This window comes from Eretmochelys imbricata, chromosome 1, assembly GCF_965152235.1.
Source record: "Eretmochelys imbricata isolate rEreImb1 chromosome 1, rEreImb1.hap1, whole genome shotgun sequence".
NCBI lineage: Eukaryota > Metazoa > Chordata > Testudines > Cheloniidae > Eretmochelys > Eretmochelys imbricata.
In genome coordinates, this window is record NC_135572.1 from 263,936,675 (window position 1) to 264,006,685 (window position 70,011).

A 70,011-nucleotide genomic window follows, 5' to 3' on the forward strand; every position below is an offset into this window, starting at 1 on the left:
ATGTGTTGAATAGTGTAATACAGTAAGACCCCTGATCTCTAGACACTATCGTAATACAAATAAATAATAACGTGCTTAGATTAGAACCTAAAAGGGTGACTAATACAGTGCTGGTCTGTAAATACAGGTACATCCAGCATGTCTATATAGGATATAGCCTCTTTAATCTCAAGGTTTGCTGGGAATTGTAGTCTCTGGACAGAGCACATGATCAAGAAGGTCTCTGAGAAAGTATCATCATGTGACTGCCTGCTGGCAGCTATATAAAGGAAGGCTGCAGGACTGCTTAGAGAAAATGAGGGTGGAGGTAAGAATTAGAGGAAATTGCTATATGAGGCTCTGGTAGGAGAGCCTGGGAGGGTATGCTTTTCCTGCTAGGACAAGTGTTCTGAGTAGGAGATGACTAGTATCATGCACTCTCATGCAGAGGTTTTGAATGTGAAGCTTGGCCAAGTGTTTGTAGCTTTCTAAGGGGCAAATGAGTATTGATGGGATCCTGGAGGAGCTGTATGTGGGACCTCCTCTCTGCTGTGATTAGAACCATTTTTAAGTAGTGCTGGCTTCTGATCAACATCCTAAGGCAGCGTTAATGTAGCAGGAGCCCTGCCTGGCCAGCAACTAATATGCACTGCACAAAGGAACAACTCTGTGGACACTCACCTGCCTCAAAAGAGGGATAGGTAGAGGCCTTGCAGTCTTGAGTTTGGAGAAAAGGAGGGAATAACAGCGGGGGGGGGGGGGATGTGTGCGTGTGAGTGAGAGAGAGAGATGTAAGTAGGTTATGGACCAGGACCCAGGGCTGGGAGAGGTGTGTACACCAGAGAATGGACCAGACAATATTGCGGGGGGGCAGTGTGTGTATGCTAGGTGATGGACCAGGAGCTGGGGGGTGGGGGGGCAGCATGTACACTAGCTAATGAACCAGGAGATATGTGGAGGGGAAGAGTGTGTGTACACTAGGTCAGTGGCTCTCAACCAGAGGTCCGGGGCCCACTGGCAAGCCCTGAGCAGGTTTCAGGGGGTCCACCAAGCAGGGCCAACATTAGACTTACTGTGGCCCAGAGCAGAAAGCCAAAGCCCCACTGCGTGAGGCTGAAGCCTGGGGCTCCAAGCCCCACCACCCAGGTCTGAAGCCGAAGCACCTTCGCTTCACAGGGCCCACTGTGGCGTGGGGCCCCAGGCAATTGCCTTGCTTGCTACCTCCCAATGCTGGCCCTGTCTTTTGTATGCAGAAAAACAGCTGTGGCCCAGCTGGGCCCTAAAGTTTCTATAGCACCGGGGGCTCAGAAAGAAAAAGGTTGAGAAGCCCTGCTCTCGATGATGGACCAGGAGCTGATGGGGGGGGTGTGAGTACATCAGGTGAAGCACCAGCCCTGGGCAGGAGAGGGGGGGTTGACACAAGGCGAGGGCCCAGCTGCGCTCCACCCTCTCTCTCTTCGACTGAGCCCGAGGCCTCCAGCCGCGGACCCAGCGCCTGGCGATCGATCGGCTCGGCGTTCCGCTACAGGCCGAGCGCCCTGCCTGCCTCCTGCGTCGGAGGCGCTCGGCGCTCGGCTGGTTCCCCCTGGGCGCCGGGTGGGTGTCTCTTTTCCCATTCGAAGATGGCGGCCGCAGGCAGCGGCGGAGGCGAGGCGGGAAGCGGCGGACCAGAGTGAAGCCTCCGCGGAGCCCCCTCTCCCCTGAGCGGGGCCGCCGCGCGGCGGGCTGCTCCCGCCTCCGGCCTGGGCCGCCGCCGCCGCGGGGGACCCCGGGGCCTGCTCTAGGGGCAGAGCCGCGGGCTGGAGCGAGGCTGGAGCCCGCCGGGGTGAGAGGAGACGCGGGCAGGGGGCGGTGAAGCGGCCGGGCTGGTTCAAATGGAGGAGGCGGGAAAGCGAGCGGGGCGCGCGCGCGAAGCCCCGGAGGGGAGGGCGGGGCGCCGCGCTGGGGGCAAGTGCGAGGGTTGCCGGCAGGGGGCGCGCGCGCGCGCGGGCTCGGTGACCGTGCGCCCCACCGAAATGTAGGGGGCACTGGCTGGGCGGATGGCTGCGCTGATAGCCCCGGGTCTCTGCACCGGGCCACTGAAACCGTGCGAATGGCAGTAATCCTGCAAGGCCATCGGCGCCCTGGAGCACCCCCCGCTGCTGGGCCAGCCACAGGGGCACAGCACGCACACAGCTGCCCGGGAAGGGAGAGACGGTCCCGGGCTCTGCCTAGGGCAGGGTGGTGCCCCGGAGGCTTCTGTTGTCCTCGTTGTTCCTTACACCGTTACCCTCCTTCCCCGTGGGCTGCTGTGAGTTCATTGCGTTGTCTGAGTGAGGGCCTGGTGCTGCAGCCCTTAGGTCCTCGGTCACACAGGTGGGCTTCAGTTGGACTCTTCGCAGGGGAAAGGTTTGGAGAATAGGGACCCAAGGCCCCCGTCCTGCTAACGCACCTTCAGCACTACGTGTGCGTGTCCCATCAAAGTTCATAGGACTGCTTGTACATAAAGTTAAGCACGTGCTTTGTAGGGTCAGGGGCTTAGTTTGTGAGCCCTTCTGGGCAGGGACCTTGTCTTCTAAGCTCTACTCTTGTCTCTTCCTTTCTCTAATGGGACTAATAAGGTACTCCTCATCTGGAGTACTGTGTCCAGTTTTGGGCCCCACACTACAAGAAGGATGTGGATAAATTGGAGAGAGTCCAGCGAAGGGCAACAAAAATGATTAGGGGTCTAGAACACATGACTTATGAGGAGAGGCTGAGGGAGCTGGGATTGTTTAGCCTGCAGAAGAGAAGAATGAGGGGGGATTTGATAGCTGCTTTCAACTACCTGAAAGGGGGTTCCAAAGAGGGTGGCTCTAGACTGTTCTCAATGGTAGCAGATGACAGAACGAGGAGTAATGGCCTCAAGTTGCAGTGGGGGAGGTTTAGATTGGATATTAGGAAAAACTTTTTCACTAAGAGGGTGGTGAAACACTGGAATGCGTTGCCTAGGGAGGTGGTGGAATCTCCTTCCTTGGAAGTTTTTAAGGTCAGGCTTGACAAAGCCCTGGCTGGGATGATTTAACTGGGAATTGGTCCTGCTTCGAGCAGGGGGTTGGACTAGATGACCTTCAGGGGTCCCTTCCAACCCTGATATTCTATGATTCTATGTGCATAACCGTACACAAATCTGTTTCCTCTTGGTGTTACCCTCATCTTTCCCATCACACCCCACCGACTCTGTTGTCTCTTGACGAGCTGTATCTATGTTAGGTGCTGATCCTATAAACATTTACCATCAAGTATAATGCCTACTATCATGAGTGGTCCCATTGAAGTCAGTGGGACAGATCACAGAAATAAACATGGTGCCTTGTAGTGTTTGCAAGATGTGGCCCTTAACCTTGTGAGCTCATTGTGCGGAAAGGATCTGTCTCATTTTTATTTTTCTGTAAAGGGCTGTGCTGTGGTGTTCAATAAATTCTTTGTGTGAAATGCCAAGAATATAGCAGTAGGGATATATTACCCACCACCTGACCAGGATGGTGATAGTGACTGTGAAATGCTCAGAGAGATTAGAGAGGCTATTAAAATAAAAAATTCAATAATAATGGGGGATTTCAACCATCCCCATATTGACTGGGTACATGTCACCTCAGGATGGGATGCAGAGATAAAGTTTCTTGACACCTTAAATGACTGCTTCTTGGAGCAGTCCTGGAACCCACAAGGGGAGAAGAAATTCTTGATTTAGTCCTAAGCGGAGCACAGGATCTGGTCCAAGAGGTGTATATAGCTGGACCGCTTGGTAATAGGGACCATGATATAATTAAATCTTAACATCCCTGTGGTGGGGAAAACACCACAGCAGCCCAACACTAGCATTTAATTTCAGAAAGGGGGACTACTCAAAAATGAGGAAGTGAGTGAAACGGATTAAAAGGTACTGCGCAAAAAGTGAAATCCCTGCAAGCTGCATGGAAACTTTTTAAAGACACCATAATAGAGGCTTAACTTAAATGTATACCCCACATTAAAAAGTAAGAGAACCAAAAAAGTGCCACTGTGGCTAAACAACAAAGTAAAAGAAGCAGTGAGAGGCTGTTAGGGTTCCTTCCCCACTCTGAACTCTAGGGTACAGATGTGGGGATCTGCATGAAAGACCCCCTAAGCTTATTTTTACCAGCTTAGGTTAAAATCTTCCCCAAGATACAAACTTTGCCTTGTCCGTGAACAGTATGCTGCCACCACCAAGCGTTTTAAACAAAGAACAGGGAAAGAGACCACTTGGAGACGTCTTCCCCCAAAATATCCCCCCAAGTCCTACACACCCCCTTTCCTGGGGAGGCTTGAGAATAATATCCTAACCAATTTGTTACAAAATCATCAAAGACCCAAACCCCTGGATTTTGGAACAATGGAAAAATCAGTCAGGTTCTTAAAAGAAGGATTTTATTAAAAATAAAGGTAAAAATAATTTCTGTAAAATCAGGCTGAAAAATATTTTACAGGGTATTCAGATTCAAAACACAGAGGATCCCCCTCTGGGCAAAACCTTAAAGATACAGAAAACAGGAATAAACCTTCCTCTTAACACAGGGAAAATTTACATAAAACAAAAGATAAACTAATCCGCCTTGCCTGGCTTACCTATACTGGTTGCAATATTGGAGACTTGGATTGGGATGGGTTAGAGAAGATGGATTTCTGTCTGGCCTCTCTCAGTCCCAAGAGAGAACAACCACGCAAACAAAGAGCACAAAAAAGCCTTTCCCTGCCCCCCTCCCCAAGATTTGAAAGTATCTTGTCCTCCTATTGGTCCTTTGGGTCAGGTGCCAGCCAAGTTAGCTGAGCTTCTTAACCCTTTACAAGTAACAGGATGTTGCCTCTGGCCAGGTGGGATTTTATAGCACTGTATACAGAAAGGTGGTTACCCTTCCCTTTATATTTATGACAGAATCAAAAAGGCATCCTTTAAAAAGTGGAAGTTAAATCCTAGTGAGGAAAATAGAAAGGAGCATAAACTCTGGCTAGCTGTTCTTCAAATTCTTTTTTGGTCTACTTAATTATATTTTTACACTTCATTTGCCGAAGACAAAAAATAACAGAAAAAAACATTTTTAAGTACATCAGAAGCAGGAAGCCTGCTAAAAAATCAGTGGGGCTGCTGGGCGATCGAGGTGCTAAAGGAGTACTCAAGGACGATAAGGCCATTGCGGAGAAACTAAATTAATTCTTTGCATTGGTCTTCACAGCTGAGGATGTGAGGGAGATTCCCAAACCCGAGCCATTTTTTTTAGGTGACAAATCTGAGGAACTGTCCCTGAGTGAGGTGTCATCAGAGGAGGTTTTGGAACAAATTGATAAACTAAACAGTAATAAGTCACCTGGACCAGATGGCATTCACTCAAGAGTTCTAAAGGTATTCAAATGTGAAATTGCAAGACTACTAACTGTAATCTGTAACCTATCATTTAAATCAGCTTCTGTACCAAATGACTGGAGGATAGCTAATGTGACTCCAGTTTTTAAAAAGGCTCCAGAGGTGATCCCAGCAATTACAGGCCGGTAAACCTGACTTCAGTACCGGGCAAACTGGTTGAAACTATAGTAAAGAACAAAATTGTCAGACACATAGATGAACATAATTTGTTGGGGGAAGAGTCAACATGTTTTTTGTAAAGGGAAATCATGCCTCACCAATGTAATAGAATTCTTTGAGGGGGTCAACAAGCATGTGGACAAGGGAAATCCAGTGGATATAGTGTACTTAGATTTTCAGAAATCCTTTGACAAGGTCCCTCACCAATGGCTCTTAAGCTAAGTAAGATGTCATGGAATAAGAGGGAAGGTCCTCTCATGGATTGGTAACTGGTTAAAAGATAGAAAACGAAGGGTAGGAATAAATGGTCGGTTTTCAGAATGGAGAGAAGTAAATAGTGGTGTCCTCCAGGGGTCTGCACTGGGACCAATCCTATTCAACATATTCATAAATGATCCAGAAAAAGGGGTAAACAGTGAGGTGGCAAAATTTGCAGATGATACAAAACTGTCAAGATAGTTAAGTCCCAGGCAGACTGCGAAGAACTACAAAAGGATCTCTTAAAACTAGGTGAGTGGGCAACAAAATGGCAGATGAAATTCAGTGTTGATAAATGCAAAATAATGCACATTGGAAAACATAATCCCAACCATATGTATAAAATGATGGGGTCTGATTTAGCTGTTACCACTCAAGAAAGAGATCTTGGAGTCATTGTGGACAGTTCTCTGAAAACATCCACTCAATGTGCAGCAGCAGTCAAAAAAGTCAACAGAATATTGGGCATCATTAAGAAAGGGATAGATAATAAGACGAAAAAATATCGTATTGCCTCTATATAAATCTATGGTATGCCCACATCTTGAATACTGCGTGCAGATCTGGTCACTCCCCTCTTTAAAAAGATACATTGGAATTGGAAAAGGTACAGAAAAGGGCAACAGAAATTATTAGGGGTATGGAATGACTTCTGTATGAGGAGAGATTAATAAGACTGAGACTATTCAGTTTGGAAAAGAGACAACTAAGGAGGCATATGATTGAGGTCTATAAAATCATGACTGGTGTGAAGAAAGTAAATAAGGATGTGTTATTTACTCCTCATAACACAAGAACTAGAGGTCACCAAATGAAATTAATAGGCTGTAGGTTTAAAACAAATAAAAAGGAAGTATTTCTTCACACAATGCACTGTCAACCTGTGGAACTCTTGCCAGAGGATGTTGTGAAGACCAAGACTATAACAGGGTTCAAGAAAGAACTAGATAAATTCATGGAGGATAGGTCCATCAATGGCTGTTAGCCAGGATGGGCAGGGATGGTGTCCCTAGTCTCCCTGTTTGCCAGATCTGGGAATGAGCGACAGGGAAAGGATCACTTGATGATTGCCTGTTCTGTTCATTCGCTCTGGGGCATCTGGCATTGGCCACTCTTGGAAAACAGGATACTGGACTAGATGGACCTTTGGTCTGACACGGTATGGCAGTTCTTTAGTTCTTATGCCATGTCTGCCAATGGCATTGTACACATTTTTGTAATATTGAGGGTTTTTAAAATTTCTGTGGTGGATGATTTTCTTAAAATATTTAAATGAATGCTGATTAACCTCTACCCCATGTGAATTGTAACAAAAATGTTTCCTACTTAGTTGGGGTGGTAGTGGTGGGTGTAGAGTGGTGGTAGGTTTGTTTTTTGTTTGGAAACCAGTAAAGCATGAATACATATTTATATTATAGTGTCAACACTTGTTTCTAAAGGCTGTAGGTATATGGAGAGCTTTACAAAACACACACAAGACAAGTTCCCTACCCCAAAGAGTTTAAACTCTTAACGCCAGTATGGTGTCATGTTTGTGTCTCAGCCAGTCAGAAAACCGGCTGCTTGGTCTCTTACTCACAGATGAAAAAAAAGTAACTTCAGCCAGGTGAGAACTGGATAATCCCTGGAAGGATAACCTGGTTTTAAAAGTTGCACTTCTACCAAGAAGCTGGTCTCTGACTGAAGAACACAAGTTGTTTTCTGTGAGATAATCTGAATTCAGCTATTCCACAATGACAAAAGGTGCAACCTCTTACCTGCACCAGGATCCCTAATAGAATGACTCAGTCAGGAGAGACGGAACTTCCTGAGCTGCCAGAGGCTGGGAGTGCTGCAGAATCCCTAGGAAAAGGGAGTGCTTTTTCCTTCTACTTCCTCTCCTATCTCCCAAATTGGGCATCAGAATTGCTAAACTAGCCGGATGGGGGAATACAAGAATTTCAGAAAAGATGCACACCTCTACCCCAAAATCTCCAATTAATGTAGTAGATCTAAGGTCATTGGACATTGCACAGGACTGGTATCCAGCTGGGGTCCTCTCTCTCTCCACCCCAAATTCTTCATCCAAGATTCAGGGGTTTAGCATTTGTCTCTTTAAAGACCCCACTCTTTGCTACAATGCTGACAAGAAGGGGTCATAACACCAACTCTATTTTTAATTGTTTGTGTCAACATGGAAGCTAAAACAAGCCATTTGGTCACTCGTTTTACATTTTATTGAAATAAATGACATGATGTTACCAATTTGAGGTTTCATGAGGAAGAGGGGATCCTTGTTATCTCCCTGTAAAATCAAGCAACCCCTCCAAACTTTTAACATGTGAATCAGCTAAAGCAAACTACCCTGAAGTTTGATCTTTTTCTACCAATCTTCCCATCCCTTAGGTGTGAGCAAGAGCAGACAAGGAGGCACACTTCCTTGCTTTCCCTCTGCCACTTTCTTCCTGCGAGTCTCCATTCAGTTCCCCGTGGGAAGTTCCCTTTTCTCCATTATGATTCCACTTTATGGGAGGGTTATTCTCATTCTCTGTTTCTTAGACCTTGTCCTGTAGACGGGAACGGGGGAAGGAGCCCAGACGTGGCAACACATTCTCAGGCTCCTGCAGGACCACCATGGCTTATGATGACTCCAAGAAAAAAGAAGGTATGACTGCTTCATAATCTGTGAGGGTGTTCAAAAAGGGTACCCTCTACAGCCCCTGCAAGCCCATGGAGTTGAGAGAGTGGGAAAGGAAGCCGGTCTCCTGCATGGCAGTACAGAATGCAAAGCCCTAGGGCATCAGGCTGGGTTTCTGCAGCATTCCAAGTCTCTCGTGGCGTCAGGAAGTGAGATACTGGGACTAGAAAATGGGTTTCACAGGTGGCATTTCAGACTGCTAACACCTTCATTACTGAACTCTGCCCTTGCAGCATTTATTGTCCCTGTCAACTCCATAGAACAGGAATGGGGATAGAATTTAAATCTCCTTCACAGCAACATAGTAATCTCTAGACCCTGGTTTTAGTCTCAGCAGCATCCTGAGTTCCTTCTGTCTCTGGGGAGAAAGAAACCAAGACTAGGAATTGAACCTTGATCTCTTGTGGGGTACTGTACAGCACTGAGCCTTTTCCCTGCAGTTGGGGCAGCACAGCACACAAATTCCTAGTCCCCAGTATTCTTTTTTTTTTTTTGCTTGGTTGGTTGTTTTTTTTTGTACATCAGTCTGCTTCAACTTTGGCCTCTGTGATTGTGTTGCATTTTATGCAGAATGAATTTGCTTTCATTGTTCCTTAATTGGGTATCTTCATCCTTCCCTTTCTCACCACACTCACAAATGCTAGAGTGCTTAGAGGGTGACCGAAGCATTGACGACGTGGGGCTGGCAGCAGGTAGAACCCAGCGAGAGAAAAAACGCTCTTACAAGGATCTGCTGCGGGAAGAGGAGGAAATAGCAGCTCAGGTCAGAAAGACCTCAAAGAAAAGGTTGAAGGTGAGAAAATGCACTTAAAACAGTGGTTCTCAAACTTTAGCAACCCAAGGACCCCCATTTTGATTTAAAATTTTTCACAGACCCCCAAACCTCACTCAGCCCCAGGCCCTGCCCCCACTTCACCTCTTCCCGCCTCCACTCCACCCCAGCCCCTCCTCTTCCCCGTCTCTTTCCGCCCCTGAGTGCGCCCCATCCCTGCTCCTCCCCCTTCCTCCCAGCGCCTCCTGCACGAGGCGCTGGGAGGAGAGGGAGGAGTTGATCAGCATGGCTTGCGGACCCCAGTTTGAGAAACGTTGACTTAAAATCTTCTGCTGGGATTGGGGTGGGTGAATTTGCTATTTTCCTTTTGTAAAAATGGCCAGTGACGGACTATGGAAAGCAGAGGGAGTGCTTCACATCACTCATTGGCAGCATACAGTCCTTCAAAAAGTGGTATTGATTAATTCTGAGAAGTAGTCAGGCCCAGTTATTATCTGTGATTTGTGGCCTCAGGATGGGTGAGTGGGGAGTTCCTACCCCAGCCCTGAGAGGCATGGGAGAGCAGGAATTGTAAATTTTCATATAAAAAACAAAATTCTAGACCTTATGGTTGCATAGATAATTTACAGAATATGAACAGAATATAAAGTGATGCACTGTTGTCCTCTTGATTCTGCAGGCAGCCTGAAATGGTAGCTCTGAGAGGTATGAACTGCCCTATTCATCACCTGGAGGTGTTAATACTGAAACCTGATAGTAACCACTTTGAGCTGAAATTTCTGCTGCCTATTGTCAGTCCAGAGGTGACTAGTTTAAGATTGGGAGGGTTAAGACCTTTGCAAGTGTGGAAAAAATTGTTTTCCACTCTTTTTTTTTAATTTTCCACCACTCAAATGGAATTCCCAAACTTCATTTTAAAACTTCAGAATGGTCAATACACAGAGAATGTATTTCAGTGGTGGGCAATCTGTGGCCCTTCCCACAGCTCCCATTGGCTGGGAATGGCAAACCACGGCCACTGGGAGCTGCAGGCGGCAGTGCCTGCAGATGGTCAATGTAAACAAACTGTCTCATGGCCCACCATCGGATTACCCTGACAGGCCGCAGGTTGTCCATTTAGTGACAAGAGTGGTTTCCAGAATTATCTGTATCAAGAGCCAGTATGAATTTGTTTTTGTTTCCTATTGGTTTTTCATCTCCTTTTCTCCTCTGATTCCAGGACAGCGACCTCTTCTTCTTGGGGACAGAATCTCATAAGAAGAAGAGGAAGCATTCCTCTGATGAGTTCTTCTACGGAGGTGAGAATAGGAAACATGTAGGATTGATGCTATGGGGCAGGAAGGCTGATCAGTAGGGCCCTACCAAATTTATTGTCCATTTTGGTCAATTTCGCGGTCATAGTATTTAAAAAATTGTAAATTTCATTATTTCAGATATTTAAATCTGAAATTTCACAGTGTTGTAACTGTAGGGGTCCTGACCCAAAGGGTAGCTGTGGGGGTCTCAAGGTTATTGTAGGAGGATTGCGGTATTGCCACCCTTGCTTCTGCGCTGCTGCTGCTGGCGGTGATGCTGCCTTCAGAGCTGGGCGCCTGGCTGGAAAAAAAAAATCCTGACATTTGAGAGTTTTATCTCCAGATCATGATGGTAGGCTCTGAGCAGATGTGGTGAGTGCTGGGAGGATGAACTGAGTAAGGTGTCACATGGAGTAGGGGGCCTGAAGTGATGGGGTGGTGATGATGGGGACTGGAGGACAGGATTAATTGCTGGGCAGGAGATGAGCAGATGTGGGGATGAGAGTTCCTGCAGCAGGGGCCAAAATCCCCTTATCCAGTACATGTGGGAGAGCGGGCAACACTAATTGTCACATGCACACACCCTGGGGATGGGCAGGCGTGCAAAAATCAAGAGACTGACCTAAAAACTCAATATAATAATTTTTTTAAATCTTGTGATTTTGGGGCCAATCTCATGATTTTTGGAGGTCCGACTCCTGATTTTTTATCTCTTGAAGTTGGCAATACTGCACATCCCTTTAGGTGGCTTTTGTGCTTGTTTTTTCTCTCTGAAAGATCAAGCTATGGATTTTCTTCGATCGTAAGCTCTTTGAGATAGGGACTTTCTTTTTGTTCTGGTTATGCAGTGTCTAGCACAATGGGGTCTGGTCCTTGACTGGGTCTCCTTGGTGCTACCATAGTACAAATAATAAATAATAACAATACTAATAATACTCAAGGTAATACTGGCTCCTCTGAATTTTCAGTCACATATATTCATGCCATGGGATGGTCAAACCAGGCTCTCTGAGTTTAATATGAATACTGAATTATCCTAACAGTTCATACTCGTAACTAAACAGAAGCCCACAGCTTCTGTTTCTCTGTAGCCTTGTTTCTTGTGACCAGCCTAGTGCCAGGCTTCCTTTGCAACAAGATTCAGAGGACTTCTCTCTAAGCCAGAAAGGTGTCCATTTAGCCCTGAGCACCAGGAATATTGTGGAACTCTGAACCCCTCTTCTTCAAGCCGGCATAGGAGGAGATATGTCACATACAGTCTCCCCTCAGTTTGATTTATTTTGGTCTTTTTCAGACCTTTCACCTCTGGAGTTGCCATCAAAGAAGAAGAAAAAAGCAGTCTCAAGCCCAACCTCTTCTGACACGGCCATGGATCTTCTTAAGGCTATCACCTCACCCCTTGCCACGGGCTCCAAGCCCTCAAAAAAGACAGCTGAAAAATCATCCTTCTCTTCCTTTGCTGCCACTGGCTATTCAGAGAGCAAGAAGGAGCACCATAAGAAGAAACTGAGTGGTAGCAGTGGAGAGCTCACACTGGATGATGGTAGCTTCCACAAATCCAAAAAGATGAAGCCACTCTATGTAAACACAGAGACACTGACCCTGCGTGAGCCTGATGGCTTGAAGATGAAGCTCATCCTTTCACCTAAAGAGAAGGGGGGCAGCACAGTAGACGAGGAGTCATTCCCATACTCCTCACCACCAGCAGCAGCAAAAAAATCCTCCAAGAAATCAGGTCGAGATGAACAAGGCTCATTCCTCCTGGGTCATGAACTTCAAAGCTTCCTGAAATCCGCTCGGAAGAAGCACAAGCCACTGCCAGACGCACATCCACCTCCAATCCCCGAGGGATTTGTCCCTGACACCTCCCTGTTCTCAGAAGGTCATGGGAGTGAATATGACCTTTCAAGTATGGAGCCACCACTGGAATCAGGTTCATCATCTGGTGGGGAGTTGGAGGCCGGAGAGCTGGTGATAGATGACTCCTACCGGGAGATCAAGAAGAAGAAGAAGTCAAAGAAAAGCAAGAAAAAAAAGGACAAGGAGAAACACAAGGAGAAGAAGCACTCTAAGTCTAAGAAGAGTTCTGGACTCCCTGCCTCTGTAGCAGTAGCTGAAGTTATGGTGACACCACCGCCACCCCCTCCACCCAGCACTCCATTTGTCCTTCCTGTGCCTCCCCCCCCACCTCCTGTTTTCCACACAGATGGACAAAGTGAGAAGAAAAAGAAAAAAGAAGAGAAGGACAAGGAAAAAGTTGAGAAAGCAGAAAAGGATAAAGAAAAGGTAAAGAGCGGTAGCAGAAATTGTGATGTCTAAGACGCTGTGACATTGGGTAACACTGGATAAGACGCCCTATATTTTGGCCGCAGAATTAGCCACAGAACCATTGCCTTTGTTCCAGAAGCTGAGCTTTTGTTTAAAAAAAATATATTTCTAGTGCTCATTGTTATGAAAATAACATTCAAAATTTGAATCAAGTATAAACTGAAACAGTAGGTCTCAGAGGCATGAGCCATCCTGTCCATGTCAAATGGTTTTTAACCCTGAAACCTAAAGAAGAAAAACTAAGTCTCAACATAAATTGTTTCACTGTTGAAACATTTTTGCGAAACATCAGTTATCGTGTGATATATACAACTATGCTTTAGGGCATAAACCATCCTCAGACTTTATCTAAAAGGAGAAGTAAGAAACTTCTTTTAACAAGTTATACCATAATTGCCCATTTTGGGGTTACTTGCACCTTTTTCTGAAGCATCTGATTCTGGTTACTGCCAGGCAGGCTACTGGACCAGAGTGTCCACTGATCTGGTAAAAATATGGCAAGGGAAAACAACTCTATGCTGAAGTTGAAGTATTTTTCCATTATCTCCTAAATGAAAGAAAAATAAGATATTAATCTTGTAGAAGGACCACATTCCCAGTTCCATCCTATGCTGAGAATCTAGGACATCAGGTGTCCATGGCTAATTTATAAAACTGCGAGTGGGGAAAACTTTTGACAGAGTATGAGTGGTGTGGCAGTAATCAGAGCAATGTCATCCTGCAGTATACTGATGGGAAAGATGACAGACTGGACATAGAGTAGCTGGATTGTGTCAAGAATTAAGCAGGAATAACCCAAGTGAACCAGCCCATAACCACTCTCGCTCAGTAAAATAGGCTCTAAAATTACATGTAGGATTTCACTGAGCACAGATTGGCAACTGCCTCTGCCACCACAGTTGCTGTACTGCTAGTGTCTTACTCCTGTAGAAATCCTAGGACTGGAATAAGAGATGGTGCTATTTGTCAGGACTGAACTGAAAGATCTATGTGACATCCTAGACCACATCTACACCACGAGCTTGGGGTTTACTTGGCGCAGCTCCGCCATGCCTCCACTGCCACTATCTGTGCTACTGAGGCCATGCTGCTATTTATACTCACACTAACTCAGTGATGGCTAGCACAAGCATGTATACTTTAACAGGGGAATTGCACCCCTCACTCATGTGGTAGACATAGCCCTAGGAATGGAATAAGAAGTGGTGCTGCATGTCAAAATTGAGGTGTGTCAGCAGAACTGGATGTTGATCCTGAACCAGAATAGCAGGGGTTGCCGCAGGTCAGGAATGAAATGTATTGGCAGAGATCTTGCAGGAGTAACACAGATTATCCTTAAATTTAAATAGGTCTCAGTATAATTAAAAATCTTCCTTGTTTTCTTTTCTCCTTGTGATTAGCCAAAGAAGAAGAACATGTCTGCCTACCAAGTGTTCTGTAAGGAATATCGAGTGACTATTGTGGCTGAGCATCCAGGGATAGGTAAGAGAATAACCTAGCCTCTTCTTCTGTTCATATACGTCTGTCACTGTGATAGTCCAGTCAGATTGGTTACCAAGGCGTATCCTTGTTTTGTCCCAACACCCACTATTGACGTTGGAGTGCAAAGAGTCTGCCAGGATGTTTTAAATAAGAGGCAGCAAAGTGAAAAGGAAAGGCTCCCATGATCTAATATCATGGTGTTTCAACCCAACTGTGAATTTGGATAACTTCCTTTTACTGTGAAACTGTCTCCGATAGTATGTTGTGCAGCCTCCCATATACACATGTTCCTCAGTGGAGGTGTATTTGTCCAGCATCCACCTGTTCCTTTTAGGTTGAGACTATCGGAAATAGTCTCCAAGCATGGGTAGTTCAACTGTGATACAGGCTCTTCACTAACAGCATATGCATGGGCCAGTTTCCTGAACTTTCAGTATTTATACAAACTTTCCACTGTCTTCTCTTTGTTGATTTTTATATTTGATTTTTTTATTAACCTTTCCCATTTTATTGCTACCTCCCCTTTTCCTCCTAGATTTTGGGGAGTTGAGCAAAAAACTGGCAGAAGTGTGGAAGCAGCTGCCTGAAAAGGATAAACTGGTACGTATGCCCCTGGATATATTTTTTTGTAGAATAAATTCTCTACATTAGCTGCCTGGATCCTCTCATGCTGCCAGCTTTGCTTTTGCAGTGTAGGTTCCCTGGGTGTTAAAGTATGGCAAATAAATGTGCAACCCCCTGCAGTAAGGGAATTGGGTGCTCTCAGCCCCATAATAACAAAAATGTCCAGTTTCTGCTTGTGAGACTTGCTTAGCCAGTCAACTATCCATAAAGTCACCCCATCTCCCAAATCCTGGCAGCAGGTTTCCCTAATGGTTTGAATCCTGCTTTTCTTTCCGTGTTCTGTGCAGGTTTGGAAGCAGAAAGCTCAATATCTGCAGCATAAGCAGAATAAAGCAGAGGCCACAACAGTGAAGAGGAAGGCAGCTTCATCAGAGGGTGCCCCAAAAGTGAAAGGTAATAGCCACACCCCATTTGCTCTAGTCTTTGGGGAAAGGGGAGAGTACGACCTGTGCATTAGGGTATAGAGAGAGTGCCTTCTGCTCTTTCCCTCCTCCTTCCCCATGAGTTTGGTGTGTGATTATTCTCTAACTCAAAAATGATCCCTATAGAGAACTGAGGAATGATGTTAATAGGTTTCAAAAGGGCATTCTGACCAGCCATAAGCTATAAATATGGTACCATTCATACAGCACATTGATGATGGAGTATGTAAAGCAAGAAGGAACAGGAGAGAAGTTTGTGTAGGTGCTAGAGGCTGGAGTTAACAAAAACAAAGGGTATGGTTAGTTTAGCATCTGTTTAATGAGAGAATCTCCCACCACTTCTATATTAATATTAGTTATTAATACAGCGTCAAGAAGTGGGGTTGGTGCTTTGCATAAGTATGAGAGAGACCCCAGCTCCAAAGAGCTTACAATCCAAACAGACTTATCAGTAAAGGAATAAGAAAGAGGAGATGATAAGATTTTTTTCCCCCCATCTATTTTAAGCTTCCCCAGCAGGTATGCTTTCACCTCATAAGAAGTCCCCTTCCAGCACTGTGGTGTTATCCTCCTCACCAGCCAAAGCCCCTGATACAGATCCCATTGATGTAGCTGCACATCTACAGTTGCTGGGTGAATCTCTGAGTCTCATTGGACACCGACTGCAAGAGACAGAGGTGGGTACAGAGCCAGTACCAAATCAGGGAATCTCATTTGTAATCCCAACATAACATGTGTGTAACCTGGACTCTAAACTGCATTAGGTTTAATGGGTAACAGTATAGTCTCACTCCCACTGTCCTGCATGCTTTATCACAAATAAAACGTATTTGAACTGCTTTTCCCCAGTGTCCCAACTGGGATTTTTGTACAGGGGAGTAGCTCCTGCCTCTGTAAAGGTGAAAACCTCTTCCTTCACAGAAGGATGTGGAAAAGTAATTCCCCGCTCCAAAAATTATGTTACCTTAGGGCAAGCCTGGGTACAGTCTTAGCTCCTTGAGCCCAGAGAGGCAATATTCTTCACTATGCTTCCTATTTCTGGGTTGGGGTTTAAGTATCTATTATCGCAATAGATGATAAAAATCATAAAAATTGTGACCCTAATAAGACATATTTACTCCAGTACTCTGCCTTTGTTTTCTGTTGTTTCCCACCCTTTTCCTGTATTTGTACATTGCCTATTGAGATCCTGTTGTAAACTATTTGGGTCAGTGATATATATGTATGAAGTACATCACATGGCTTTGTTATGATACAAACAATAGATAGAGAAGTGGGATTGGTGGATAAGACCAAGAGAGAGCTTGTGGTATCTTTGAGAGAATAGATTTTTATGGTGATGGGATTGCAGTCTCCACTACTTATACCCATTCAATTCCTTTCTCCTTCCTTATTTCCAGGGGATGGTGGCTGTATCAGGAAGTTTGTCAGTACTTCTAGATTCTATTATCTGTGCCCTGGGCCCTTTAGCATGCCTGACCACACAACTACCTGAGCTGAATGGCTGCCCTAAGCAAGTTCTGGTGAGTTCCTTGTTCTTATTTCGGTTCTAGACCTATTTGTCTCCATGGAAAGAGAGCTGGAGTCCTGACTAGCATGTCTTTGTGACACTGGTGAGTCTCTACTGCTACACAGGTGGATAAATAGTTCTGCTAGTGCACTGTTACTATCAGGGCTTTGGAGAGGAGCCTGCGGAGCAGCAGAGCTGCAGGTTTTTGCCTGGAGCTGGAGCGGAGCCGGAGCACAGCTCCAAAGCCCTGGTTACTTTGGGAAGGATTTATGTGTGGGGAATTCACTGATAATATCTGCTGTAGGATATTGTGCATTAGATTTTCAGTGAAAGATACAGAGATGCTAACAGTTCAAGGGAACTTAACGTAACCCTTATTCCATTTATTGCAGTACTTGCAGCTCCTGTTTCTCAGTGACTGAAACAGTAAATCTGGAGCAAATAAAACAACTGTGCATGCCAGACATCTTAATAAGCTCCAAGTTTGCATAAGAATTAAAAGGCCCTCTCCAGCTGGTATATATATTGTCCAGGGCATGATGTGAATGATCTTGGTTGGGAGGGTGGCCCAGACACTGACTCATCACAGGAAGGGGTCTCTAACAAAAAAAATAAAAAGGTGTGGCAGCTTCTGCTGTAAACTCCCACAGTGGCCATGGGCACATTGCCTAGTATGTCAATCAGGTGCTGCCAGCTCAAGCCATGGCTATATAACCATTGGACAATGCAGCCTATACCTCTTGCCAAAAGCATTCTGAGCACTGGCACTCCCTCTCCACATCATTGATGGGGCTGGAAACTGGAACCTCTTTTTAGTTCTGTTAAGAACGAGGGAGCTGTAGGTAGGTTAAGGCACTAATCTTATCACTTCTGGAGATGTGAGCTCAGACCTGGTCACAAGTGCAATTAGTTTGGTAGTTCCAAGCTAGTTTCCTATCTAGACATTTGTCCACATCAGTAAACGTGCTTTCGCCACAGTAAGCTAGAGTTGGCAGGGTTTGTGTGTCGTGTAAGGTGCTGTTTATCTCTTCAGCCAGTAGGTGGCATTGCTAAATTTAGAACCGATCAAGAGACTGCCAAGATTCCAGTCCCTCGTTCTTCAAGCATTAACAGGAATGTGTATCAAAGATATTGCTACCTGAAATTTATCAGCCAAAACTTTTTCAGCAAAGGGTGCAGATTCGGCAACACTAAAACATTCTGCAAATTTACTGAATGATTCCTTTTTTAAAAAACCAGAAAGCGGCAAAATGTTTCATTTTGACATTTTCAAAACTAAATGCTTTGATTTTTCAGTTAGAAATGACTTTTTTCCAAGTATCCTTCGAGTTTATATTTTAAAAAATCCCAAACATTAAAAAATGATTGACATTGAAATGAAGCATTTTGTTTTGGATTGAATGAAATATTTCGTTTGACCGAAAATGACATTTTTTCTATTTGCTGAAAATTCTGAGAAAGCTTGTTTAGAGTCCATCCCAAATGACAGGTTTCAGAGTAGCAGCCGTGTTAGTCTGTATCCGCAAAAAGAAAAGGAGTACTTGTGGCACCTTAGCAATGAACAAATTTATTTGAGCATAAGCTTTCGTGAGCTACAGCTCACTTCATCAGATGCATGCAGTGGAAAATACAGTGGGGAGATTTTATATACACAGAGAACATGACACAATGGGTGTTACCATACACACTGTAAGGAGAGTGATCAGGTAAGGTGAGCTATTACCAGCAGGAGAGGAAAAAAACCTTTTGTAGTGGTGGGCCATAATCAAAGTGGGCCATTTCCAGCAGTTGACAAGAACATCTGAGGAACAGCCGGGGGGAGGAGGAATAAACATGGGGAAATAGTTTTACTTTGTGTAATGACACATCCACTCCCAGTCTTTATTCAAGCCTAATTTAATGGTGTCCAGTTTGCAAATTAATTCCAATTCAGCAGTCTCTCGTTGGAGTCTGATTTTGAAGTTTTTTTGTTGAAGAATTGCCACTCTTAGGTCTGTAATCAAGTGACCAGAGAGATTGAAGTATTCTCCGACTGGTTGTTGAATGTTATAATTCTTGACATCTGATTTGTGTCCATTTATTCTTTTACGTAGAGACTGTCCGGTTTGGCCAATGTACATGGCAGAGGGGCATTGCTGCCACATGATGGCATATATCACATTGGTAGATGTGCAGGTGAACGAGCCTCTGATAGTGTGGCTGATGTGATTAGGCCCTATGATGGTGTCCCCCTGAATAGATATGTGGACACAGTTGGCAACGGGCTTTGCTGGGAGTGGATGTGTCATTATACAAAGTAAAATTATTTCCCCATGTTTATTCCTCCCCCCCCCCCCCCCCCCCCCACTGTTCCTCACACGTACTTGTCAGCTGCTGGAAATGGCTCACCTTGATTATCACTACAAAAGATTTTTTTCACCCCTGCTGGTAATAGCTCACCTTACCTGATCACTCTCGTTACAGTGTGTATGGTAACACCCATTGTTTCATGTTCTTTGTGTATATAAAATCTCCCCACTGTATATTCCACTGCATGCATCCGACGAAGTGAGGGGTAGCTCACGAAAGCTTATGCTCAAATAAATTTGTTAGTCTCTAAGGTGCCACAAGTACTCCTTTTCTTCATCCCAAATGAGTTTCTTTTCCTTTTTTTTTTTTTCCGGAATTGCCAGAGAACTGAAAAATCCATTATTCGCACAGCTCTAGTCTGAGGCTTCTTTTGGGTAGCCAGCCACACCTCTGGAATTACTGGTGTGCTGCAGTCATAGACACTACAGGTGAAGTCACTGGAACATGTTTACTGAGATGCTGAGGACCACAACAATGTCCTTTAGGCTGCCAACAGCATTTGCAAAGAAAATCCAGGAGCTAAGACAAACTTTCTTTCACTCTCACCTTATTTCTGAAATATTTTCCTTTTTTCAACTTTCATATTCCAAATTCTAGCAGAGTTTTTCATGAGTTTGTGTAGGCAGGGCATTTCTTCTGGATTTCCCTATTCCATCACCCTGGGTTGGGTCCTTCCTCACTGAGCTTCCCTCTGGTGGATGTGGGCTGGGTATGGATTGCTTCCCAATGCATCTACACTGCTCTTAGCACTGGCCAGGTGGGATGAGGAAGCACTATAACGCACTGTGAGTGTTTCCCTTACCTCCAGGTGCCCCACTGTGCTCTCAGTGCCTGAGACTGTCTTTCAGCTAGGTCTCCTTGTATTTCCAAAACGCCGAAGGTTAGCTAACAGTACTGGTAACTTCCAAGAGAATGACAAGATGAGGATCTCCACATCCCACAGCTCTGTTACACTGAAGCATTGTTTCTGTAGGATTTAGAATCACAACTGATTCTTTTAAAAAATGTTAAATGTTCTCTTTCCAGTCAAATACACTAGACAACATCGCCTACATCATGCCTGGACTCTGACAGGAAAGGACCCTGGGATGAACCTGCTTCCACGTTACCGACTTGTGTACATAGGCGCTATACCGGCACTCTCTAAGGGTTCCGTGTGTAGGGTTTTAAAGTTTTATATCTGTATAGTATATACATAGGATTGTAACTATTTTACTTTTATTAATTTTATGAAAAGTTGTGACATAAGCTGAGCAAATCCTTTCCTGTTGGTGGGAGAGACCTACTCAATGTATTCTCCAGTCAGAAGGTTTTTGCGTGGTTGGAGTTCATAAAACTTTTGATATATCAGCCTTAAATTCAAAGAAGCCTTTTTGGGGAATTGGCCTGAGCACAGACTGTCTGTTAATGGACAAGTGCACAGGCTTGTTCATTTTGGACCAAGCAATACTGCTGGACTCATCACCAGACCTGTTTCTAACTTTATTGAAATGCACTGCTTTGGGGGAGGACTGGATGGCTGTCAGAAGAAAGAGGCTTTGACCTCTAAGTCATTTCTTCCAACTCCCAGGTCATTAGTGTTACTGTCTGCTGACTGGCTGGTAGCTTGTGTTAAAATAGTTGTGGAGATGGTGAAGAATCTGTACTCTTCTAGTGGACTTGTACCTACATCATCATCAACACTAGATGCCAACCTCAGAAAAGGGCCAAAGATTGAATGGACTGAGGAGAATGAACCACCCTCTTAATTCCTCCAGATCAGGGCTGTACCACCCTGATGGGGATCAGAGGGCAATAGGTGGGAGAAACTTGCACTGCCTCTGCCCATCTGTACCTGTTTTGTGGGAAGAGGACTTTGTTTCTAAGAGTGTTGATCCTATTTCACCAGCAGTATTGAAAAAGAGTTATGGAATCCTGGTGCTGCCGGATTATCTAGAGACAGTGCTTAATGTTAAAGATCGAAGAGATTCTTGCTGAGTGGAACATGGGTTGGGTGGCCAGATCCCACCTGAGCGCCTTCTCCTCTAAAGTGAGCTGCGGGAAAGCATTTGATTCTCACATAGGTGTGCGTGTGTATGTGTGGTGTATTTAACTTTTGCCAATATCTTAATAGATTTTAATTTATCCTGTATATTTCTGTATATATATATGTGTGTGTGTGTGTGTATATATATATATATATATAAAATTTAAAAACAAAATAGCTTTCCCTCCACCAATCGTTTGTGGAAAATATGAATCAGCTGTGCTCACCCCCCACCCTATAGGAATTAGCTGCTCCTGTTGTAGCAGGCATAGACTCTGCAAGAGGGAATAGCAACAACAGGATGTTAAGCCCTTGTGAAGAACAGTGTGTCCAGGGATGTTGGGTGGAAGCTGAAATGGAGACCTGTTTATTCTTGCCCCAGCCTCCCCATCCCTTATAATTTATAGGTTTTAAAGTAGCAGAAGGAGGACACTTTTGCTTCTGTTTTGAATTCTGGATTCTCTTTTCCGTGGCAGTTGGAAGTGAGCTGTATCTCAATATGGCTGAGATCTAAATCTGTCACGATTAAGCAAATCCTTGGATGTGTAGAGGGAAGCTTCCACCCAATCCCCTCTACTGTGTATTTCCCCAGCTGCACGTACATGGTAAATGCTGTCTTGTAGGGCGTCCTCTCTTCCCAGTTCAGTGCTGCTTTGTTGGTCAGTCAGTAGGGCTGGACTGGTGGGTGAAACAGAAGGCTCTTATAGAGCATATAGAAGATCTGGGCCTAGGCCTCAGACCTAGGCATACACATCTCAAAAATATGTGGCTAATCCCAAGCGGCATTTGAGGGAGGTAGGGGTGAGCAGAGAGATATTAGTGGGCTTCTGAACCCTCACCAAACCCTCTATTCTAAGAAATGGCATAAAACACCTGACTGTGTTTCTAGCTCTCCACAATGGAGAGCACTGTAGTGAGTGATAGATACTCAGATCTCTATCTAAGGAGCATAAGGGGATCAATCAACTATAGCTTTGCCATCTATATAACAAACTCTTGAAGAGTTTTAAAAAGAACCAACCACACACACAAACCCTAATGTATTGTATTTTTATTTAAAATTTGTAAACATTTGTATAATCTGTATCTTGTGGTATTTGGTATTAGAGGGGAAACTTTGGACTGAGACCTGTTTTTATATTTTTGTTATTTTTCTTGCCATTTGGTCCAGATTGCATTACAGTTGTATAAAGAAACTTTTGTACTGTACTTACATATAATTTTTTTAACATTTGGAGTTTGTGTCATTATTTTGTATTTATATCTGCATCTTCTCCCCAACAACACTGGCTACTAGTGTTTAGTATTACTAAATAGTGCATAGTAGTCTGTTTTATTAGCCTCTCCTGTTCTATGGACACTGTGTTCCAACACCTCATTTCTAATAGCACAATCTGCTTGATACATCTCTTGAAAATTACTGATAATTTAGACCCCCTACTCCATACTTCTTAGCGGCATCAATGAGAGACATGCCTGAGAGCTGTCATCTAGCATTGCAAATGTCCCACTACTGAGCCATGTTCCTGCCCCTGTGACCTTCCCTGCAGCTCAATTCATGTGTTGCAAGCAAAATAGTACTGGCGGTTCAGGATCAGTATGGTAAACCACTAGTTACAGGAATAGTAGGATCACATCTTGTCATTATATTCTTTAAAAATTCTGTTTTCAGGAGTTGAGAAACTCATGGACCAGTTGCAGCCTCAGAACTTGTATGTTGGGATGTCTCAACCCATGATGATACAGAATATGACACTTCACCAACGCAAACTGTATTTTGTATTTCAACACAAGTTGACAAGAGATAAATTTTAAAATACATAACCACCTACCCTCACACATTTCAACATTCCAGGAAAACCACATTAAAAGAACTATTTAATATGTTGGCGGAAAAAGACTTATGTACTGAAGGTGGTTGTCAGTTCCTCCTACCATCATGCATAAAACAGAAACAAACAGTAAAACTAAAAGATGAAACACTTAGAACTGTTCTGCGTATGTTAAGTGCCGCAGGCTATGTTCTAGTCCACCACTCGCACTCACAACACAGCAAATGTAAACTTTGGAGCTGGGGTTGGCCAATTTAAAAGACCGCTCAGGTAGAGAGAGGGGTCCTAAACTCCCCAGCACAAGTCCCATAGCAAAGGAAGCAGTTTTGTCCATCACTCTTCAGCAGCCTCCACCCATGTCACCAGAGCCCACAGAAGTAATAAGCCTGGCTTGATTCAGAGGCAGTAGAATCCAAACTACTAGGTCTGTTTTAAAAATAGATATGACACGAATTATACACAGGGTGCTATTGTGAGTTCATAATCTGCATGGATTAATAAATCAGTACATTCAGGCTTTTGGAGTAACATACTATGTTAAAACAATAAATTGCATTTGATTACTGTCGCTCCAAAAAGGTGTTTTGATTCTAAGACATTTTATGGATGGTATTTGCTCCAAAAATACTTATTGGTGACTTTCAAATGGTTCCCTTCTATGGAATAATTACTACAGAGACATATTCTTTAGTATCCAGTACCCTTGTTGTCAGGAATAACAAATGAGGCTGGTATTTTGATTGGCACATCTATTAAAGTCTTGTTTTTTGGTTGAGTACCACCAGTGTGCTGGACTTAGTAGGAAGACTAGGCCCTCTTGCCTGAAATTTTCCATTTTAGGTCATTAGGGTGAATCAATTCCTGTTAGGGAATTCCCACTCTTTCCCCTTGTTCCCACACTGATACCCCCTAGAAGTAACATCACCCTTAGATCTGTGTATCCAGACAGAAATTGCACTGGTTTAATTTAAATCAGTTCAGTTAAACTGGTGCATCTGTTGTATGTGAACTCTCTTGTATAGGTTTCAGAGTTATATTGGTTTAGCATGCATTTGTAAATTTATTGACAAGCCAAAATGCAATACACCAGGTTTAATCTGATAGTGTCCACACACAAAGTTGCACCAGTTTCACTGACTCAGTATAAAATTAGCCCTGTAGATAAATATAAGTTTTAGGTAGATCAGGCCTTTGTGTGATTGTGGAGTCTCTGAAGTCCCAAGACTTAGGAAAAGTAAACACAATTTGAAAATATTTAACTGTACCACTTAAAAATCTTTCCTGAAAGCCTCTAGTTGTAGGTTGGTGCAGGTTAACCCTTCAGCATGCTGACAGAACTCTTCAGTCTAATTTTCTCTACCAGCACACCTTTCATCTGCAGATTTCAAAAATATTAGGCAAATATGGGTATGATTCCATTTGGTAAATAGGAAAACCCAGGGGGCAGACTTGAAGTGATCTGACCAAGATTAAATGGGCAGTCAGTGTCAAAGTTCACACTAGCACTCCTGACTCCCATACTGCTCTAACCACCAGACCACATTTCCCACTGCCTGAAATGAGGACAATTTCTGAGATGAAAAACAATCAGCATATCAGGTCAGGACATAGGTGACGATTTTTGTTCACTCAGGAGAGCACCTGCTTCGGCAGGGGGTGGACAGCACTGAGGTACTCCAGGCAGGGGAGACAGGCAGCTGTGAATTTAATAGGCATGTCGCAGGGCTATGATAAAAGCCCTTGCAATTTACTTTGGCAGGATCCAGAATTCTTTGGGGGCATTGTAATGTGATAACATGACCTTGGGTTCATTGTTGCCCCATGTTATGCCTTACCTTGAAAATAAGCGCGAGCCCTTGCCCGGCTGCAGTAACGTGGGGGAGGAGCAAGTGCATCCCTTGCATAGGAGACTGCTGCTCTGCTCTAATCCATGTGCCACACAGCGCTGGGGACAGAGGCCTAGTCTAGTCCTTCGGATGTGGGGAAAGAATGGGGGAGTGAGGTCTTTGTGGGTGCGGGTGAAGGATCAGGTCTGGGGGATAGGTGGTGCTCAGATCTGAGGGCAAAGGAAGGACAGGTCTTGTGGGTTGGTCAGTAGACGGCTGGGGGGCAGAGGAGCCGCTGGGGGAATGGGAGAAGGAAGGAGTGGGCTGCAGCGCGGTCCTTCACCTTCCCAGTGGATATTTCACAGGCCCCTTGTGACCCTGCAGCACGATGACATGTTCTGTGACATCACACTGTGAGGTCACGGGCATGGCTGTGTGACGTCACTGTGGTGGCGAGCGCTACAGGCCCTCCCTTCACTCAGCGACTCCCAGCGCTCTCCCCCGCGGCCACGCCCTCGAAGAACAGAAGGCCGCTTGCTTTCGTCACGCGTGGGCGGGGCTACGAGACACACCCCGTCCTGAGCCGGGGGGGGGGAGGTCACGTGACGGGCGCCCGCGCTGTCAGCTGATTACTGGGCTGTGCTGCGGCGGCGGCGATGGAGTTTCTCCTGGGCAGCCCCTTCAGCTCCCCCGTGGGGCAGCGCATCGGTGAGTCCCTCAGCCCCCCCTTACCCCACGTCCCGGCCGCTCGGACTCCGCCGCCAACTCAGCCCCCTCCTCTGGGAAGCAGCGACAGCAGTTGGGTGCTGGGTAGGCGCGAGCGGCTGGGCGAGTCCTACGGCCTCAAGGCGGGATTGACACGGTTCTGGCCAATAAGGAGGCGAGGCACATTTGTTTGACTGGCACCAGCGGCCAATAGGGAGCGGGCGGGGAGGCGGGCCCTAGGGGGCTCCCCTGCCAGCCAATCCCCGTGCGCGGGGGTCTCGGGATTTTTCTTATTTAAAGGGCCCCGGTGGCGAGAGCCACGTCTCCTGCGAGGGGGCGGGGCTGGGAGCGGGTGTCCGGCCTCACAGTTCTCTGGGGCTGCCTATTGGCTGGGGCGGCGGCGACCCTATGGTAACAAACCTGGCGCCTCTCGCTGCTGGGCGCGCCCGAGAAGGAGCTCACCAGAGCCGGGCGCCCTCGCCTCGGTAGGGGTGGTAGGTGCCTGTAGAGGAAGGGAACCGCAGGAACAGCCCATAGGCGCCCGCTGTCGGGAGGGGAGTTGTAATATCTGCTCCCTGCCCTTGGAGCCGCCCAGCCCGACCGGTGCAATTATTGGGGCCCCAGCTAGTTTTGGGGGGAAGGACACATGCTCATGGCAGCTTCACAGCCAGCCCTACAGGGCAAGGGTTGTGCATGCGTCTCTAAGTTTATGGCACTGTAATACATTGTAAGGAGAGTGATCACTTTAGATAAGCTATTACCAGCAGGAGAGTGGGGTGGGCGGAGGTAATTTTTCATGCTTTGTGTGTATAAAAAGATCTTCTACACTTTCCACAGTATGTATCCGATGAAGTGAGCTGTAGCTCACGAAAGCTAATGCTCAAATAAATTGGTTAGTCTCTAAGGTGCCACAAGTACTCCTTTTCTTTTTGCGACTACAGACTAACACGGCTGTTACTCTGAAACCTGTAATAACTGTATGCACCTGGCCCTGCCATAGGCTAATTCCTTACTTGGCTCCTCACACCCTCCATCTTCTTGTGCATTATCCTTCTCGCCCCTGCCACAGGCCACAAGACCCGTGATCAGTCTTGATAGAAATCTGTGGGAAGCTTTGGCAAAATCTGTGGAATTTCTAACAGGGAAGTCTTGTTTGTATTTGCTAATCTGTTTAACTGAGCTCTCTTAATTAGGGCATCTTCCCTAGCTGAAGAATAGGCTCGTTCAGTGTAAACATGTTATGTTTTAGTACTAATTGATTTCTACTCATTGAGTTAGTTATTAGCTGGAGTTTTTTTAGGATTGGGGCCTTTTCTATAGCACCAGGTATTTCCCTAATGCTTTACAGATAGGGCAGGGAATGTGTCTTCATCTATCAAGTTTTTAGAAAGGCAGGATATCTTAGACGTACATCACCTCTAAGAACTTGAGAATAAATAGCGTCCAATCCAAGACCTTGCAAATCTAGGAAGAACAGCATTCCTCTTAGTCTGTGGCTGAGTTTAACGAAAGGAAGAGAGGAAACTAATATAAAGATAAAAAACTAAGGGTAGAACAAGAAATTGGAAAATTGTTTTAGAGAGAAAGTGCAAGAAAGGACTGGAGCAACAAAGCAGGGAGGGATACACAGTAAGTTTTTGTTTTTTTTTTAAGTGTTTAACAAAGTTTCCTTTAAAAATATGTATAAAGACTGCCTGCTTGTGTGGTGTAATATTTTTTTCAATTTTTCAGGGAAATCTTGTGTCCCTGGGAACTAGGCCTGTCCTTGGTTTCTGGTCCTTTCCTTGTTTGCCTGTCAGTTCCACAGTGTTTTGTTTCAGACTTTGCAACCTTCTGCAGACTTTCTTTGACAGCCTGAAGGAAGTCACTCACTAATTGAACCCGTGATACTGATGACAGGCTGTTTAAGCACGTTTGCCACAGGAATCCCTGTGGCTATGCCACCACCACCAAGCCTCTGTCATGTCAGAGACCTACATTCCTCTCACCCATGGGGGCCTTCTAGTTCCTTCCACCCTGCTTAGCCCTTCCTCTCTCACAGAGCTGAGTCTACAGGGTGTCATAGGAGAAGTGGGAGGGAAGTTTGCTTAGCTGAAGAGAAGAAGAGTGGATACCTTTTTCTCCCTTCTCTTCCCTGCCCCTGCCCCCACCCACTAAAACCTTCTCCCTGATACCCATCAAAATCATCCAGTGGATTTCCCATGACATTCTATTCTATTCGGGTTCTTACGGTGCACTCATCAGTGTGGTATCTGAATGCCTTTCAGTTGTGCTTTAAGCAATGTGACTAACATCTGTCACATGCTTGTTCTCTCATCCTCTCTTCAAGAAGAGAAGCGTGTGCAATGGAGTGTCTTGTTTTGGAATTTACACAGGCGCACACCCATGTTGCTACCTAGCATCAGGCACCGAGACAGGGTGCCTTGGTCTTTCATCTTGAAACACTGGCCCCATGTTTATGTTGCTATAAGTGCTATTCATTCCAAAGAGCCCAAAGCACTGTGGAAACTATAGAAATAGAGCACTGCTGAAGTGTGGCACGCTCTGGAGTGGAGGGCAGCAGCCAGGTCCACAGTATGTGGTACAGCAGTGTGGGGGAAGGGGTCGCTCATACAGTGATTCCGTGTAATCTGTAACAGACAGCAGGCAGATGCATTGTCAATTATTTTCTGGAGGAGCATTCTCCTGGACCCTTCAAGAATAACAGGTTTCAGAGTAACAGCCGTGTTAGTCTGTATTCGCAAAAAGAAAAGGAGTACTTGTGGCACCTTAGAGACTAACCAATTTATTTGAGCATTAGCTTTCGTGAGCTACAGCTCACTTCATCGGATGAATGGATCCATTCATGAAGTGAATGGATCCTGCATGTTACATTTGGTCAGGTTTGCTTAAACCCACCCTTAGATGCTACAGGCCTCCACTTCTTTCCCTACCTCATGTCCTGGTTGGAATGGCGGTAACCAGATCATGACCAACTTCTCCTGAATTCCTGTTTCTGATGTAGCGGGGGTTTCCAGGCAACAAGTCAGCAGAAAAGGGAGGAGGCCAGTGTATCCCGGGCTGTTGATGGAGGGGGACATGGCAGAGGAGAGCCTCGTGTCTGCAGTACTTGAGATGTGAGAGAGAGGAGAGCCCAGAGGGGTGAGGGTGTTGTAGCCAGTGATGAAGAAGCCAGCATGGAGAGGGTTACAGTTTTACAAAGGTGATGGGGAAAGAGCTGGCATCTATAAATGGGAACACGTTCTTTCCCTTTGAGCACTGCCTCACAACGCCCCTGTGATGTTCTATTATGCTCACTTTACAGTCAGGTAAACCTGAGACATAAGACAGTGACTTGCCCAGTGTCACGCAGCAGGACAATGGCTAAGTTGGGTATAGAACCCATGAGTCTTGAGCACTAAACCAGCATAGTGCTACTATTTCCGGTGGTCTGCAGACTCAGAAAGATAATAGTGCAACAGCTTAAATGACTAGGGGAATGAAGCAACTTGGTGTGTCTGGTTTGTAAAGCCTGTAAAACGCTTTGCAGTGAAAGACACTGAACACAGTAATAAAAATACTTTGCACTTCTGTGGTGCATTCCATCTGAGGATCTCAGTACTTTACAGTATATCTTTGTTATTTTTCATTTGGGGAAACTGAGGCTCAGAGAACCTCAGTGACTTGCTCAGCAAGTCAGTTGCAGGCCAGGAATAGTTTCTCCAGCTCTGGACTCTCAGTCTTGGGAGTTAACCACAAGATCAGGCTCTATCATGTTGTTATATCCTGAAGGCCCTTCCCAACCCAGGAGGCCAGAAACTTCCTTTTAAAATAAGAGCTTTGACCAAGGAAAGAAACCTCCCAATCCACAGAAAAACGTTCCATCTGCCGAGTGTGTGGATTTTCTGCACATGAGGGTTTCTGTGGTCCCTAAGAGCTACAAGAAAATCCCTAAGAGGGAAAAAACACAACAATACGAGGAAGCTCTCCAAGTGTAACAAGGCCCTATAGACCCTAGGGGAAAGGGCAGGGAATCACCCATACCTCACACTCCCAGACCTTGACACCTGGAGTTTAAAGAAAATTGCAACACAATGCAGAACAAACAGAGCTTGGTTGTATCAGGGGGTGGGGATAGCTTGGAGAGAGAGGTCTGCCACTTCCTGTGGGGATTTTAGAGTAGCAGCCGTGTTAGTCTATATTCGCAAAAAGAAAAGGAGTACTTGTGGCACCTTAGAGACTAACAAATTTATTTGAGCATAAGCTTTCGTGAGCTACAGCTCACTTCATCAGATGCATGAAGTGGAAAATACAGTGAGGAGATTTATATACACACAGACCATGAAAAAATGGGTGTTTATCATACACATTGTAAGGAGAGTGATCACTTAAGATGAGCTATTACCAGCAGGAGAGTGGGGTGGGGGGAGAGAAAACCTTTTGAAGTGATAATCAAGGTAGGCCATTTCCAGCACATTTCCAGGAGTTAACAAGAAGGTCTGAGGCACAGTGGGGGGGAGGAATAAACAAGGGGAAATAGTTTTACTTTGTATAATGAGTCTCTATTCTATTCCCAGTCTCTATTCAAGTCTCTATCCTGTGGGGAGGCATAGAGGAGTGTAGTATTTAAGGAAGATGATAAATAGGAAGAGCTAATTTTAGAGGGGGGGTGGGGTGGCAAAGGCCAGGGAGATATGAGGCCGTCCGTTGTGATGTACAGAGGTGAACAAAATATAATACACCAGAAACACCCTCTAAACACCCACTATTGAAAGGAAAGAAGTGAAGCCAATGCAGCATCCCCTCTCCACCTCCTAGAGGTCCCTCCATCCCAGCTCCATGGACTTGGGGCTTGCAGTTTCAGGGGGTGAGAGAGAAGAGAATCGGAGAGCAGCCGTTCTCTTCAGCATGCCCCCCCTCAGAACCACACAGGTATCTGAAAGCTAATGCTGCTGTGATAAGCATTAACACCGCTTCAGGGCCTGCACCCCTTGGAAGAGCCCAGCACAGAACAGGTATTTGCAGTACAGCTTAGGAAACCGTGCTGCCTGATGGAAGGGGAGCAGGGGAAGAAGTGTAAAGGCCCAACTGCCCACAGGTTTGGAGCAGCATGTCTCTGTGGATCCTCAGCCTGGACATGGTTTTGAACCACACTCCCTCCCCTCTCTCTAAAGTGGAAACCCCTCCCTTTGAGGGAAGAATGTAGATAGAGTTTGAATTGTGGAGACTTTCCTGAGCTTGTATCTCCTCCCATAGGTTTCTTCACAGGAGGGGAAAGCATAGATCTTGATAGGGAGATTTTGTACAGGATTCTGAGTTGGACAGGAAGCCAGGGAGAACTTGGCTGGAGGGTGCATTGTCTCTGATGTCACTTTCTGCTGGATCTCCATGGTCATGATCCCATGAAATGCTGAGCACTCTCCACTCGAACTGAAGTCAGTGGGAGTTGAGTGCTCAGCCCTTTGCAAAACCTTTTAAAACTAGACTGAACAAAGCACTACAGGGAATGTTGGCAAAAGGCATAAGGATGAATTGGAGGAGGCTCTGGAGGGGATTATAGACTCTGACTTGTTACTGGAGAGCCTTTCAGAATATAGATGAAGAGAGGAGTTTCTGGGTGGTGGCTGACTTGTGAGCGGTTCTTCAATGCTGAAGAGAGGGAGGAAGGAGACAGAGGTCTTGGAGGCTGATTGATCTCTTCTGTCTCTAGCTTCTCCAGTACTCTGACTTGTTTGCCACATGACATCTTGCTGCCACAGGAATGGTTGTATGAGATCACAAATCCAGCACCGTGCTCTCCCCAGCAGGATTGGGAAGGAAGAGGAGAGAGACTGACAAATTAATAAAGTCCCTAGGTCCAATTCAGTCTTGGAATGAGCAGATGCACCTCCACTGTACTACTTATGCCAGGTCTGGAATTGACTCCCATCTTTAGAACACAAATAGCTTTGATAACTTAGTCACAATAAGCAGGAAAATTTTAAAGAGCAGGCGGGGAAAAAAAAGTGAGATTCAGTTCTTCGCTCATATATGCCTGGGCATTGGAGCTGCTGTTTGAGGGAAAAGAGGAGATGATTTGGGTTTGAAGCATGCCAGAATTCCCAGCAGCCTGGATTAACCTGACCAGCCCATAGAGCAATATGGTTCCACAAGGTTCAGTGGTTCCTCAACATCTGGAGCTAGATTAACTGCCAAAATTAAATGGCTCTGAAGTTTCTATGGGGCGGACGTGCAGTCAGCTTGGAATGTGCTATTGCCAATCAGATTCCAGCTCTTGGGAATGCCATAGGATATTCTCTGATGACCTCTGCAATTTGGAATGTTGAGTGGCCAATCGTATTCACAAAAAGAACAGGAGGACTTGTGGCACCTTAGAGACTAACAAATTTATTTGAGCATAAGCTTTCGTGAGCTACAGCTCACTTCATCGGTTGCATGCAGTGGAAAATAAAGTGGGGAGATTTGTATACACAGAGAACATGAAATAATGGGTGTTACCATACACACTGTAAGGAGAGTGATCAGGTAAGGTGAGCTATTACCAGCAGGAGAGCAGGGGGGGAAAAATCTTTTTGTAGTGATAATCAAGGTGGGCCATTTCCAGCAGTTGACAAGAACGTCTGAGGAACAGCGGGGGGAATAAACATGGGAAATAGTTTTACTTTGTATAATGACCCATCCACTCCCAGTCTTTATTCAAGCCTAAGTTAATTTTATCCAGTTTGCAAATTAATTCCAGTTCAGCAGTCTCTCTTTGGAGTCTGTTTTTGAAGTTCTTTTGTGGAAGAATTGCCACTTTTAGGTCTGTAATCGAGTGACCAAAGAAATTGAAGTGTTCTCCGACTGGTTTCTGAATGTTCTAATTCTTGACATCTGATTTGCGTCCATTTATTCTTTTATGTAGAGACTGTCCAGTTTGGCCAATGTACATGGCAGAGGGGCATTGCTGGCACATGATGGCATATATCACATTGGTAGATGTGCAGGTGAATGAGCCTCTAATTTTGTGGCTGATGTGATTAGGCCTTATGATGGTGTCCCCTGAATAGATATGTGGACACAGTTGGCAATGGGCTTTGTTGCAAGGATAGGTTCCTGGGTTAGTGGTTCTGTTGTGTGGTGTGTGGTTGCCTATAAATCTCCCCACTGTATTTTCCACTGAATGCATCCTGTGAAGTGAGCTGTAGCTCACGGAAGCTTATGCTCAAATAAATGTGTTAGTCTCTAAGGTGCCACAAGTCCTCCTTTTGTGTTTGCGAATACAGACTAACATGGCTGCTGCTCTGAAACCAGTCGTATTCAGGCTCTTGTGCCTCCTGCCTTAGGAATCTATCGCTGTTCTGTGCAGTACTCGGGCTCGCAGGCATCAGATTTCATGAGGTGCAGACAGCTCATGTACTAATTACAGCTCATGAAACAGGGCCCTGCTTTTTGATCCTTCATGTGAGCAATAACAGACTTTGTTTTCCGCCAAAGCTCCAACAAAGCAGTAAAGTCCAGGATTTCCTGTCTCGGAGAAAACTCCGTCGTCTCGTATTGAGCTCAGATAGTCCGTTATTGCATAGGAGCCAGAAGGATTATAAGGGAAATAACTCCAGCTGTCTCAAAGAGCAGCCTGGATGTGCAATGCTGAGAACAGGTGTTTTAAAATGGTCCATCATGAGATAATAGAAGTTAGAGGCAGAAAAGGCCTGTTAGATCAGCTAGTCCGGCCCCTACACTGTTTAGGGTTGTTCCTGGTGCTTTGTTTTTGGATCTGTTTCACAATCATACTCATATCTTTCCATGCACCCAGATTAGGGTTGGCAACTGACTCCATCCCCCACTCCTTCTGTCACTCGGTCTCCTACACCTAGGGTGACCAGATGTCCTGATTTTATAGGGACAGTCCAGATTTTTGGTCTTTTTCTTATATAGGCTCCTATTGCCCCTCCCCCACCCCCGTCCTGATTTTTCACATTTGCTGTCTGGTCACCCTACCCACGCCCTCACTCACTTACTTTCTCATTTTCACTGGGCTGGGGCAGGGGGTTGGGGTGCGGGAGTGGGTGAGGGCTCCGGCTGGGGCTGCGGGTTCCAGGTTGGGGCCAGAAATGAGCGGTTCAGGGTGTGGGAGGGGGCTCTGGGCTGGGGCAGGGGGTTGGGGTGTGGGCTCTGGGCTGGGGCCAGAGATGAGGGATTTGGGTGCAGTAGGGGGCTGGGGGTGGAGCCTAGGGGTTCGGAGTGTAGAAGGGGGCTGTGGGCTGAGGCAGGGGATTGGGGTATGGGAGGGGGTACGGGCTCTGGGCTGGGGCTGCGGGTTCCAGGGTGGGGCCAGAAATGAGGGGTTCAGGGTGCGGGAGGGGGCTCCAGGCTAGGGCACAGGGTTGGAGTGCAGGGGTGTGGGGGTGGGCTCCATGATGGAGTTTGGATGCTGGAGGGGGCTCCAAGCTGTGGCAGGGGGTTGGGGTATGGGAGGGGGTGCAAGGATTGGGCTCCCGGTGATGTTTACCTCGGGGGGCTCCCCAGAGTGGCGACATGTCCCTTGCCTCCTAGGCGGAGGGGCCGGGCGGCTTTGCATGATGCACGCTGCCTCTGCCCGCAGGCGCCGTCTCCACTGCTCCTATTGGCCATGGTTCCTGGCCAATAGGAGTTGCAGAGCCGGCACTCAGGGCAGGGGCAGTGTGCGGAGCCTCCCTGGTCACCCCTGCACCTAGGAGCTGAGGGACATGTTGCCAGGATGCGCACGGAACCAGGTAAAGAGCCTGCCAGCCCCGCCAACTGGATTTTTAACTGACTGGAACCGGCAGGTTCCCTTTTCAACCGGATGTTCCAGTCAAAAACTGGACACTTGGCAACCCTAACCTAAATACTGCTCTCTACTCTGATTTTTTTTTTTTTTTTTTGAGTGTGCATTGCATTTTTAGCAGGTGCACCACCTGTCATTGGCCACAGCCAGATAGGATGGCTGAATCAGTGAACAGTGGTGCATTCTTTTGTGGCCATTTGTGTACATATATGTCACCTATTTGGAATCCTCTCTTTCTGGTAGGTGAACAGCCAGCCAGAGGAGTGTATGCAGCTTGTTTGCATTCCTTTCTGAAACGTAAATACCCTCCCAGACCTTGAAAGGATCTCTTTGCATGAGGGTGATCCAGCTCACTGTGTGAAATCAGGCCTAGGAAAGTGGGGGGAGGGTGCCTGCAGAGGCTATTCAGGGTTGAGGGGGGGAGGGTTGAGGGACTCTTGCATCCAAAGGAAGCCAGGATGGTTGTGAGCAGCTTTCTTTCCATCCCCACCCTCCAGTTTCTCTTGTTGCTGAAGATTGTCCAGCAGCCCCATCCATTGCTGCCTCTTCTCCTGTGCACAAGTGAGGTGGCTCCCTTTCTCCATCCACGTGTGATTGGGTTTTTTTGTGAGGTGGGAGAATGGTGTGCTTGTGTACACGCCCTTTTCAGTAGAGTGTGCATGGTGTTACTTGTGCCCTTCGATGCAGGTGGACTGGTAACAGACAGTATGGCAGAGTATGCAGCTGTCTTGGATTTTGTGCTGAGGTTTATAATGGGCAGGATGTACCCACCGGAGTACTGGGAAAGGGGATATCTCAAAGACCAGCATTTTAAAACTTATTTATTGAAGTAAAAAGAGTCACCTGATCTGCCCGGAGCCTTCAGGGTACAGCAGTGGGGCAGGAGGAACCGACGAGCCAGACCTTTCCAGTGCTGCATTAAAGGGAGCAGATTGCTGGGCAATCGCCTGCCTAGATTTGTAATCTCTGAGGGATGCATAGCCATATACACAATGAAGGTAGCCATGGGCTGCATTGCAGAGTGTGTTCCCACTCCTGCATTAGTGGCATCATATCCAGAAATGCAGGGATTTTATTTTATTTCTTTATCTAGGAGTAGCAAAGACCTTCTCTAATCCTACCCCCCGCTGTCTTGTCCCTGCCCCCTTTCCAATGCCAGCAGGAAGGGATGCATTGTAAGGGACTACAGTCTTCATCAAGACCATTAGCTGTTTCTCTGATGATAGTAGAATGGTTGGGTCAGAAATGGGGAGGGAAGACAGATCTGCAGAGGGCTGTTTCTGAAGGGGAGGGAGAGGGGCATCCACATGACTCGAAGGGCCCGATATTCCAGAGAGCTCACAATGCTGAGTGCTCAGCACTTTTGAATATCTGGCCTTTAATTAGGTGCCTAAATGGGGCTGAGCTCTTTTGAAAAACCAGGCCCAGCTTGTGGCTGCTGCGCACTTGAAACTCTGTCCCTGAGCTCTTCTGAAACTCTGGCCCCGTGTGATCAGTGAGCAGTTTAGAAAATGGGATGGGGGGTTGGGAAAGATCCTCTCTGGTCCCTAGCACTTCTGTGTGTGCGGCATGCCGATCAGTTGTATTGTATTTACTTGTCTTCCCATGCCCATCCCTCAATTTCTCTATATATAGAGTCCCAGCTGCCTGTCTGCCTGGTTAGTGTTATTTTCCCCCTGCAAGCTGGCAGGATTCCTAGCCTATCCAGTCCTCTAACCAGTGGGTGCAGGGTAGGACTGAGGCTTGGCTGATTACAGGGTGGAGGCACTGGTAACTCTGAGTAATAGCAGCTTGTTGCTCAGGATTCAGCCATGAATAACATCATGGCAAATTCAGGAACTCCTAATTAAAGGAGACACAGTCAGAATGGGACTGACATTGCCCCAACTTGGTGCTGGAACCCACTTCCCTTCATGCTCCTCACATTCTAAAGGGCCAGATGTTTTGGTTTCATGGGAAGAGAAACTTAAAAACTAAGCAGCTTTTTGTTTTTGTAGGGCCTACATAAAAACAAGGGGCGTGATTCTGCTCTCACTTAAAGCAAGAGTTAAACCAGAGAAATTGAGAGAAGGATCTGGCCCGGTGTGGTGTTGCTCCCCTTGCTGGCTGTGCAGCATTGTTCCCATTACAGTGTCACTGTATTTTGGAGTTCACTGGCCACGCCTTCCCATCTGAGCCTCTTCCCCTAAGTCTGCACCTAGTGTGAAGCTCAGTGAGGTAGTGAACAAAGTGGATGGGCAATGCTGACTTGGAGCAAAAACATTGCTAACCAGTAAAGCTGTTTACAATAGTGCCACCTACTGGGCAGCAGGCTCCCCTCACCAGGCTGGGTTGGGATTTTACAGGGATATTCTGGCCACATTCCTTTTGGTTAAGATTCCTGGAGGGGCATCGTTTTGGCAGCCTGGCTCCCACCACCATGTGAGAGCAGCCTTTCATTCCTAGGTGTCCACACTCCTCACAGTTGACTACTGAGCAATAGTCAGAGGCAAACCAGGGCCATTCTTAGCCTTGTCCTGTTTTTCCTTTCCCCAGAGAAAGCTACCGATGGATCCCTGCAGAGCGAGAACTGGGCCCTCAACATGGAGATTTGTGACATCATTAACGAGACGGAGGAAGGGTAAGGGAGCCGGCCCCACTAAGCGGTGCGCACCTACATGCTGCAACCCCAGAGTCTGCTGTGTATGCATCTCCAAAAACACACACAGCCTGTACAGTCAGATCTCCTGGCAGCATGGGTTGGTGGGATTAAAAAGCCGGGTCACCGGACACGCCCAGGGTAAGGGCTTTGGTAGAGGGAGTTAGAGGGGCAGCCTAGCTAATGTCAGCTGCCAAAGGCCTCATTCATTATGCCCCAGAATTCCAGCATGGGGAGCAGTTTATCAAATGGGCCATCAGGTTCCCCACTTACACCCGATTCAAGCAAGTTCTCATCCCCTCTGATGAAGCAAAGTTTAAAATTCTTTTATTCTGTTGTATTCCTTCTTTATAGCTTGCTGTTTCTCTCCCTGGGAGTTGTGCTCTCAGGTATTTTCATACACAGTAAGTCAGACCTATGCAAGGGGGTGGGAGGTCCAAGGTCCCCTCTCCCTGAGCAGCCCTAAGACAAGACATTCAGAAATCCAGGGAATGCCAGGCATGTTAACTTGGGACCCTATAAATAACCCTCAGTGGGTTTGCTGGTGAGCTCCAAAGGGGCCATTCCCTCTGGCTGCAGAGACGTCAAGAACAGTATGTAACAGGAATGATGCTACATGAAATCCAAAATGGGGGCTTCGCTGCTCCCTCTGTCCCGCCCACAGCAGCGTGGGATTGGAGTGAGAGCTCCTAGGATGGCCCAGTCTCCACTTACAAAGCTTTTTATTCTCTGAATCACCCATCTTTGTTAGCACATCTCAGCAGCAACCTGTAGTATCTCTTCTGTTCCAGTCCTGGTGTCCTCACTGCACACGCACTCCTAGCTCTCTCCTTGTCCCTCAGGCCTAGCCTGCAGTCCTCTTGCTGGTCCAGCTCTGGGCCCCAGACAGCTCAGCCAATGCACCTCAGTCCTGACCTGCAGCACCCCCTGTTACTCCCATCCCATCCCCCATAAAATGCACTTTATTCTGACCCTTCGGCACCACCTGCTGTTACAGCCTTGACCCCAGTCTCGGTCAGCTCTGCCTGCGCACGACAGTCCATCACCCTGTCCTCACGCAGTATTGAGGTGCACTTGTGCCGCAGCACTTTCATCCTGACCAAGAAAGTGTGAAAGGCACCAACTCAGTTACAGCTTGTCTCTCTCGCTCTCTGACATGACACTGCCACTGTGTCTTCCCTGCATTGCAGCTGGAAGTTCATTCCATCGGTGGTGCTTTTCCTAAGGTTTCAGGATAACATCTCTGCGTAGAAGTGGAATTTCCCCCTTCTGGCACAGGATTTTGCTCTGTCCCAGCTGGTGAATCCAGGAATGTCGTGTTCCTAGTGCAGCTCCTTTTGTCTGCTCTTTCTCGCTCTCTCTGCCTCGCTCTGCACGTGGTGGATTGTCAATGGTGTCAGCACAGGTGCCCGTGGCTCCAGGAAATGTAACTTGCTAGTGTTAACGACTGCTCCCGAGGCAGAGCCACCACGGGGAGCCAGCTCACTCGTTGTTGCTTTGGGCCACCGCACAAGCCTGGGGGCAAATCGTTGGCTGATTGCAGCCCTCACTGCAAGTGCCTGGAAGCTGGCAGACATATTGTTTTGTGTCTCTTCAGCCAGTGCAGCCCCCTGTGTAATCTTTCTCCAGGCCCAAAGATGCCTTCCGAGCCATAAAGAAGCGGATCGTAGGAAATAAGAACTTCCATGAGGTCATGCTGGCTTTGACAGTGAGTGGTGTGATCCCTTTCTCAGCTCCATGAACCCTGCTGTTAGGCTAGGTCCTTGGGTTGCTCTACCATTGGCCCTTGCCATCTCCAGGGGTTACCACAGTACAGCTCAATTGGTCACTGTCGGAACCAAATAAGACAGGGAGGTTATGGAGTTGTCTGTGGGAGTGGTATTCACAGTCTGGGAGTGGGGACAAGGGGCCTTGGACTAAGGTGTGGGATGGCACTGTAAAGGGAGTCTGGGATCTGGAGTCAAGAGGATGGTGCAGTGGGGACACTTGCATCTTGGGAGCTGCAGAGTGAGTGACACCATGTGATTCCTGCTGTCTGAGTGGGGAAGGCCGGGGTTCCTGTAGGAGCCAGGGCTCCCCACGCCCGGGCATGTGGCAAATCTGGCAGGCTTTACTTCAAGTGCGATGAGGGATACCATCATGTGGGGTTTTCCTTTTAGAGCCCTGTGTACCAGCTGATCCTGAATTGGCTCAGGTAAAGCCACTCCCCACCCTTCAGCTAGGAAGCTGAGCTAGCCAGCAGTTATGAGGATCCCACCAAGGTGAAGGGTCCCTCCCTCCACCCCCTCCTTCCTCCCACTTCTCACACCTCTACCGTGTGGACATTCCATCTCCAGACACCTGGAGGATGTGTGGTGGAAGCGCTAACACCTCCCCTCAAACTGAAAGGCGGGGACTCCATTCCCGCCAGTTAGAGGAGCGAGGCAAACTGGTTGGGATGGAGGGGCCTGTAACTAACGCCCCTGTGACTCTGCAGGTTCTGGAGACGTGCGTTAAAAACTGCGGCCACCGCTTCCACGTTCTCGTGGCCAGCCAAGATTTTGTGGAAAGCGTCCTGGTGAGAATCATCCTCCCTAAGAACAACCCACCCACCATAGTGCATGACAAGGTGCTGACTCTCATACAGGTGAGTGAGGGACGGAAGGAGTCGGCGAGTCTGATTGCCGGGCAGGGCCCCTCTCTCTCCTCCCTCCAAAGCACTTGGCAAGATGCTGGTCAGTAGGGGAGCAAGGAACCAGGGTATCCCACAATGCTGTGCTGATTAACAACTTCTAGGCCACCGGGCCTCACCCCCACAGCTCTTCCAGTTCCTGGAGCCGAGAATGGGATGTGGATCTCTGGCTCAGCAGTGCCAAGCACTGATCTCCAGAGCATGGGCCCTGACCTGGGTTATGTTGCCCTTAGGTGCTTGTGTGGAAGGGTGCATGCTTTAACTGCTCATGGTATGCACGTCTGCTTCTCTCCCCAGTCCTGGGCAGATGCGTTCCGCAGCTTACCAGACCTGACAGGCGTTGTAGCTGTCTACGAAGACCTGAGGAGGAAAGGCCTGGAGTTCCCCATGACTGACCTCGACATGTTGTCGCCCATCCACACACCGCAGAGGGTAAGGGGGGGTCTCTGACGGGAGGAGATATGGCTGCTGCCATATGGCGGCTCTGGGGCTGGGGCTGGGGCATGGGACTGTGACTGCAGCCAGCCCACAGAGCTCACCTTAGGAGTAAGGATCTCTGATTGCAGTCTACATGTGGGACCCTGTGTGGGTGGAAAGGGGCTGTGCCCAGAGCGCAGAAGCCATGGGAGTGGGGTGGTGAGGGGCACACAGGGGCCCTAGAAGATATGGTAAGGAGAAACAGGCAGAGCTGTTGGAAACAGACAGTGAGTTTGTATAAACATTCCTCTCTAGCAGCTGTGTCCTCTCACCTGTGAGCTGTCTGGTTCCTCTCTCTTGCGCTGTGCTTGTTCTTCTCTCTCTCTAGACTGTGTATAGCTCTGATTCTCCGTCCGAACAGAACTCGCCTGCTGGCGACTCCCCTCAGGGAGTAGACTCCATCCTGCATCCTGTCTCCTTGCCGGGGGGGCCGGGTGCCTCCAGCGATGCCCCCATCACACCCACACCAGAGCAGGTAAGCAGAACACAGGCCCAGTGCTGCTGCTGCTGCCTCCCCTCGCTTTGAGGCTCTTGGTCACAACACAGCTGCCCCTGGGCTCCCCCTTCCTCCGGACGGTGCTGCCCCTCTAGAACGCCCTAGGGATTCAGTCACGCCAAGCTGCGATGTCACCAACACGGAGCAGTGACATCCCAAAGGAATCCGCCCAGGATGAGCTTAAAAAGGAGATGGCATCTCCTGATGCACAACCACACAGGTGAGGAGTGGTGCGGGGACACAGAGGTTTTACAGGAACAGGCTCCTGGCTTCCATTTCCTCAACGTCTCATCATGGCAACAGTTTGCTCAGCCAGTGCCTCATTTTCATCTCTCTTTGCCCCACTCCCTGCTGATTTTTCTCCACGTGTATGAATGACTCTCCTGGCTGTCAGCTCTGCCCGGGGAGGAAGTGTCCGGAAGCCAGTGATTCCACTCTTTTCCCTGTCCATGCTCCTCCACGCTGCCATTGACTCAACATGACATCAGATTCTCACCTCCCTTCCCCTAGAAGGATGGAATTATCCAGCTTCTAGCGGACTTAGTGCCCTTGCACTAATGGGAGGTGAATTAACTGCTCTCCCAAGGCTTATTAGCCACTTCTGTCACTCAGCGCAGGCTCACACTCGGACTGAGGTTAATTTTGTTCACCTGCACTGTTCGTTTTGCAAGTGAGACTCTCTGAATGGTTGCAAAGGGGGACCTGGGTCACAACAGCAGCTTGTGCCAGTGCATAAAATGCAGGAAGTCAGCCTGGAGATTGAGGCCTGGCAGCAGAAGGTATTGGTGGTGGCCTGGGTTCTATCTCCAGCAAATGGAGCCCCGTGAGATGGTAACTAGAGGGCCTAGAAAATTCCCAGCTGGTAGAGCTCCTGAGACTGTAACCAAGGAGTCAGAGTCATGTCTGCCGCAGTAGCAGTTCTCTTAGCCCTTAACCCTGTAGCCTTCCTTAGTCCAGGCTGTGGGCAGTCAGATCCTGGTCAGCACTTTCCTCTTGCCTTTGCAGATTGGGAAGCTGCGCAGCGAGCTGGAAGTGGTGAATGGGAACGTGAAGGTGATGTCCGAGATGCTGACAGAGCTGATGCCCGGACAGGCTGAGCCCTCTGACCTTGAACTCCTTCAGGTAAGGAATCTCCAGCAGACGTCTGAGGCGGAGAGAGAAATACGAAGAGCTCGGCTAAGTGCTGGCTCAGTGAACTGAGTGGTGTTCACACCCTGCAAGGAGAGAAATTGCACTTAGCTGCTAGGGGGCTGGGCATGTTACGGAGAGAATTATTTAGGGCGGGCTTTCACAGAGTATAATGAGGAGTGACAGGATGAAATTTAGAAAGGGGAAAATTTAGTCTGAACTGCAAGGAAAAGCTGCCCGCCAGTGAGAGCTGTTAGGCCATGGAATAGTCTCCCAAGGTGGTTGACTGTCTATTTCTGACTGGGAAATAGGGCATTTCTACTTAACCAGGGGCCCAATCTTTAGCTTTCCCGAGCTGGGAGACCCAACCAGGCCAGTAACCGTAAGAGCCCCTCATGCTAGTATCCATGGGCTTGGCTTTTACCTCCTCGCTGGCAGAGACCCAATAGTCTTCGACTATTAAACCCAGAGCCCCCAATGCTGTGAACTCTCAGGCTACCCCTGTGTCCTTGGCCTGACCATTGCTGTTCCTTCTTCTCACCATGGGCAGGAACTTAACCGGACGTGTAAAGCGATGCAGCAGCGCGTGCTGGAGCTGATCCCCCGTATCCTCCACGAACAGCTAACGGAGGAGCTGCTCATCGTCAACGACAACCTCAACAACGTGTTCCTGCGCTACGAACGGTACCCCGAAGCCTCGCGCCCCCATCCTCTCCCTGCCTGCCTCTCACACAGCAGCCCAGCTCTCTCCCAAGGAACAAGCCACGGGCTCGTTCTCCCATGGCAGCTCCCATTCTGCCCCATGTACTGTCTGTGTCTTTCCGTGAATGTAACTGGTAAGGCCTATCAACCCGGGTCCACCGTCTTCCCTCGACTCAAGAAAACGCATGGTTGTCTCCGCTCCAACTCGTGTTGGTTCATCTCTGTACCTTCATGATGCTGGCCTTTGTGTAATTATTGATGGGACATAAAGAGATCTCTGCAGCACAGCCCTGAAGGGGCAGATGGGAGGAGGGATCTGCCTTTGGGCTGCACAGGAGAGCTTCAGAGCAGGCCCCCAAGCCGTGAGGCTGCTGAGTAGAACAGAGAGGGTAGATACCCAGACCTCTAGCATGGGCAGAGGCATCGGCCACTCTCCTACATTCCACCTGCCCCTCCTGTAATACTAGTAGGAGATTTGAATGAATCCTGGGAGGAAGCAAGGGGATTTCCCCCTCTCCCATCGAAAAGGAAAAGCTACTCCTGGGTCACTTGGGGTGGGAATACTTCCAGGGGGGCATTAGACCCTTTCCTGTGCCATCCGCCAGGACATGCCCCCTTTGGATTTCCTCCAGTATCTGTTACCTTGGGTCAGACTCAGGTCCCAAACAGGGGTCTCTCCTTCCTCCAGGTGTGAAGGGGCAGGCCGAGCCAGCCCTTGGAGTGAGGGGTTAAGCCAGAAGGATTAGGGTGAATAATTACTTGAAATGCTTGGAAGCCATGAAAGCTCTTGCGATAGAAAGTCGTCTCATTTCACCTCTTTCTTGCAGGTTTGAGCGGCTCCGGGCTGGCCAGCCCATTAAGGTAACTCTGAGCTCCCTTCCCATGCAAGGTTCTGGGCATCTTGCAGATAAGAATGTACCAAAGCCTGGTTTGCATCCTCCATGCCCTGCTGTTTTTGGGTTGGGTGGAGGGAGAATCGCTGTGCCTTTCTCACAGGCTGTAAGCACTGCTCTGAAACCCAGCTGGTCTGCTGCACTGGCACGTGGGAAAATGTTTCATTCCCAATCCCAAAGTCTCATCTAGGGCTGGCAGCAATGTGGGTGTCCAGCGTGGTCTCTCAACCTGGGGGTTGTGACCCCTAGACCGACGGCAGACAGGTGTCGGGGTAGCAACCACCACGCTCGTCTTGTATTGCTCAGCGATGGGCAGGTCCCCGCGTGGAAGAGGATCAGAGGCACCAGAATCAGCACTGCTGTGGCCTCTGAGCTAGCACCTGACCTGCTGGCATCCAGGAGAGACGGGAGGATGGTGACCTAGGGAGAACTTGCTTTGACACCATTCACAGCCCACTCCCTGCAAGGAGAAGGGGGCAGACCCTGTGGCCTAGGTCTCTTGCTGAGGAGGGCCTCCGTCTCAGATGCACGTGGTGAGGGGAACGGGCAGGGATCAGTGAGGGCTAAGCCCAGGCTGCAGGAGTAGAAAATAACTCTCCTCTCTCCCCAAAGGTCCCAATTGAGGTGGAAAACAGTTGGATCAACAAGGGGCCCAGTGCTCCTCTGATAGACAAGCCGCCCGAAGCTGCCAACAGCCTCTCCTCTCAGCTGGCTGGCATAAGTAAGTAACCAAGCAGTGGCCTCTACTGGGTGTGGAGCTCCCCAGGGAGGGGCACAGGGGCGTCAATTGGCTAATGTTTGTAGAGTGCTCTGGGGACAGGAGGCATGAGGGAAATCAGATGCATTGTTTGTAATTATTAGGGTGTGACTTAACCTGTCTTGAAGAGACATCACCCAGGAATCAGTGCAGAAAGCTGGTGAACCTGGTGCTCTTGATGGGCCCTTGTCTGAACTGCAAATGCATCCATTGAATAGCCGTAGAGATGGATTTTCCCCTGCAGCCACTGCCCAGAGGGAGAGGAAGGGGGCCCCGAAGCAGAAGTTGAACATTTTTTAATTAGCATCAAGCTTTCAGACTAGCTCCACAAGCCTCCACGCTCTGTCTCATGGTGTGTCCCTTGTGCTGTGGATGTACCTTGCTCCCCTCTTGCCCCCGCAGATCTGGGCTCCGGCAGCGTCAGTGCGGGGCTGAAGTCCCTAGACAGCTCTGGCAAACTGGAGGAAGAGTTTGACATGTTCGCCTTGACACGGGGCAGCTCGCTGGCTGAGCAGCGCAAAGAGTGAGTGGCGGCACCTGTTTTCTGCTCCCCTTCGTGTTCTCTGAGCGTGTTTGATTGCAGGGTACAGGGAGGAAAAGGATCACCTGAGTTGGGAGACCTGAGTTCCCAGCTGCTAATCGTTCCTGAGAGTCCTGAGGCTGAGGAGGGAGCCAGCGCTTTCCATGTACTATTGTGGGGCAGGGTTTCTGCTCTCATTGCTTTGCTCTTAGCTGTTTCCCCTAAGGCCTTTGTTATGCCCTGTCAGGGGATGGGAGAAGGAATGTCTGTATGTCACTTGCCTGTTGGTCACAGAGGGGGTGGCTGGGCTGGGCAATAAGGGATGGATACATAGGACTGGAGTGGTTGTGCCTCCTTGGCACTGTCTGAATTTTTGTGTAACACAATACCCCAGGTGGGCTGGCAGCAATGGGGATTGAACTTGGGACCTCTAGATCTCAAACCATGAGCACTTAGCGGGTGGCAGTGTGACCTAGTAGATAAAGTATTGGACTGGGACTCGGGAGACTTGGTTTTTATTCCTAGCTCTGCCACTGGCCTGCTGGATGACCTTGGGTAAGTCAATTCCCCTTTCTGTGCCTCAGTTTCCCCATCTGTAAAAGAGGAGATGATGGCACTGCCCTCCTTTGTCAAGTGCTTTGAGATCTGCTGATGAAAAGCGCTGTGTAAGCACTATTGCGGCTTCAGCTAAAGAGCCCAGCTTCTGTAGCTCAGCCTCTGCCCTTGGACTAGCCACTAGAGAGCCACGCTCTTTGGTTAATCTTGGTTCTGGTGCCTGTGCTTCAAGTTTAAAACCATGAGCTCCCAGGCCCTAACCCACAAGAGCGCGTCGTGCTATCCTCTGTTCCTTACAGCAGACCGAGGGAGTCTTTAGGATTGATCCTTCCCCTGCCCAGTCTGCCTCTCACACTGCTTCTGGGAATTGAAGCTGCAGCAAAATAACTTACAGCTTTAACTGATTCATTCTTCGCAGCTTTAGCCAAGTGAGACAGAGTTTATTAACCCCTTGAGTGGAGCTGGTCGATATAGGAGCGTTGCTGATGAGGAGCAGGGCTCTGGATTAGGAATACAAATCACCCCACTAGGTGGGCCAATGCTCTGTGAAATCTCGCCCTGGCCTGCTGTACGGGTTTAGATCCTTGATCCATCTAGCCTGCTGTCCTGTTTCCAGGGAGCCCAACCGTTAAACATTCTGGTTCATTTCTGGTTCATGTTCATCGATATTTCCTAACTCTCTGGTTCAGGAGTGGTGGAAGCACCCTAAAAGTGGGAGGCCACAGGTGCCCGAACCATGGCCCCACCTCCATGCCACCCTCAAGGCCCTGCCCCTTCTTCCCGAGGCCCCACCCTTGCACTGCCTTTTCCCTCCAAGACCCTGCCCCACCTCGTTCCACTCGCCCGCCCTCCCTCGCTCGTCCTTACAGCTGGTAAAAAGCAGGGGGGCCAGGGGCATGGCCCCTGCCCACCGCCCCCATTCTGGCACCCCTGCTCCAGTTTGCCTCTGGTTCAGGCACTAACTTAGAATGATGGTTCAGTAACTGGTTCAACCACGCTGAACCTGTTTGAACTGGTTCAAATACATTCCTGCGGATTAAGGTCACGCACTCTTATGTTGCCGTTGTAACTCCTAGCAAAAGAATACAGTGATACATATTTCTTTCGCTGTAGAAAAACGATTTTTTTTTAAACAAGTTCTTTGCACGCACTAGTACAACATGGTCCAAAACTCTGTCATATTTCACCGCTGAGGTGACAAACTGAATGTCAGCCCAGAAAATGCCCTATCTTGCCCTATCTTACTACACTGCCTTGTGTAGCAAGAACAAGCAGGAGGAAGGAGGAGGCAGAGAGGGGAGGGAGGTGTTTTGGGGGTTGTAGTTCCCTTCTGTGGGAAGTCCTCTACCTGGGCACAACAGCCAAGAGAACTACCCATCCCAGAACCTCTCTCTTGGCTCATCTCCTCCTCTGGCTTCCTGGGAAGTGTAGTCTCTCCCCCTCTCTTTAAGAGTGCAGCCAAGACAGACCCTTTCTCAGTACCCTTCTCCCCTGAAAATGCTCCCTCATTGTCTGATTATTGAACCTGTTGTTTTGAACCAGTTACCGGGTTTTGGTTTTTTTGGTTTCAATTCCAATTCGGGCTAAATGTGACTGAGAGGTTTTCAGGTCATAGTTTATTGTGGTTCACTCAAAGCACTTCTCTGAACCGGTTTTCGGGTGCGGTTCAACTCCCTGCCTGTTTCTGCCGGTGGCCAGTGCTGACTGGACCAAAGGCCAAACACTGACTGCCTCTTCTGCTAAGCCAGTACCACCTGCAGAGCTTGCCAAGTGGACGTGAAAATGTGCAGTTGTGTGACAGAAAGCCTGGTTCCCGGGTCGATCCAGGCAACATTTTGGCTTGGTAACTAGCTCTCTCCGCTGCCGCTGGAACACATGTTGTTGAGGGGGTTGTGCTTGAATACAGACACTGATGAAAACTCGTCTGGGTCCCAGGATGGATGTACCTGGCACAGCACTTAGCACTGAAAGGTTTAATTCCTGTCACTTTTACCAAGCAGTGGTTGGGCTATAACCTGAACGCAACCATGTGAGGACGAGGGTGCACAGGCTGTGCGCGTGATATGCTGCGGGCAGAGTGCTTTCAACGGGCCATCTGCAGAGAGCTGGGGTGCAGTGGAGCTGCATGGACAGAGGCAGGATGGGGAAGGAGCATCGTAGCCAACAGCACCTGATTTTGTAATGAAACCTGATCTCCTGGCGTGTGCTCAGTGCGCTCCCTTCCCCCACCATGCTGGACGGCTGTCTAGGGGCTGGGCAGGAATGGAAGTGTATCCTCGCCAGCATAACCTGATCCTCCAGGGACAGGGACTTGTGATCGTTCCAAAAACGAGGCATCTTCTATTTATTTCTCGCCACCCCCTTCAGCCGGCTCTCGCCGCCCTTGCGCTTGCTCTCCTGCCGGCCAACCTCTGCACTCGCTGACTCAGGCTTCCTGTGCCACCAGCCCTGCGTCTCCCTCTCTCTGTGCTGAGCTGCTCCCCTGCTGCTGTCGGACCAGGGCGCCTCTGCAGGAGATCCCAGCAGTGGGGCCGGGGCGTCCCCCTTGCCCCGTGACTCATGAGTACCTGGGCTCAGCAGTTCTGGAAGCACCTCAAGCCCTTCTTGCCCTTCTTTCTCATCAGCGGCATGGTGGCAGTGCTCTACTTCATCCTCAACGCCATCGTCCACAGCGGGCCCTTCACCGACAAGAACTTCTTTGAAAAGTTTGAGCGCAAGTGGCCCAAGCCCTTGCCCTCCAATGGGAGCAGCTAGATGACGGGAGCTCCCCAGCTCACAGGCCTCCAGCGCTGGGACGTCATCCAAGGTGGCTTCATTCTCCTGGAATAGGAGCTAGTCTCCCTGGCCTGCACTGGTCCGATGAGGACTGCAAGCAACTTGAGAGGGAGTGACGTAGAGGAGGAGGCAGATAGGTGGTGTGTGTCTGAAAGAGAGAGAGAGAGATCTTGGGTGAGATGTGTTCGTGTGTGGCAAGGTCGTTGTATTTGCACACTCATGGGTGTTAAGGCCAGAAGAGACCATTCTGCTCGTCGGGTCTGATCTCATGGGTTACACAGTCTGTGGAATCTCAGCCGCTAGTGGGTTCATGACTGTCAGTGAGGGTGTGATGGGTGGGGTCTGTTTGGGGGACGTGTTTGCGTGGGGAGGGGTGAGGTGGGTGAAGTGTGCTTGTGTTGGTGCGGGTTTTTGTTTCGCTCTGGGCCCTTGTACAGCCATTGTAACCCACTGGTCGGTGTGTATTGTGTTCCCCTCTCTGCCCAGTCCAGAGAAGATGTCCGTCTGTTCCAGATCTCGGGCTGGCTCTCCAGCTCTCGCTTTTAGCTCTGGAGGTCCCTGGTTTCATCCCTGGTGTTGGCCAAGATGGTGGCCCAGCCATCGTACAATAATGTCCTACTACCTTCTTGTGGTACCTCACAATCTTGCTGCAGTGTTTGGGTTGGACCTTACTGTAGTGTTTCTAACAAGCCAGTGTTTGCACACATCTGAGATCTCCTAAATCTCTCAGGGAGATCTTCAGGGTCGCAGCAAGCAAGCTGTAGTGTGTTTAACAGCCCTGAATATTTATATGTATGAATTCCGCTAGGAGCTTGCCCCCTTGTGTATTCCTGCCACTTCTATGCGTTCACTTTAGCGTGCTGCTCTCTTTCAGGGTAAAGTATGAAGACCCCCAAGCAAACAAAGGGCTGGCTGGAGCCCTAGATGCCCGGCAGCAGAGCACAGGAGCGGTAAGTGGCCGTGGGGCTTTCCACACCCCACCAGTAATGGGCCCATCCTTCCTGCCCAACGGCAGTGCCAGTCAACGAGGTCCATTAGGGTAGAGCCTCCCAATGTATTTCATGCAAGCCAATCCTTAACCGGTGTGATGGTGGTAATTTCCAGTCGTCGCTAAACCTGGGCCTGGATTGGATTTGGTCCCGGAGTGGTGTGAGGCTCCCTATTCCCTTCTCCAAGCCCCCGAGCAGAGGTGGACTCCTTCTTTGTCCTGTAGACTCTCGCTCCCCACCCTCCTGGAGTTCTGGATGGTCAGGGATTGACTTGCTCTGCTCCCATCCTCTCCTCAACCTCCCACTTCGAAAGCAGCCCTCAGTGCAGCCTCTCTCTTAAGCAGATGGAACCTAGAGCTTCCATTGATGGAGCCCCACTAACTAACTGGATGGTGCAGCAAGGAATGGTGAGGAGGCGCGTAGCCGGTGGAGAGCAAAGAGAGCCGGGGCTGCTGGGCTAGGGTTTGAAACTGGTACAGCGTCTGGGCACACACAGCAGGCAATGGGAGAATGGCTGGGCAATGAGGAGCCCGGCCAAACCCTAACATTCCTGAAGGGCACCCTGGTCTGGGCAGGTAGTAGAGACTAAGAGGAAAGAAGCCAGAGGCTGTGGCTCCTCACCTGGTGTAGTCATGCCCTAGGAGAAGTCTGTAGGGATTGAACCCAGGACCAAAAGCATAAGCATCTATCGCTTTAGCGAAAGGGCCGGGTCTGGATAGGTGCGCCAGTCTGGTGTTCCGTCTCTGTCAGCCTAAGCAAGGGCATCATGATGAGTGCTGGGATTTGAACGGCTGCTGACCTCTGATTCTCAGGACTGGGGAGAGTGCAGTGCACATTACCCCAGTGTGGCGTGTTGTCCCTCTCTGGTAGCTGGACTGTGTAAATCGGTTTGAGGCTGCTACTGCCTCGAAGCTACTGAGCCTGGTCCTTCAGCTCAAGCAGCAGGGCCTGTGCTTTTAGACCCAGAGGTCTCAGGTTCAGTCCCTGGGGCAGCAATACACTCACAGGGCTTCTCCTTTCAGGCTGAGGCTTCAGGCTTCCTAGCAGCGCCCAGCTCAGAGAAACCTCTGGTCTGGGAAGTCCCCACACGCTGTCCAGTTAGCTTGTAAAAATCTCTACTCTCTATAGCCTTGGGGATCCCGCTCAGGACAGATTGAAACCTCCATAATCGCAGCCTGCCCCCCACCAACCATGGTAACTACCTGAGGGCTTCTCCTCCCAGAGGAGCTTCATCTTGACACCAGGGAGGCTGTGGCAGTATCTGTCCAGAGGCAAGGGACTGGTTTGGAGGAACCTGCTCTTGGGAGGAGAGGGTTGCCGCTGAGCTTGGCTTTGCTGTTCCTTGTGGAGGGTTCCATGAATTTGGGAGACGAAGGGACAACAGCCTCCAAACGACCACCTCCTATTTCTGCTCGGGGAACCCGCAGCTGCTGCTTCTCTCTCAGCTGGTCCTGGGGCATGGTCTTGGGATAAGGATCTGAGGCTTTGGGCTGGTGTCGCGTGACTAGTTACCCCTGGACACAAAAAGGGCCCCTCTCCCCTTCCACAGTGGAAATGACCAATGGTGAAAGCACATCTGAAAGAGGCGCTTCCATGGGGGAGCCAGCAGTCACGTATCTCCACCTTAACTGTAGAGGAGTTTTCCCTCCTGTATGCATTTCCACAGCTTCCCCTTTGGCATCTCCAGCAACCTTCCCCTGCCCCTTCATTCCACAGTGAGACACAGTTACACCTGGGCCTTCCTCCTTGCCAGGCTCACCTCTTCCTCAAATCTGACCCCACAGCGGTGATGTGAAGCCAAACCTGTGGCAGCCCCCTTGTCTGCAGTGTGGTGGGCTGTGATGTCACATGCTGTGGAACGGCATCAGACGGGAGATAAAATCTCATGCTCTTTGGGTCAGAATTGGCAGTGATAGCAAGGGGAATCCAGAAAAGTACCGCTGTGGACGTAGCTTCCTGTCTGAGCAACCTGGCTGAGTTTGAGCCAGTGCTGCCCTTCCAGACCAAGCTGTGCTGGAGAGGGGAATGAGCCCTGTAAAGGGGATAGGCCAGTGTCAGTACCCCAGCACCAGTCTCAAACCTCCAGCTCCCTCAGAAAGGCCCATGTGCTAGAAGATACGTCTGTGGGTAGGGAGAAGGCATAAAATGACACTGTTGGCTGGAAGAGCTGTGGTGGGATTGGCCAGTGCAACAAGGGGCTGGGCTCAGTGAACCTTGTGAGAGGGGGAGAGTTTCTGCCAGGATGGGTTTGAGAAATGTCCTCTCTTTCTCTGCTTCATTCCTCTCTCTTCCTTCAACTCCAGATCCCGGTCCCCCAGGCTGGCTTCATGGAGGATATCGAGCAGTGGCTTTCCACTGATGTGGTAAGTGAGGGGCAGAACGGGGTGGTTCCTTTGGCATTTCACTTACTGCTCAGGGCTGGCAATGAACTGTGTCTCCCCCTCGGCCCCAGGAGAGGCTCAAAATTCCCTGGATGTTGGCGATGACCGTCCAAGGCTCTTGCAGGTGGCAGTGCGGAACAGGTCGATGTGGGCAGGGGTTTCCCTCATGCTCCCTTCCTCAGAACACACCCCACTGACCTTCCCATGCTCCTTCATTCCACACTGCCATCCTCCTCCCTACCTCTCCGGATGGCCACTATGCCCAACCACCTCCTAGAGCCTGATCCTGCAACACTGAGGCGCATGCTTAGCTCGACGTGTGTGCGTCATCCCGGTGAAGTCAGCCAGGGTCTTGGAGCAGGACCTCCTGACTGAGGGGAGAGGGTGGGTAACAGGACCGGGAAAGGCTGTGCAGCGTGCCCCCAGTGCACTGCTGGGAGGGGGCAGCTGAGAGACAGCAGGGCGACCCAGGTCACCAAGGCTCTCCTGGCTGTGTGGTGAGCAAGGGGATTGGTGGGGTCTCTCATGTGGCATGGAAGCAGAGGGTGTCTGTCTGCAGCCACAAGGCTGGCAAAAGGCTTCCAGGGAAATCTGATCTGGGTGAAGAGTTTTCTTGCCCTCCTGCCAGCTCTGTCAGCTGTTCCTGCTGGGGGTTGGGTAGAGAAACCTCCCCCTTTCCTGTCAGTAGGGGTGAGGATTGCAGTCCCATCTGCCTAGGTGGAGCGGAGTGCTGTGTCCACCTGGGGTGCTCAGGCCTGCTTCCCAACATGTCTTTCTTCTCCTTTCCCAGGGGGAAAAGACGGAAGAGGCAAAGGGCGTCACCAGCGAAGGTAAGAGCCACCGGCCCCTCCTTCCTCCTGAGCCCTTCTCAGAGCCCTCCTCCCCCTCCTCGGCGCTAACTCTCTCTTCCTGCCCCAGAGTTCGACAAGTTCCTGGAAGAGCGAGCAAAGGTGGCGGACCAACTGCCCGCACTCCCCAGCCCCCGAGCAGGGCCACCTGCCGCCTCCAGTCCGCACCGGAAGCAGGAGAAGGAAGACGACACTATGTTTGCCTTATGAACCCTATGGACTGGTGTGCTGTGGAGCAAGAGGACACACGCTGTGGTGCTCCATCCCTGCCAGGGGCCGGGAGAGGAAGGGCCCTGCGCCCCCATTGCTCTCCTCTCACTCCTCCCCCCCACTTACCAATCTTAGGCTGCTTTGGGGTTAAGTTAATTATTGCTGTGTTTTGAGGACATCATGGAGTAGGCCCATGAAGAGCGCTGGTGAAGCTGCTGGAGATGTTGCCAGACGAGTCTGGGGGCCCTGGGGTATCTTATTGTGATGGGGGCAAGCGGAGGGCTCTCCCCACCCTTCTTTCCAGTGAAATCACTGTAACCCCTCCTGAGAACTGGCAGCCGGGAGGTGTCCGCATCTGGGGTCTTTCCTGCTCGGCTGCTCCCTTTGGCTGCATCTCCCACGTCTAGCTGGGGCGCTCTGTTCTAGGCTGCTCTCCAGAATGGGTCCCCTCCCTACCTCCCTGCTGCTCTCAGGGCTGAGCTTTGCCCATCCCCTGCTGCAGTGGGACGCGCAGGGGTGGGGCGATTGCAGTGATGGGGAGAGCACTGACAGCAGGGAGGCCTCTAGTATTCGTTTCCCTGTCGCACAAGCACATATATGCAACACCCCCCTTGTGCCCCCAGAACCCTACTCAGGGGCCGTGTGATTTTGTCACCCGTAGTCCAGGTACCGAATCTCATGGCTGGAGATGGGGAAGGGGCTGCAAACGGTACCAAATCCGAGGGTGGAGGGGTGCGTGCAGTCCCACTCTGGAAAGGGGGGCAAAGGGGCAGATGTGCCTTCAGCAAACGCTTTGAGGTGAATTGCTTTGATTCTTGGATCTCCTTTAGTCTCCATCTCCCCGCCCCGGACTTAACTCCCCCCATGACGTCCAGCTAAGCCTCCCCTTGTTCCCGCTGTGGAATGGGGGGGGTGAGAGGAGAGTGTCTCTGAGAGAAAGAAGAGAACACTTTAAACAAACAGTGCACGCTGCCCTATGCAGACATGGCAGGGGAGGAGCGTGCAAGGCCTGGGGCTAATGCTGATTATTCCATGTAACCTTGGAGACTTGCCTTTTGTATCGCACATTAAACAAGCAACGTCCTGACCCTCTTGGAGAGTGTGTGCTGCCGCCCTTGTGGGCAGAGGAACCTGGGGAGCCAGGCTGCTGAGAGCAGGAGCGGACACCGGCTTGGGGTGGGAGAGGAGTTGGGGGCCATGGCTGCCGAGAGCGGGCACCGGCTCGGGGTAGGAGGGGAGCGGGGGGACCATGACTGCTGAGAGCGGGCACCCTCTGAACCTTCATATTGTGATCACCCTGATCAATGTCCTGAACCTGTGGGAAGCGTCAGCAGGAGCTAACCCCTCCTGTCTCCAGCAGGTAGCTGCTGCTGGATCTGCTCTTTGTTCATTTAAAGATTTCCACTAAATAAAAGCTCTGCCGAAGCGGTGGGGAGGGGAGTTCCCTCTCCTGCCATGCACTGCAAGCTGCTAGACGACTGGCTCGCTTGGAAGCAGTGCAGGGATGGGGGTCACTTAAAGGGCAACTGAATAAACTGGACACTTTCCTTTTGCCCCGCTCTGTAGGAAAGGGTTAGATCAGTGGAAGGTGTTTGAACCTGAAAGCCTTTCTCCACTAACCTGGAGCCTCAACTGAACACCTCAGAGGCAGAGAGAAGGAGAGTACAAGAGCTGGGAGCCAAGCTGGTATGTGCTTGTATGTACCTGTGCTGGAACAAGTTGGGTGGCAGTTCAAGCTACCCTCCCCCTTTGCAGAGCAGCTGGGCTTAGGGTTTATTACCTGGCCTCTCCAGCTTTCCAAGATGATGGGAGCATCTCAACTGGGTTGTCCGTTAAGCCTATGAAGCAGGATATCTCATTCCAGTGCCCGCAGCTGCAATGGTGACCTGCGTGTGATTCTGGAGGAAGGAGGACCATGGGTGGGAACTCTCCATCCAGCTGCTGTAGAGTGGGTTTAGACAGGAAGGTTCAAGTTGTGCAGCAGATCCAGCCTCCTATTCTCTCTGAATGCACTTTCATCTCTGACAAGTTACCATCCCTTTGAGCACAGGTAGGCCCAGCAGAGAGTGGGAAGGAACTGCCAATCGCCCTCTGTCCCAGTTCTACCTGATGATGTCTTCATTTAGTGCCTTACTGATGTCTGGAAGCAAGGAGGAAGTTTATTTGTCATTGCTAACTCCCTCTGGTTGTAATGATTTTGGGTGTCCCAGTCAAGTCCCTGATTGGGACAGGCGTCCACATCACAAAAATGTACATGACGTACCTAGGGCATTGTAGAGGTTAATCAGGTACGGTTTGTAAAGTATTCTGTTGGAGTTGAAAAGGGATATGTATGTGCTTTGTGTCTCCATTATGCTTATTATTGGAGGGCTTATGGGTGCCTATTGCATTGCAGGAAGAGCTGGTCAACGTCCCCCCAAGACTAAAGGCCTGCACCTCAACTGAGGCAAAGGAGCCACAGAGCCCAGAGAGTAACTGATTCCAGAGGAATCAAATGCAAAAACAAGGATGGGAGTGTGCAGGTCACAGGGTCAGAACCAGGGATCCCACGGGGGACACCAAGCAGAGCATTCTGTGCCCGCGGCTCGTCAAAGGAGTCCAAGGAGCCAGTGGACACCACCAAGAGGAACTCACCCCAGATATGTGAACCATCAAGGGAGCAGAAACAGGCCCCTCAGTCGCAGAGCACTACCTCCATCAAACTTCCTCCTCCTGGTCTGATGGATGGCTGTCTTGGCCGTTGCCAGGAGCAGGCTGAGGAAGAGCTCTTGCAACTTTGTGGGGCCATGGCTGGCATATGCAAACCAAGGAGCTGCGGGGAACAGTGCAGGAGGAGGCTCTGGGGGAGATGGAAAAGGGGTGGCAGCAGGTTTGCAGGTAGTGAATGTTGAAGATAAGGCAGTTTAATGGCAGATTTTCTATTAGGACCCCATTTTCACATGTTCTTGGTTTGCTCAAGCGTTCTCCCTTGAGGACTGAACCGAGGCTTGAGAGGCAACAGAACTAAAACGAGGGGGGATGCTGTTTCTTGCAGAGATTAAGTTGTTAGAAGAGCTCTCATTCTAGTCTCTGTTGTAGCCCCTTTTATGACAGCTCAGCCACCACCCAAGAGCCTCAAAGCCCACTTAACCATGAATATTGCCCTCCCTCCCCATGCAACCCCTGGTGTAGGAGCAGGAAAAGGAGGCAGGGGTGTGGCTGGAGTACTCCGCACTCTGCTATTCTGGGCTGATAGAGCAATCTGTGGGGTTGCTCTAACATACACTGAGGATGTCACAAAATCAGGGCAACGGCACCTGTATTTTCCCATTGTGGTCCAGACAGGACACCCATTATCATGCTTCCAGTTCTCCACCTGTTGCCTCTCTTGGGAGGAGGCCTGCATTTCCCTCCCTTCTGACCAGGTGTTTCCAGGCTGCACACGTTCCTGCCTTCACTATGTTCTTCCCAGCAGAGACAGGCTGCCCATGGATACCTGCTTGCTTTTCCTTTAGAGATGGTTAACAGGTGTAATTGCCACAGTTATGTTACCCACGCAGCACTTCCTACGCAAGCCTACTTTAAGATAAAGTAAAAAGCACTACAGCAATAATATTAAAAACAATAAAAGAACCTGCATGCATGCTAATAAGCTTACCAGCAATCACACAGACTCTGGCAGGAGCAGGCCATCAACACCCCCAGCTGGGGGGTTTCCTTTGTGATTGCAAGTTCATCATAGCAACAGCTCAGAGCAAGCACCTAATCTTATGGGGCCTCAGCCCTTCCCTAAGGATTAGGACCCTCCATAGACCAGGGGTCCTGTCTGCCCAATCAGGAAGAAGGCCCTGAGCCAGTTTAAAACCAAGCTATTTGTCCAAACCCCTTTCTGTGTCTGTTGGTCCCTGGAGAATTCAGTTTGAGCTAGTGTATGCGTCTGTCTCCGGGGAGAGTGGCTTCAAAGAGCTGACAACAGAGGCATACACTAGCATGCCTGCCCCTAGAGAAGGTACGTACAATGCCACAATAACACATACACAATTGCATTTTTAACACAATGGACTTCAAAGGTATTAACCCTAATTCTATAAGGTTTATCTTAATTCCATAAGGTTTGTCCAGAATATTACAGGATATGGTCAGTCTGTCAGAAGGGGCTGGGCCCAGAATTCCAGAGGCACAGAGGTGGCGTAAAGCTGCTTTCTCCAACCACCAAGCTGTACTTCCGGAGAGATGCAGCTCAGAATCTGGAACGGAGCATCTGCAGGCTCTTGCTGCCCCCATCCAGGGCTGCCTGATTGAAGAAGGCAGTATAATGGAAAGGCAGCTGTACCCTGGCCAGAAAAGATCAAAGATCAGCACTCTATCTGAGCTCCCTATCTAGCCAGAGCCTGCAAGATAGGAGGCCAGAATAAAAGAACTTGGATGCCCTGGGAGATGGTCCCTCAAGCTGAAGACCCAGAATACTATAGGTACAATTGGTCCTCATACAGGGCTCTGTGTCTCCTTACTGTCCTGCTCACCAGCTGGTTGGGTTAAGAAGAGTTTCTTCTTCAGAATAATGACAGGTTTCAGAGTAGCAGCCGTGTTAGTCTGTATTCGCAAAAAGAAAAGGAGGACTTGTGGCACCTTAGAGACTAAGAAATTGATTTGAGCATAAGCTTTCGTGAGCTACAGCTCACTTCATCGGATTGAAGTGAGCTGTAGCTCACGAAAGCTTATGCTCAAATCAATTTGTTAGTCTCTAAGGTGCCACAAGTACTCCTTTTCTTTCTTCAGAATACTTTTTGTTGTGAACTTAGAGCTTTTGAAAGGTGCCAGGCTATCAGATGACTGGGAACGGTGAGTGGAGTCCAAACACTAAAGCAACACAAGGCCTGGCCCCCTCAATTGAGGGAGGGGCCACGGAGCCCAGGCATCAACTGTTAGCCCTGGAGAGTTAAGATGTTTTATTTGTCCAAAGAATATATGCCATCCTGGCAGAAGAACTGCAAGGTTCACACTACCCTACTACTGTGCCTTAAGTCTGAGCTGGAGGGCCCACCTTTGGCCTGTTTGTTCCTTGGTCCGTCTGTTGAGACTACCACAATTATAAAACTCGAGCAGCAATGTTTATGAAAACACCTGTCCACTGGGCTGATGCTATCATTTCTAATTTAACAAAGCCCAACAGATGGTAATAACGTATAAGCACTGCAAAGCTGGAGTCTATTGGACGCAATGACCTACAAGTGAAAGTTCTGCATCATGTTACCAACACCCTGAGTCAGGCAAGTCCCTCAAAGTCTTGGTTCTGTCTAAACAATGTTCTGTTTAGGCTCAAAAATTAAACCAACAGCAGAGATCAGTGTTGGTTTAATTTGTGACTTAAAGAATGAACAGGCAGTAGATTTGATTGTGGGTTTTGGGGTTTTTTTCCCCGTACAGTATGGAATAACTTGTGTAAGTCTCGTTGTGTTCACCAAAGTAAAAGGTAAACAGAGGAAATGCTCCTAAGCTAGTGTGAAATGTTGCTTTACTATCAGCTGATCCAGAAGTACCTCTGAATTCAGATGGAATTGTACAAGGTCTGTTTTTCTTTTCAGATTCCTCCCCAAAATTGTGAAGTTACCCATGAAACAACTTAAAATGCATTATTTCAACATTATGGCTATAAAAAAGACAAAATTAGACCACATTTAAATTAATTAAAAATTAACTTTATACACTTGCATTTTCGAATATTGAGCTTTTTTTTTTTTTTTTAAGTAACTTGATTATTTTGTAAAACAAGGTGACCACTAGAGGTCAGGTCAGCAGCAAGCTACTGTGCTCAGGACATGCTGTCTAAAATCAGACTGAAAATCTTTCAGGGTTTTGGTTGCCAAAGACCTGGTTAGTGGTTACCAAGCTGTGCAACCTTATGAAAACTCAGTACAGAATGTTACTATATTCTGTGTATTCACTCCTACCATAAACTCTTACAAAGATTCCTAGGGTGACTACTATAGAATTTACTTACGCTGATCTTTTGACCAAATTATGCTGACTGGGCATATTTAGCCAGGCTGCAAATGGCCATAACATATTTACACCAGATCTGAATTTGCCCTGTGTCTGTAGAGAGTTACTCTATAAAGCACATACTATTCTGCATTATGTTCACAAGAATTTTACTCTCATTTGTATGTGTGTGGCTGTTAAAATATCAAAATCACACCCCTAGAAGCATGAAAAATTAGGGCCATTTTGTATCTGATGATAAAATCCAAAGAGTTTTAGGCTTTTTTTCAAGGACTTTTAACTAAAATACGTCCTAATTCCCCAGTGATTGCACTGTAGTCTTGAGAATGTATTCAAAGGTAACCCCTTCCATGCATGCTCCTATCTCAATTTAGTATGGCTTTCAGGTGATTTGCCATCCGAATATTTCCCTAAAAGTGCTTTGTGATGGGGTGTGCTTGCCCCGCACTGGACAAGGAGGGCTTAACCCCATACTTTGGGCAGAGGAAGCCACGCCCCCTTCCCCTGCTGGGCATGCTCTAACTGGAGTGACAGTAAAAAAGGGAGCAACCCAGCTCAGTCAGGGCTGACTACCACTGAAGAGGGAGGATGGCTGCTGCAGGCTCTTGCCTGGGAGCTGCTGGAGTCCAAGTCTGCAGAGGCGAAGCCCGCTGAAATCTGGACAGATACTCAGCTACCTGTAGATGCCCAGGAGACGTCGGAACTGTCTGCAGCTTCACAGGCTGGAGACACAGAGACCATGTTGTTGGAAGACAGGGCAGGAAGTAGCCCAGAGGGACTAGCCATTGACCCAGTTGTAGGACGAGGAACTAAGTCAGTGTGTTTTCGTTGGATCCCTGCTGACCTAGGGTTAAGTATGCTCACTGCTGACTGGGACCTGGTGGAGTAGGGAGAGCCTGGGTCTCCCTACTCTGCCCACCACACACCATGGGATAGCTATTAGGATACTATCTAGCCATTGGGATACTCAGTCCTGTGAGGGAAGGTAGCTGTATTGAATCTGGCCACTAGGCTGCATAGCCCTGCGAGGGAGGGCTGCTGTATTGACTCTGGCCCCTAAGCCATACAGCCCTGAGGGTAAGGGTGGTTACACTCAGCCGTGGGGCTATAATGCCCCTCTCCCTGCCCCAAAGGGGGATGGGGTATATTTCTCTGTAACATGCTTATTTTGGAAAACTAAGGGAAATTATTTTCTGATGTGAAATTAAAATTAGTTCTGATTTCCTTTAGGTGATTCCTCCAAGGCAGTGTCCTGTGTTAAATACTTGATACCTTGTAAAAGGCTGACACTTTACTGGTGAACTCTTTTACACCTTGTTGGCTTATATACTGTATAGTGGCCAACTTTACTCCTGAGGGCATTCTGTGCCCAAAAAAAATTAAATTCTGCACACAATATTTTAAAATTCTCCAAATTTTATTTGACAAATGTGGAGGCTCCAGCATGGCATTGGGGAACACAGGTAACTGTGCAGCTCCCCGCACAGACTCAGTGGTGAGGCTGCACCCAACTGTGACACAGTGCAAGGACTGGGCCTGCCCTGGAAACACCCCAGGACCCTGCCCCTCCATGCCAGGTGTGGGCAGGCAGGCTCCGCAAGGCAGGATCTAAGTGTGGAGGGGCTTGTTGTGGGGGGATCCAGGTGTGAGTTGAGAGGGTTCTGTGTGGGGCAAGCTGGGTGCAGGCAGCTCAGTGGGGGATCTGGATGCATAGGGGCTTGTTGTGGGGTTCTGGGTGCCATGATAATGGGACTCTGCACGGAGGTCCAGGTGAAGGTGGTTGGGGCTCAGCAGAAGGGGGGCCTATGTGTAGGGAGGATAGAGCTTGGCAGGTGGGGTCTGGATGTGGGGGGTCCAGATGCTGGGGGAGTGGGGCTCGGTTGGGTGGGGATCTGGGTGTGGGTGGCTTGTTGGGGTGGTGCAGAGTGAGGCTTGATGGGAGGGTCTGGGTATGAGGGGGTCTGGATGCATGGGAGTTGGGCAGATGGGGGAGCAGCTCCCTGTACAGCAAACTTTTGGCCTGAGGGCCACATCGTGGTGCAAAACTGTACGGAGGGCCAGGCAGGGAAGGCTGTGACCCCCCCAAACAGCCTGGCCCCTGCCCCCTATCTGCCCCCTGACAGGCTCCCCAGGACCCCACCCCCTATCCAACCCCCCCCCCCCCCGTTCCCTGTCCCCGCACGGCCCCGACCCCATCCGCCCCCTCCGACAGGCCCCCTGGGACTCCCACGCCCTATCCAACCCCCCCCCCCGCCCCGTTCCCCGACCCCTGACTGCTCTGCCCCATCCAACCGCTCCCTGTCCCCTGACTGCCCCCCAGGACCCCCTACCCAACTCCCCCTGCCGCCATGTGTGCACGCTGCCGCCACCCCCTTACCATGCCGCTCAGAGCAGCAGGAGCTCGCCGCCCGTGCGGCAGCGTAACTGAGAGGGAGGGGGGACAGCAGGGGAGGGGCTGGGGGCTAGCCTCCCCGTCCAGGAGCTCAAGGGCTGGGCAGGATGGTCCTGCGGGGTGTTGTTTGCCCACCTGGTGCTGTACAGGGATCCCTCTGCCTGCAGCTGAGGTGCAGGAACCCTGGGGTGGGGGGATGGGGGGAGGTTTGCAGAGCTTCCTGCAGCTGGGGGAGAAATCTGGGGGTGGGTCTGACCCCGGATGCCGTGCAGGGGAAGAGGAAGCCTTGTCCTCTCCATCCCGTTCCGGACTAGCAGCTGAGTCTGGCGCAGGATAAGAGCCACCAGCAGGGTTTTCCCCAGCCCCGCCTCCTGCCCCACAGTGGTTTACCTCTCTGCCGGCTGCCCTGGGCATCTGAAACATACTGTTGAGGAGGGTCACATGACCGTTCTTGTGGCTTCCCTTTGCTTCAGAAAGTCATTTTTCTTCAGGAGCAAAGAAATCTGCAGGGGACATAAATTCTGCACATGTGCAGTGGTGCAGAATTCCCCCAGGAGTAAAGTTCAACTTGTATACATTAACAACTGAACTTTAATTCCTTCTAGACTATTTATATTGCAAGTTTGTGCCATGTGTCATTTGAAAGGGAATTTACCTTGTGTTTTCAATAGTCTTCGATTTAACCTGTGACCCAAGGTATTAACCTCTGTGGGAGCAAACAGACCCAGGCTGCTTGTTGCTTTAGTAAAAATTGTATTAAGTTAGAAGGATAAACTAAACTAGCAGAATTGTTCACTTTTCATATTTTACTTGCTTCCACTGACTATATCCATTTCTAAGCTGGGGAGCTCCACTGCTATTAGATCCAAGTGATATATATATCACAAGATCCAAGTGATAGTACAAGGCAGAAGAGAAGAGAATTTTTATTTCTGTAGTACTCCTTGCCAACTTGCAGAGTGCACCAGTGGGCAGAGTCCTTTCTGGGAGAATATCCAGCTAACAGACCCTTTTCCAGTGTCTGGGGATCCCCTGGTCTCGGCCTTGTATCCTGCAGCAGGTGCTACGCGGTGCTGTTCCCGGAAGCACTAGTGGCTGCCTTGCTATGGTAACAGGCAACAAGGCTAGGAGAAAAGCTGTATATTCCTATCAGCCAAGGGAAATGGAGATGTACATCTCCACCTGCCAAGGCACAAGTGTGGGACATAATGTGTGACAAAGGCCCAGAACATGGGACACAAAAATATTGTCATGAACCTGCTGGCTCCTCACTGGGTACAACACAACATCCAGCCAGATGGCATAATCCCACCCTCCAACAGTGATGGCTCATCACCCTAAGCAAGTGAGGCCCAGCCCAATCAAAGAATTCAGAAGCTAACTCCCCAAAGCTACGTGTGTGTGCGGGCTCAAATCATGGGACATGGAATAGTGCCTTAGGAAGCTGTCTTGTTACCATGACAATTTACCAGACCCTGGAATCTGTTTGAGTGTTGCTGTGGTAAGCACGGCTTGGTGAGGCTGGGATAGGATTGCAGCAGTTAAGGCCAGTTCTGACAGCAGGGCTGAAGGGTGCTCCCTGCACATCTGAGGGGGCCCAAGGCATAAGTTGCACAAGAGGCTGCAGTCATCCTGGCCCAGCAGAGCAGAGACCCCCGCAAGCCAGGACTGCAAGGAGGAGGACCTATATTGAGACTGTGATATATGCCTGACCTGCCAAAAAGTCACCAGCTCCTTGGGTTGCCAACTTTCTGATCCCTGAAAACTAAACACCCCTTGCCCTACCCCTTCCCCTGAGGCTCTGCCCCACCTGTTTCTCTTTCTTCCCCCTCCTCCCCCATTGCTCGCTCACTCCCCCATCCCCAGGGATTCCCCTACTGCCTGCAGAGCCGGGATGGGAGGAGCTGACGCGGAGCCTGCCTGCCCCATCAGCACATGGCAGGGGGCAGTCCCCAGAGCAAGGGGCCGGTGTGACCAAACTGGGGCACAACAGAGCAAGGGGCCGGGGCAGAAGGGGGGTTGGGGTGGGGAAATTAGAGCACAGCTGAGTGAGGTCTGTCCCTGGAGCGAGGGGCTGGGGAAATCGGGGTGGGTGGGGCAGACAGGTTACACTCTCCTTCTCCATCCCCCAGATGGGGCCAGTACCTCCGAGTTCTCTCTGTCAGGCTGTGGGGTGGGAAGAGAAGCAGCTTCTAAGCAGAACCACTCCAGCAGCTGCTGCTCCTTCCACCCCTTAGTGGCAGAAGCCAGTTAGTGCAGGTCACTGGACTTTTCGGTCTGGTCAGCTGTGCTGACCAGATGCTGCCAGTTTCCCTTTTTGTCCGGAAACTGAACACCTGGCAACCCTAACAGCTGCTACTGCCCCCAAACCAGAGGTCAGAGGGTACTTGCTCCAGGAGGGAGCCAGAGGCTGCAGGAGAGCAAGCCAGAAGCAGCAGCCTAGGAGCTGGTTGTGGAGGGAAGGCCAGCAGCTGGGACTGAAATGCTCAGAGCCAAGCTGGGAAGCAGCCTGGGGCTGGCAAGGGGACTAGCAGTTAGGGTTGCCAACTTTCTAATCGCACAAAACCGAGCACCCTAGCCCCGCCCCTTCCCTGAGGCCCTGCCATGCCCCGCCCCTTCTCTGAGGCCCTGCCCCAGCTCACTACATTCCCCTTCCCTCGGTGGTTCGCTCTCCCTCGCCCTCACTCACTTTCACTGGGCTGGGGCAGGGGGTTGGGGTGCAGGAGGGGGTGAGGGCTCTAACTGGGGGTGTGGGCTCTGGGATAGGGCCAGAAATGAGGGATTCAGAGTGTGGGAGGGGGCTGCAGGTTGAGGCAGGGGGTTGGGATGCAGGATGGGGTGAGGGCTCCAGCTGGTGGTGCGGATTCGGGTGGGGCTAGGGATGAGGGGTTTGGGGTGCAGGAGGGGGCTCCAGGCTGGGGGGTGGGGCCAATGGATTTGGAGTGCAGGAGGGGACTGTGGGTTGAGGCAGGGGGTTGGGGTGTGGGGGGGTGAGGGCTCCAGCTAGGGGTGCGGGGTCTGGGGTGGGGCCATGGATGAGAGGTGTGGGGTGCAGGAAGGGGCTCTGGGTTGAGGGGGGAGCGGGCTTACCTCAGGCGACTCCTGGTCATTGGGAGTGCGGAGCCCGTGCTTGGGGCGGGGCAGTGTGCAGAGCCCCGTGCCCTCCCACCCCTTCCCCGCCTTGGAGCCAGACCTGCTGGCCACTTCTGGGGCTCAGCGCAGAGACAGGCTAGTCCCTTACCTGCTCTGCCTTAGACCCGCAGCACCACGGCTGGACTTTTAATGGCCCGGTTGACAGTGATGACCAGAGCCACCAGGATCCCTTTTTGACTGGACATTCCGGGTCAAAAACCAGATGCCTGGCAACCTTACTAGCAGTAGTCATGACAGGTAGCTGTCTGCAAACAAGGAGCTGTGTGGAGATGAGCCTGAAGGAGACTACAGGTGCTGGACAAAAGGACTGGAATCTGGCCAGTGGATTTGCAGGCCAGTGCATGAGTGCTGTCGAAAGACAGGTAATCTGGGGCAAGAATCCCTGGCACTCTATGTGAGGAGCCCTATCTTCATAGCCTTGGACTTGACTGACCCTAGGAGCTATGGGGGGCACCTGCTGTGTGTGGTGTCTTACCCCATTTTGTTTGCAACTTTAAAGCAGTTTCCAGAGGGATAGCCGCCTTCGTCTGTATCAGCATAAACAACGAGGAGTCCTTATGGCACCTTAGAGACTAAAACATTTATTTGGGTATAGTCACCTACTACAGGACAGGCCCGCCAAAGAAAGTAACAGAACGCCACAAGCCATCACATACAGCCCCCCAACTAGAACCTCTCCAGTGCATCATCAAGGATCTACTACCTATCCCCACACTCTCTCAGTCCGCATATCTATTCAAGGGACACCATCATAGGACCTAACCATATCAGCCACATCATCAGGAGCTTGTTCACCTGCACATCTACCAATGTGATATATGGCAGCAATGCCCCTCTGCCATGTACATTGGCCAAACTGGACAGTCTCTATACAAAAGAATAAATGGACACAAATCAGACATCAAGAATTGTAACATTCAAAAACCAGTAGGCAAGCACCTCAATCTCCCTGGACATTCAATAACAGACTTAAAAGTGGCCATTCTTCAACAAAAAAACAGACCTCAACGAGAAACCGCAGAACTGGACATCATCAAATTAGGCCTGAATAAAGACGGGAGTGGCTGGGTCACTACAAAAATAATTTTCCCTCAGTTGATACTCACGCATTCTTGTCAACTGTTGGGAATGGGCCACATCCACCCTAATTGAATTGGCCTCGTTCGCACTGACTTCCCCACTTGGTAAGGCAATTCCCATCTTTTCATGTTCTGTGCATTTATACCTGCCTACTGTATGTTCTACTCTGTGCATCTGATGAAGTGGGTTTTAGCCCATGAAAGCTTATGCCCAAATAAATTTGTTAGTCTCTGAGGTGCCACAAGGACTACTAGTTGTTTTTAAAGCAGTTGTACCTAGGGTACCTACCTTGTTTCTGGGAGCCCTAGTAAAGCAACCCTTTATCTTTCCTCTGATCCCTACAGCCCAAAGGGTCTAATGCTTTGAGTGCCTACGGGACTTGCTCCAAGCAGACATGCACACTACCAAGCCTCTAGGGGGCAGGTGTATCACAGCACTTGCTGTGAATCTCTGCATTGGGTTATTTACAATATTACCCATGAAGGAAACAGAAGCTGCTATGGTTTCAGTTCCTTTAATGTCAATGATTCTATCCATAGCCTCAGCTCAAGGATGGTTTATTTCCGATGTAAATAACTTCCTCAAATAAGTGATGGGGGTACCAAATCTTTGTGGAGTGTAGGGGACTTTGGGATTAAAATGAGGGATATTGGAGAGCTATGTGCAGAGAGGTTCATATGAACGGCAGTGGCCTAGCTGTAAAAGGAGGAAGGCAGAATGGGAAAATTTTGAGGGGAGAGGCAGAGAGGGAAAGCAAAAATATTATAACAGGAAGGGAGGAAAAGACACAGAAAAGGAAGAGTGAGAAAATATACCGAAAAGGGGAGAGGATTGTAACTGCACTGAGGCTTGGGGCAAGAAGATTCAAGGGGCACACGGGCCAATCGACCTCATGGGGGTACTCTAACAAAAAAAGGGGCGGGGGCGGAAGCCCCTATTGTAACTGGGAGGAAAGACAGGTCCATCCACTAAGTGCTTCACAGACTGTAGGAATGGATGGAGGATTGGATGATCTACCCAAATAACGTATCGCTCTCCACCAAAAATAAATTCCAATAGTCCCTCGCTATTCCTGATAAAAGAACAACACAAAAATTCTATCGTGACCACCTTTCTCAGGAGGCACTAGTGTTAGAAGGCTTATTCCTTCACCCTCTTACTTCCCTGGTCCTTTTCACATGAACAGAGAGCAACAGTACCTGAAGTCTGAAGGTGAAAACAATTCAATGTTTATTGGGATGAACTTCCAGCAAGCAATTATTTTAATTTCCTTCCTCAATGTACGCACTAGCTCCTGACCAAACCCTGTGAAGGTTAAGTATTTGGTCTCTTTGGATTGAAAAAGGTAAGCCTATGATTGCAATTATTTGGGTAACCTATGAAAAGGGGATATGCCTCAGCCTAAATCCCAGTGGACTTTTGATAACCTGCATGTCTTTGGTTTTCGTTGGGTTTTCTGTGTGTGTTTTTTCACCTTTTCCAAGTCAGTCCCTTTTTGGTTGTAGGCTCTTCATTCAGCAGATGCCTGAATCACAGCTTGAGACTGTCTGCTGAAATAGAATTCTGGGTTAAGCGACTGGTCTGAGCTATTGGGGAAGAGCACTTGTTGCTTAGCCACGTATTCTCCTGCTGAAGCTTCACCAATGATGGCTGAAATGTTCTGAGGAAAAGCTAATCTGTGTGCCATGTCAGGTTGGAATGATGTGCCTAGAATAGTATCAGCCCCATGAGGCAGTCTCCACAGACCACAGGCTGACATCTGTAGACATTGCTTGTGAGTGGAGGTTGGTAGGAGGAAGACTTTGAAGGTACTACAAAGGACCTTTGGACTTTGAGGGTACTTAAAAAAAACAAAACAAAACCCCCAAAACCATAGCCTGTCCACTAGACACCTGGGTATTATACTGCTCTGACTTAGGAAATCTGGGGTAGGGAGCAAGGGGTTGTATAGGCCCTGCATTCCCATCCCAGCACTTCCTCTTTTCCGTCTGTCCTTTGCCTTACAAAATCTTGTAAACAGGGGGCAACTTCTGATTCTGCTTCTCTCTGCAAGCATCTGATTGGATTCACTTCCTTTTTCTGACCCCTGGGTTATTCAGAGTCACAGAGCCAGAAAAGAGAGGGAGGAGGTGATCTGTTTATTTCAGTCAAAAAGTTCTTCCTACACTGGTGTCTCTGGGAGAAATTCCTCTTCTGCTCCACTTATGAAGGGTTGCTCTTTCCGTGTCTCTTCTTTTTCTCCAGCTCTTAAAGTTCCTTCTGTCTCTGCTTGCCAGTCCAGCTCGGTATGGCCTGATTTTTAGAAGTGCTGAGCCTTCACAAATCCCGTGGAAATCAACAGGAGCTGCTGGTGCTCAGCACCTTTGAAAATCAGGCTGTTAGTATCTAGAGGTCTGGAAGGCCGTGTTAATGCTCGTCACAGCTAAAGAAATTCTCTCTCACTTTGGGGGTGGAGCTCCTGCTTTTGTGTAGGGATCCATCAGGCCTATTCAATAGTAAGAGGTGCATAACCTCACTCTGCCTTTGGTTCTTTCCAGTAGGCACAGAATTGCGTATTATTTCAGATACAGAGATTTCTCTTCGTTGTAAATTCAAGTTAGAGATTCTACCCTTGAGCTCTCCACACCCTCCAGCTTTTCCAACACTGGATATTCCTGGTGCTGTTTTTTGGACATCCTGTTCTGAGAGTATGAAAGACCCACTTTCAAGACTAGATGGTCATGCTCCTTGCTTTTTGCCCTTATTCCAACTAGAATTTTGTCCAGCATGGAGGGTTTGGGGACAAATTCTTTGAATGACCACAAGTTCTTTTGCCGGATGGTAAATTCTGATGACTTCTCACAGCTGGCCTATTATTGGAGACTTTCAGCGCCTCCCTGGGAGAGGGGAAGGTGCTAGCATCTCTTGCAGGACCTTAACAATTCTCCTGTTTGATAAAATCGCTCTTGACATACATTGATAATTGGTGAGGCTGCCCATCTTGACTCTCCTCCGTCCCCACACCCGGACGGGGAAGAAGGAAAATTATTGAGAAAATTGTTGGGAAGCAATTCTGGCTATATTAAGAGTCTTAAGAGTTCTGGGACCAAAGTCAATCCAGTTTTAGGCTTGGGGTATGGTATGGAGACTCCACTGGTAGATAACCTTCTGATGGCAGGGCTTTCCCAGTGAATGATCCTTGACTCTGCAACTCATTTTCGAGCCTTGGTCTGAAAGAACCCAGATTTGCATCTCCAAGACCTGTGTGTTTTCCCAAGCTATCCCTGCAGGGAAGCTTTGATTGGGGTATGAGGTGACTTGAGGGGGAGGATACTGTTTGGTAGTGTGTTGGGGTGAGCTCCTTTTCTTGGGTACTAGCCACATGGGATAACTATGTCTGTTTATAGCCCTGTCAATCCCGGGATATTAGAGAGACAAGGTGGGTGAGGTAATATATTTTATTGGACTGACTTCTGTTGGTGACAGAAACATGCTTTCAAACAGCACAGAGCTCTTCTTCAGGTCCAGATTGTAAAGACTGTGAGGCAGCTAGCAGTGATTCTCAAACTTTTGTACTGGTGACCCCTTCCACACAGTAAGCCTCTGAATGTGACCCCTCCCCCCCTTATAAATTAAAAACACTTTTTATATATTTAACACCACTATAAATGCTGGAGGCAAAGCAGGGTTTGGGGTGGAGGCTGACAGCTCGCAACCCCCCTGTAATAATCTCCCGATCCCCATTTTGAGAACCCCTGAGCTAGAGTTTGAGAGAGGCACTCTGCAACTCCCAGCCTTTATGTACAAGGGAACAAGGGGAATAAAGTGCTATTTCAATTCAACAGGATTTGAGCATCTGACTCCCTTGGGTCCCTATGACAATCCCAGTCCAAGTAAATGAAGCCAGGGCCTTTCTAAGAGCAGCAGCTCCAGCTCTCTCACACATTCCAGAGGCTCTGATTCCAAGGACCGCTTTTGCTCCTAGAACCCCCTGTCACCTTTACTTCAAGTTTGTGAGTATACATACCCTGGGAGCACTGTCTTTCCAAGACCTCTGTCTCCAGCTCCAACTGGTATAGAACAGTATGTGTTGTGCACTGATGAGGGTCAAGGGAGAGGAGTCGGTTAGTCACAGCTTAGGCTGCACTCTTGCCATTCCAGTAGTATCATAATGGAACCCCTTATTAGGTTAGTCAGTCCATCCCCTGCTAGTGCAGGGCCGTTCCCTACAGAGCATTTTCTAGTGCTTGATCCAGACTAGCTTTACAAGTCCCAAGCAAGAGGGGTTCCCTTAGGATACTATTCCACAGCCTCATTGACACTCTCAATGCCCAGGATTTTCCCCCCATATTGGTCTCAGTTTTCCTTTTCTTAATCTTCTCCTATTGTTCATAGTCTAGCTTCCACCCTAAATAAGAATTTAAATAATTCATTGGAATTAACAACCATCAAGTAATTGTAGGCTATTGTCATGTACTCCCCTTAGTCATTGGTTAGATGAGCTAGTCCTATTTATGTCTATTATTCTTTCCACCTGAGTCACTGCCTCCAGTCCCCAATTAGCTTTGGTACATTTCTCTGAACTCTCTTCAATTTAGAGAGACAAGATTGGGGAGGTACTATCTTTTATTGGGCCAACTTCTGATTGGGAGAGAGACAAGCTTTTGAGCCACACAGAGCTCTTCTTCGGGGCTGGGAAAGGTACTCCCAGCATCACAGCAAAGTGCAAGGTAGAACAGATAGTTTAGCGTTAAGTAGTTAGCACATGTCATAAGGGACCATTTAAGGTAGAGTGGCCCATTAACACCTCTGCAGTCATAGGACAAAAAAGGGGGTTAGTAGGTTACAGATTATTGTAATAAGCCACACATCCACTGTTCGTTCAGTCCATGATTTTTAGTGTCTAGCAGAGTTATAAATTTACACTTATTTTACGCTCAGCTTTTCAAAGTGTTGTGCAGGTTTCCTTTGAG

General features: G+C 48.9%; 2 protein-coding genes across 9 annotated transcripts; both read left to right on the forward strand.

The window, feature by feature from the left end:
• The first annotated feature begins 1,606 nt into the window (after positions 1–1,606).
• HMGXB4 (HMG-box containing 4) lies at positions 1,607–22,519 on the forward strand. 4 transcript variants are annotated; one of them, XM_077829200.1, is made up of 11 exons: positions 1,607–1,804; positions 8,336–8,441; positions 9,119–9,267; positions 10,466–10,544; positions 11,836–12,827; positions 14,270–14,351; positions 14,887–14,951; positions 15,263–15,368; positions 15,905–16,074; positions 16,798–16,920; positions 20,283–22,519. In XM_077829200.1, the coding sequence occupies exons 2-11, from the start codon at positions 8,411–8,413 to the stop codon at positions 20,325–20,327; spliced, it is 1,842 nt and encodes a 613-aa protein (XP_077685326.1). In that variant the 5' UTR covers positions 1,607–1,804; positions 8,336–8,410; the 3' UTR covers positions 20,328–22,519. The 4 variants fall into 4 exon arrangements, with proteins under 4 accessions (XP_077685326.1, XP_077685347.1, XP_077685336.1 ...); XM_077829221.1 differs by lacking the exon at positions 8,336–8,441 and having other exon boundaries at positions 1,694–1,804; XM_077829210.1 differs by lacking the exons at positions 1,607–1,804; positions 8,336–8,441 and adding an exon at positions 9,926–9,951 and having other exon boundaries at positions 9,149–9,267.
• A 3,011-nt stretch (positions 22,520–25,530) lies between these two features.
• Positions 25,531–53,539, forward strand: TOM1 (target of myb1 membrane trafficking protein). Of its 5 annotated transcripts, none has more exons than XM_077829232.1 (16): positions 25,531–25,648; positions 36,948–37,032; positions 38,680–38,758; positions 39,527–39,676; positions 40,019–40,153; positions 40,527–40,673; positions 41,700–41,816; positions 42,373–42,506; positions 43,352–43,385; positions 44,030–44,138; positions 44,577–44,697; positions 48,899–48,974; positions 49,358–49,420; positions 51,317–51,376; positions 52,185–52,224; positions 52,313–53,539. In XM_077829232.1, exons 1-16 carry the CDS (start codon positions 25,597–25,599, stop codon positions 52,450–52,452), a joined length of 1,542 nt encoding a protein of 513 aa, XP_077685358.1. In that variant the 5' UTR covers positions 25,531–25,596; the 3' UTR covers positions 52,453–53,539. The 5 variants fall into 5 exon arrangements, with proteins under 5 accessions (XP_077685358.1, XP_077685374.1, XP_077685384.1 ...); XM_077829248.1 differs by having other exon boundaries at positions 40,560–40,673; XM_077829240.1 differs by lacking the exon at positions 25,531–25,648 and adding an exon at positions 31,403–31,534.
• The last annotated feature ends 16,472 nt before the right edge of the window (positions 53,540–70,011 follow it).

Coding starts and splice junctions, on each gene's coding strand:
- HMGXB4 (XM_077829200.1), top strand. CDS start 8,411: ATGGCTTATGATGACTCCAAGAAAAAAGAAG. Junction 12,828..14,269: donor CAGAAAAGGATAAAGAAAAG/GTAAAGAGCGGT, acceptor CCTTGTGATTAG/CCAAAGAAGAAGAACATGTC. Junction 15,369..15,904: donor GGGTGCCCCAAAAGTGAAAG/GTAATAGCCACA, acceptor ATCTATTTTAAG/CTTCCCCAGCAGGTATGCTT.
- TOM1 (XM_077829232.1), top strand. CDS start 25,597: ATGGAGTTTCTCCTGGGCAGCCCCTTCAGCTCCCCCGTGGGGCAGCGC. Junction 25,649..36,947: donor CCCCGTGGGGCAGCGCATCG/GTGAGTCCCTCA, acceptor TCCTTTCCCCAG/AGAAAGCTACCGATGGATCC. Junction 48,975..49,357: donor GGCAGCAGAGCACAGGAGCG/GTAAGTGGCCGT, acceptor TCTCTTAAGCAG/ATGGAACCTAGAGCTTCCAT.